The sequence below is a fragment of the Oryx dammah genome, unplaced genomic scaffold, assembly GCF_014754425.2.
Source record: "Oryx dammah isolate SB20612 unplaced genomic scaffold, SCBI_Odam_1.1 HiC_scaffold_27, whole genome shotgun sequence".
In the NCBI taxonomy this organism is placed as follows: domain Eukaryota; kingdom Metazoa; phylum Chordata; class Mammalia; order Artiodactyla; family Bovidae; genus Oryx; species Oryx dammah.
The window spans coordinates 90,531,475-90,603,563 of record NW_024070211.1 but is presented as its reverse complement, the minus strand read 5'-3'; the positions used below and the strand labels follow the sequence as shown (position 1 = coordinate 90,603,563).

At 38.2% G+C, this 72,089-nt stretch overlaps 1 pseudogene; it reads right to left on the bottom strand.

Moving 5' to 3' along the window:
* Positions 1–20,904: 20,904 nt before the first annotated feature.
* LOC120854145 lies at positions 20,905–62,637 on the bottom strand (annotated as a pseudogene).
* Positions 62,638–72,089: the final 9,452 nt, after the last annotated feature.

The window sequence follows — 72,089 nt, the reverse complement described above, 5'->3', positions numbered from 1 at the left end:
TAATTCAATGGATTAGCAATAACTAAATAATCCTTGGAAATTCCAATTTGTTCTCACAGGTTTGGCTTAGTAGTTCCACACACACTACTTTACAAGAAGCCACTATGTTGCCTTTGGGTGTTTTAGGTAATCAAATTTATGCTTGGAGAGGCTGGCTGTTCAGTGTAAAAGAAAGATACCACTTAAAACAGTTCTGCTTTTGGCTGTATCTTTCTGTGTGACTATAGGCAAATTTCTTAATCCTTCAGTCCCTCATTTTTTTATCCATATCTTCCCTCTTTCATAGGGTGTCATGGGGATCAGGTCTTGTCAATGAGGAGGGGTACATGTATTTTTATAATGTCAGTAAGACTCTTTTGACTACAAGTTATAGATCGTTAAGTCAGATGAGTGTAGCAAAAATACATAACAGATTTTTTTAAGGATATGAAACTTCTCACAGAAGTATTTGTGGCTCAGTAACAACTGTATCCAGTTGTATCCAACTGTATTTTACTCTCTCATAGAGTGTCTTTGGGCTTCCCAGGTGGCGCTAGTGCAGGAGCCGTTAAATACGTGGGTTTGATCCTGGGTTTGGAAGATCCCCTGGGCAAGGCCTTGACAACCCACTTCAGTATTCTTGCCTGGAGAATCCCATGGACAGAGGAGACTGGTGGGCTGCAGTCCATGGGTTCTCAAAGAGTTGGACATGACTGAAGCGACTTAACTTGCACGCAGGGCATCCTTATTCTTCTGTGCCTTACCTTTGGTTTTCATTGCTTGTAGTGTTTCCAAGGAAGGCAAGAACAGCTAACTGCTCCTGAGTTTTAATGGCTTAGCATGGATCAGATGCCTACAAAGCAATAGTGATGAGGGGTGGTAGATATGGTAATTGGGGAGAGGTAGGAGGTGGTGGTCTCCAGTACTCTTGCCTGGAAAATCCCATGGACAGAGGAGCCTGGTGGGCTGCCGTCCATGGGGTTGCTAAGAGTCGGACACAACTCTGACTTAGCAGCAGCAGGAGCAGGAGCAGGAGGTGGTGGTAGGAAGAGGATTCTGGGTAGCTAACACTGTAGGACTATAATTTATGGAGGGATTCACACCAACTATTCAAGTTGCAGAGAGAGGAAAGGAGATAAAAAATATTGAATGGTTGGAAGTACTGCCAAATCATTTGAAAGGCAGAGTACCAAAGCAGAGGTCTCCAGCCTTTTTGACACCAGGGACTGGTTTAAAGGAAGACAATTTTTCCATGGACTGAGGTAGGAAGGATGGTTCGGGGATGATTCAAGAGCATTACATTTATTGTGCACTTTATTTCTATTGTTATTATATCTGCTCTACCTCAGATCGTCAGAGGTTGGGGACCCCAGTACCAAAGCACTGATTCTTAACCCTGACTGAATGTTTAATCACCTAAGGAACTTTTTAAAAATGTAAAGCAAAAGTCTGGTCTGCTGTCAACAGAATCACCAGGGGACTTTTTAAAATGTTTAGCCTTCTTGGATCATTGCAGCCCTATCCAGTCAAACTTTCTGGGTTGCATGGATGGGAGTGATGGTCCAGGACTTTGTAGTTAAGACAAGCTCCCCAATGGTTCTTCTGCATGTAGACATTTGTGAATCATTGTTCTTGATCAGTTATCCCCAGGTATGGTTCTCAGATCAACAGCTCCAGTTGTACCTGGGAACTTACTAGTAAAACAAATCTTCAGGTCCTGCCTCAGACCTACTTAAACAGAATCTCTTGACATAGAGCCTACCAACCTGTGTTCCAAAGAGCCTTCCAGGTATTTTTAATACCCGCTAAGGTGTGAGAACTGTTGCTCTAGACCATTTCAGTTTTTGTAAGTTGAAAGATCTTCGTAGTATGCTAATAATTCTTGCAACAGTTTCAGGCAGGTTTGGGATTTCTGCCAGAGTATACAGTTGAGATTGTTAGCAAAGCAAGATGAGGCTAATTACCTTCCAAGGGCAATTTTGATGGGCTTTGGTTGAGGATATTGCTTGGTGATAATATATGGATATTTAGAGTATTTCAAATATGGACAAAACACCATTTTTGTTTGTTTTTAAACAAAAGTTCATGTTGGGAGAGAAAATATGTAAACAAACTTCACTGGGTCTGGTCAGAGAGCTAGTCACCGATGTATCAGCACCATGTGAGCAGCAGAGAGGAACAATTGCTATGGTTCAGCTGACAATACCTCAGACTTCATGAAGTCTGTCATCAAGATGGGATGTAAGAGATATATTGGGAAAGAGGTAGAGGGATGTCTGTAAAGGATACAAAGGATCAGGAGAAGGGGAGGATAGTCTTCAGACCACGAGGAAGGTCTGATCCCAGGAAAAGAGAAAGGGAAGGAAGCAGGAATGAGTAGGAAGAGTCTTGGGCTGAGACTTTTTTCTGGAAAAATTTATCCAGGCTAATGGGCAGTCCTGAAGCTAATGTCACCCCTTGGGGGTGTCCTGCATCTGATAGGAATGGTCATCTGCATTGCACTCCTACCATGCTCAGTCACTGTCTGGGGCCAGCCTGAAGGAGGCTTGGTGTCAGCACAAACACAGTGAGAGATCTAGAGTGGCAGCAGCCGCAGCCAACAGTCAACGATCCTCCACCAGGAAGACACTCAAGAGGTGAATTTTCACTGCTGCCATGCCAGGCTTCAAGTCAGAGCTCTGAGGAGAGAGGAAAAGTAAAAAATACCTCTGGCAAGGCACCAGAAGAAAAAGGCAAAGGAAATAAAGTAGTAAAATAACATTTACAATAAAAGAAGTTCAGCAATCAATTTTGGTTATGGTTGCAGAAGTGAAAGTGGGATTTCTAGAATTTTAATATTTGGTGGGTTTTTCAAAGAAGTACCTCATGATGTATTAATAAAAATCAGTGAGTTAATGGTACTACACTTTAAATTTGACAGATATTCAATATTTTCTAAACCTAGCTGTCCACAGAAAACTTTAAGTTGCTAGATAATAAATTAGATTAGTAGGCCTCTCTGTGACCTACTGAATTATCCTCTTCAGGAGCTAGAACTTAAGACTTTTTTCTCTGTTTGAGGAGAAGTTTAAATGGTTGCAAAAGGGTAATATAATCAAGGGAAAACTTGAGGGAAAAAGGAAGAAACGAATAAGATGATAAAGATCAACAGAAACATACAAAGGAAAAATACCAAATAGCCAAAGGTAGATGGAGAGAGGTGAAAGAACTAATTGGGTAGGGAGAAAATGCTTAAAGGAACTCTCAAGTTATGGAGTAAATGATCACACATATGAACAAATTATAATAAAGTAAAATTTTTTGATATGAAAACAGAAAAAAAAATCTGTGATACCAAAAACATAGAAACTCAAAAGCTAAACCTTTTTTAGTAATTTTTTTTTAATTTAAAATCTATTTTATTTTTTGGCTGCATCATATGGCATATGGGATCTTAGTTCCCTGACCAGGATTGAAGCTCTGCATTGCGAGATCAGAGTTTTAAACACTGGACCACTGCGGAAGTCCTTCAAAGACTAAACCTTTAATGACTCTCTGAATGAAGAGGGACTTAGTATCACATTGTGTGTAAGTGGGTAATGTAAGGAGCAGAATCAGTTGTCTTGGAAACTCAACTGCCTTTACGAAAGTCAGATAGGACTGAAGTCTGTGAATGAAAGCTTTTGGTGTGAGAACAACTATGCAGATTTTTTTTAAAGGTTTGTGGAATTTGAGTACACCAGTACATAATCATCATCATGAATAGGTGAAGGGAAATTGGGTTTATAGAAATGAATATCTATCCTTTAAATAATTCATGGGAGCAGGGAAAGCCCTTAAAGAATTTGGTGGCTTTCCTCTACACTAAAAAAATGGTTTTGAAATTTCGTCAGGATCAGAAGACACATTTCTGGTCATGCCACCTCCCAGATCCAGTACTTTCAATGGCCCTCATGTGCTCAAGTCTGCCTTTGGGGTCCTCCATGTTATACTCCTTTCCTCCATGTCTAGTCTCATTTACATGACCTTCCCCCAAAAAACCTACAAAGGATTTGGAAATAGTAACACAACACTTTGTGTAACAATAGGCTAGAATTATCTCTGTGCTGCAGTCAATATGCCAGCAAGTTTGGAAAACTCAACAGTGGCTACAGGACTGGAAAAGGTCAGTTTTCATTCCAATCCCAAAGAAAGGCACTGTCAAAGAATATTCAAACTACCGCACATTGCCCTCATTTCACACACTAGCAATGTAATGATCAAAATTCTCCAAGCCAGGCTTCAACAGTTCGTGACCTGTGAACTTCCAGATGTTCAAGCTGGATTTAGAAAAGGCAGAGAAACCAGAGATCAAATTGACAACATCCGTTGGATCATTGAAAAAGCAAGAGTTCTAGAAAAATTTCTACTTCTGTTTCATTGACTGCACCAAAGCCTTTGACTGTGTAGATCACAACAAACTGGAAAATTCTGAAAGAGATGGGAATACCAGATCACCTGACCTGCCTCCTGAGAAATCTGTATGCAGGTCAAGAAGCAACAGTTAGAACTGGACATGGAACTATAGACTGGTTCCAAATCGGGAAAGGAGTAAGTCAAGGCTATATTTTGTCACCCTGCTTATTTAACTTATACACAGAGTGCATCATGAGAAATGCTGGGCTGGATGAAGCACAAGCTGGAATCAAGATTCCCAGGAGAAGTATCAATAACCTCAGATATGCTGATGACACCACCCTTACAGCAGAAAGTAAAGAGGAACTAAAAAGCCTCTTGATGAAAGTGAAAAAGGAGAGTGAAAAATTTGGCTTAAAACTCAACATTCAGAAAACTAAGATCATGGATCTGGTCCCATCACTTCATGGCAAATAGATGGGGAAACAATGGAAACAGTGACAGACTTTATTTTGGGGGGTTCCAAAATCACTGCAGATGGTGACTGCAGCCATGAAATTAAAAGACACTTGCTCCTTGGGAGAAAAGCTATGACCAACCTAGAGACATTACTTTGCAACAAAAGTCCATCTAGTCAAAGCTATGGTTTTTCCAGTGGTCATGTATGGATGTGAGAATTGGACTATAAAGAAAGCTGAGCACCGAAGAATTGATGCTTTTGAACTGTGGTGTAGGAGAAGACTCTTGAGAGTCCCTTGGACTGCAAGGAGATCCAACCAGTCCATCCTGAAGGAAATCAGTCATGAATATGCATTGGAAGGACTGATGCTGAAGCTGAAATTCCAATACTTAGATGTGAAGAACTGACTGATTGGAAAAGACCCTGATGTTGGTAAAGATTGAAGGCAGGAGGAGAAGGGGAAGAAGGGGACGACAGAGGATGAGATGGTTGGATGGCATTACTGACTCTGTGGACTTGAGTCTGAGTAAGCTCAGGGAGTTGGTGATGGACAGAGAAGCCTGGTGTGCTGCAGTCCATGGGGTGGCAAAGAGTCAGACATGACTGAGCAACTGAACTGAACTGATTATCTGCTTGACAAAATTTTCACTTGTGAGTTTCTCTAGGATGAACTATTCAGTTTGTCCACAAAATAAGCAAAAGCACAACTATGCAGATAATTACTGCAGCCATGAAATTAAAAGACGGTTGCTCCTTGGAATAAAAGCTACCTAGACAGTTTATTAAACGACAGACATCACTTTGCCTACAAAAATTGGTATAGTCAAAGCTATAGTTTTTCCAGTAGTCTTGTACACATGTGAGAGTTGTGCCATAAAGATGGCTGAGTACCAAAGAACTGATACTTTCAAACTGTGGTGCTGGAGAAGACTCCTTAGAGTTCCTTGGACAGCAAGGAGATCAAACCAGTCAATCCTAAAGGAAATCAACCCTGAATATTCACTGGAAGGACTGATGCTGAAGTTGAAGCTCTAATACTTTGACCACCAGACAGGAAGAGCTGAATCATTGAAGACGGGAGGAGAAGGGGGTGACAGAGGATGAGATGGTTGAATGGCACCACCGACTCAATGGCTGTGAGTTTGAGCAAACTCTAGGAGATAGTGAAGGACAGGGAAGCCTGGTGTGCTGCAGTCCATGGAGTCTCAAAGAGTTGGATATGACTTAGTGACTGAAAAATAACAGCATCTCTGTTACTTGTGCCTGAAAGTAATTTCATTTCATATATGTCTATATATCTTATAAACCCCATAATACATTATTATTACTCTAACCAGATAAACAATTATTTTAAATTTAAAAATCATTGCACATTTATTTCTGGGGCTCTTCCTTCTTTTCTGAAGTTCCAAGCTTCCATCCAGAATAATTTCCCTTTATCTTGAAATTTCTTTAGTATTTTTTTAGTGCAGGTCTTCTGGTGACAGATTAGCTCAGATTTTATTCTGAAGTTCATCGGAAAATGTCTTTAGTTCACTTTCAGTTTCAAAGGATGTTTCTGCTAAATATAGAATCTTAGATTTATTTTTTCCCTTATAGAACTTTAAGGTATCAGTCTACTAGCTTCCAGTTTACATTATGTATGATAATTTAGCTTTATTTCTTCTTATTGTTTTTCTAAATGAAATGTGAACTTGTGATCTAACTTCTTTTGAGATTTTCAATTCACTTTTTGTTTGTAGGAATGTGGCCAGTATAGCTCCGGTTTTCATAATATTTGTGTTACTTAAGAGTCTCTGAGTTTCTTATATTTGTGGGCTGATATCTTTCATTGATTTTGAGAAAAACCTTAGCCATTATCTCTTCAAATAATTCCTCTCTGGATTTTTTATTTTTTCCATCTGTAATTCCAAATATAGACATATTAGAATATTTGTTTTTGTTCCATATGTTGCTAAAATTATTTTTTAATTCTTTTTTCAACTCTGTGGTTCAGTTTACATTATTTCTTTTGATCTGTAAGTAACCTAATTTTTTTTGACTGAATCGAAGCTACTTTTCAGCCTGTTCAACAAATCTTTAATTCGAATATTGTATTTTTACTTCTAGAAGTTCCATTTGGTTCTTTTTAGAGTCTGCATTTCTCTGCTGAAATTCTCTTTTCTCTAAATTCTTCAAAATTTTGTCTTTTAATTTAACATCCTTATATGTTAATTTCTATATCTGGGTCATCTGTGATTTTGCTTCTATGGACTTAAAAAATCTTTTATATTTTCCAGTTTCTTTGCATATAATTTTTCATTGTATTGTAGATACTGTGTTTAAAAGACCTATAGAGACTAGAATAAATCTTTTCCCCAAATGAGGTCTGCTTTTTCCTCTGTCAGATATCTAGAAAGGGAATGATTCCTCTGATCCAATCAGGAGTTGAGGTAGGTCTGAGATGATGTTGTGCCTTTATTAAATTCAGTTCACCTCTTGTGTCAAATGTCTTGAGGCCAATATCTGTTATGTGTAATACAAGCATTTCTCTCTAATGAAACTTTGGAATCTATTGATGACTGGGACTACAAGAAGTTTTTGCTTTCTAGCCCAGCGCTGAGCATCCTGAATCACCATGGACTTGTAGGAGAGAATCAATGGCAGTCGGACAGAGCTAGTTCTTTGTTTGGGACTGCTCTAGATTCCAGTCCTTCAAGCAGGCTCATGGGACCAGTAAAAAGTTTACTGATTTCTCCTTATCTTATGTACCAACACTCTCCTCCCCATGGTCTATGGCAGGCAAGATACTCAGCTTACCTGTACCCAGACTTGACCCTTGTTCTTATTGTTGAAAGTAGTAACTGACCTTAGAACAACCTCTAAGGGCTTGTCCTTCTTTGGAATTCAGTTCTTTTGGATTTCTTTGAGTATATAGCCTTCTGGTGGCTTAAAAATTAAGTGTGTGTGTGTGTATAAAACATATTCTGCTTAGTTACTCAGACATGTCCAACTCTCCATGGCCCCATGGACTGTAGCCCACTCGGCTCCTCTGTCCATGGTATTTTCCAGGCAAGGATACTGGAGTGGTTGCCATTTCCTCCAGGGGATCTTTCTCCTCCAGGGAATCTTCCCGACCCTGGGATCGAACCCAAGTCTTCTCTCTGTGTGTATACATACATACACGCACACATATTTTATACCATCTATGTCCCTGAACTCAGTTTCTTCCCATTCTGCCCAGATAGCATGTGTATCTTTCTTACAACCTTGGTTATACAGGAGTCCTTCTGCCAGTTTCCAGTCAGTTTTCAGTGAGAACTGTTTTGCGTGTAGATACATATTTAGGTTTTCATGAAGGGAGGTGAGCTCCATATCCTTGTGCTCTTGATCTCTCTCCCAAACTCAGTTTCAGACAATATTAATAAACTCTTTCCTTCTTTATTTTTTTGGTTGTGCTGTGCAGCCTGTGAGATCTTAGTTCCCTGACCAGAGATTGAACTCCAGGCCCATGGCAGTGAGACTGTGAGGTCCTAACCACTGGACCACCAGGGAATTCCAATGAACTATTTTCAATCTTTCTCATCTTGGGTCCATTTGAATCATTAATGGGAATATTCTCATTTCATTTTTATTTTTCTTTGTAGGCCTTGTTTGAAAATCCAAACAAAGTAGGGAAGTACTTTTTGCAATATTTTTAAATTAGGTTATTTCAAAGAAGATATTTGCTGGAAGTATTACCTTTCAAGAGATTTTGCTTTAGTTGCTCTAGTCATCTTTACTAATATTTGGGGTTCCTATGCTACAATTTCAAATCTGTTCTCATGAAGAAAAATAATTTAAACTGGACTCTAATTTCAAACATGACTAAAATCTATAAAATTAGAATTAAAAGGAAACAAATTTAGGGAAATCACAATAATATTTGGAATCACTACTAACTTTAGAAGTTTACTTAGAAAATATCTAAGCTTATTTAGAAAGTATCTGCTGATAAGTTTCTTTCTGTGTTCAAAACCTCTGGGTCCCAAACACATTCCATTTTAATCTAATAGGAGAATACATAAAAACCTCACCCTCTTCATGACCTAAACTAACAGACCCAAGTAACAGCACTTAGGAGAAGATACATTTATTCCAGTATAGCTAATTTGGAAGATTTGGGAGCTACATCATAGTTTAAGTCTCTTAAAATTTTTATTTTCTTTTAAATGAAAATCCCAGTTAAATTATAGTTTACGAGTTGTTCACAGCAAGATTATATAATAAACCCATTGAGTAGCAATCTGAATTCTCTGCAGAGCAAGAGACTGGGAAATAACAGCACAGCTTGCAAAGTCCACTTTGTTCCTTTTGCATTATTTAATTATCTTCTGGACTTTAATCCTGTGGCCAGCAATTATTGTTCTTCTCCATATGAAACTGTCGATGGGCCAACCGGAAAAAAACTTCCCACATTCCTGAATCTTGCCAAATTACAACAAAGCTGTCTCAGAGTAAGAACAGCTGGGAAACATGTTAATTCTTTGTAGAACAGAATGCTTGCTCCTACTTCTGTTTATCACAACAGCAACTTTATTATTTCATATATTTTCTTGATTCCTATATATACAACTTGGTATAAAAATTCAAGGATTTTGAATCTTTGAATCTTTTTCAACTTGGGTTTGACTCTTTCTTGGGATTGATGCAGAAATAACTGGTGTAGATAAAAAGCTAAATAGAAAATCTTAGGACGATACATATAGGATTTGCCATGAAGTGCTAGAATGCATTGCCTAAAGGCTGTGGATCACTTGAGCAAGAGAAAAGAATTATTGAGTTAAGGAGTCAACAATTAGGTGAATCCACTTAGCCTAAGGAAATGGTCATTTTCCATGCACTGTTTTTCCAGCTGGATTTCTATTCATTGATCACACTTGGCAGTATTTTAAACAAATTTAGATACTACATCTGTAATGCGGGAGACCTGGGTTCAATCTCTGCGTTGAGAAGATTCCCTGGAGGAAGGCATGGCAACCGAGTCCAGTATTCTTGCCTGGAGAGTCCCAATAAACAGAGGAGCCATGTGGGCTACAGTCCATGGGGTCGCAAAGAGTCGGACACAACTGAGTAACTAAGCACAGCATAGATACTGAGTTGAACTTCCAATGGATATTCAGTATATTCTAATGTTTATCACATGGCTGCCTATCCTTATCTTATGGTCTTTATTAATGAAGAGGGAAGATGCCTGGAGGCAAGGAAAAGAAGATGTGATACTTTTGTGTATTAAACAACAACTTTATTTCCTACAAATTTCATGCACTTATAATTAGGGTCATGTGGATTTAGGCCCCTGTTAGTAGGGAAACTATGACTATGGCCTTGGAATTCCAATGTACTCTACTGTTTTTACTGTTTGTTTTTAAGACTGCTTCCCTAGTAGCTTAGTTGATAAAGAATCTTCCTGCAATGCAGGGCTTCCTTGTAGCTTAGTTGGTAAAATATCTGCCCAAAATGCAGGAGACCTGGATTTGATCCCTGGGTTGGGAAGATCCCCTAGAGAAGGAAATGGCAACCCACTCCAGTACTCTTTCCTGGAGAATTCTGTGGACAAGGGAGCCTGGCAGGCTACAGATGATGGGATCACAAAGAGTCGGCCATGACTGTGTGAATAACTTTTTAAGATTGCAGATGGCACCCAGAAAAGAGCTTAAAAAGAGAGCACAAAACTGTTTTCTGCCCACCTACCCCCCTGCCCCAGTTTGGAAACTAGAGTAAACTGTAATTCAGTATTTCATTTTTTTCCTAAATGATATGTAGTCACTGTTTCTAATTACCATGAAGTATTTCTGTTAAGTTCTATAATATAACTGTGGCATTTTCCAAAAGATTAATGTTTCCTAAGAACAAAACTTAAAATGTGTTGCCTGATTAGTAGGGAATGAGAGATTGTACAATAAATTTAGAAGTGACCTCCTCTTGCCTTCTAAATTATAGTTGGAATCAAAAGAATTTTTCTTCATCTTTTCTTTCTCTTCCTTCTTACTTTTAAAAACTTCTCAACAGAACAAGATGTCCTGAAAATAATAACCTAACTTTGCTGAGCACTTAGATTTCAAGCATTCAGAGCTTGAGCAAACTCCAGGAGACAGTGAAGGAGACAGGAAGACTGGCTTGCTGCAGCCCCATGGGGTTGCAAAGAGTCAGAAATGTCTTTGCAACTGAACAACAACAATATACATTAATTTATTAAATTTTTGTGAAGCACCATGATGTGGAAACCATTGTTTTCTCTATTTTCCAGTTGAGGAAACTGAGGCTCAATGAATTGACTAAGAATTAAAACCTAGCCTAGCTGCCAGAATGATACTTTTAGACTTCCATGTAGGTGTTCTTCTTCTTCCATAGTTTTTGATATCCAGAATAATAAATAAGAAGGGAAGTTTGGGAAATTCTTTCCCCTAATGCTCTAGAAAGTCAATGCAGGGCAGATTCATGGACATAAAAGCAATTAATAACTGGGGAGAATCCAGTTAGTCATACAACAAGTAACTGGGGACTTACTGACTAACCACATTGTTTTCTTCTGCCAATCTCATCCTTGTAATTAGAAAAATACCGCATTGGGAGCATTGGCCCAACAGGGAATCATTTATTCAGAAATTAGATGAATAAATGAAATGATTTTCAGAATAATAGATTTAATTAGAAATTGAGAACCAGGTCAATTGTAGAAATTGACAGCTAAGGGTAGGATTATGTTTTAAAAATCCTCATCTAAAAGGTTTCAGAAAGTAGCTTTAGATAACCAGACATGCTTTGATGATTGAGATTTGGGGATTCAAAACCTAGCTTCAGAAATCCGCTTGATGTCACCAGGGAAAAGGCATTAAGCTATTTTGTGGGAGGCAGTTTGAGACATACTGGCTTGGTCCTACTCATCAACTTTACCACTCAACTTCTGTTTCAGGCATTACAGTCAATTGAGAACGTGTTCCATATGAAAGTACTTTATAAACATCTTATCTTCTAAGACTAGAGTTGCTCTTAGGATATTTCACACATCCTAAAAAGACTGATGGAGTAGATGATAAATGTGTGCCTTGAGAACATTGAGTTTTAATTTTAATTTCACTGAATCAGATTCAATTTAGTAAAACAATGTGGGCTGAAAATCATTCCAGTAAACTCCCAGATTTAGTGAACAGATAACCCTTCTAGTCAATAAAGCAGGCCTTAACTGTAAATCTTGTGCTTGCAATAAGAGAACTATAGTAAATTCATGGGGCTCAGTAGCTATGGCAACTGCAGATTTCAGTCAATACCCTTTGATCTTCAACATTAGATAATCATGTCTGATTGCTGCACATAATTCTTTTCCCCAAAGAGGTCAATATGTTCTTGCTGAAATACTTCAAAGTATTCTGGTCCTTGGAAATGCCTAAGGGTTTTTTTATTAGTTACTCCCATCTTTCATCAGTAGTCCTACTTGAAAAGTTATGTGATGCCCACACAAACACACAAACATACACAGCCTACATAGGAAATGTAACTTGTTCATATGTACATGTTCTTTGCCAAGTGAATGACCATTGCTGAGTATTTATACATATAAATCCTATCTAACATATATATATGTGTGTATATATATATAGAGAGAGACATATTTGTATTAGATATCTGTATATATTTGATATGGTTTATATAAATGTAACTAACTCCTGAAAATAAAAAGCCAGGGAAAATACTCTAGTAGGTACTTTTTTAATAATGAAAGCACATTTTAAATAATGACCTCAAAATGACTGGAAACAATTCAAATACTACTGTCATTAATATTAATTTAAGATAGTAATAACACTCTTATTTGAATAAGTCTAATTAAAATAATGATAATTAAAAGTGAGACAGTTTAAGTATGTGTCTCAATTTACTTCTTACACATTCCATTTTTATCTAATTATTCAATGAACAGCTTATTGAATTCTCATTTTATGTGAGGTATTTCTAAGCACTGAAGGGAGTAAAACAACAAATAAAATGTAATGTCAGGAAACACATAATTCCTATTTAGGGGACAGTGGAAAGCAAGAGTGTTAGTTGAGTCCAACTCTGCAACCCCATGGACTATAGCCCATTGGCTCCTCTGTCCATGAAATTCTTCAGGCAAGAATACTGGAGTGGGTTGCTATTCCTTTATTCAGGGGATCTTCCTTGTCCAGGGATTGAATCCGTATCTCCTGCATTGCACGCAAATCCTTTACTGACTGAGCCAGCAGGGAAGCCTTGAGTCATATAAAAATGTCACATACAAGAACAAACACACTAAAAACTGCAAATCAATGCTCTGGCTTCCCAGGAAGAATGGGTGCCTTTTTGCAGGAGATATCAGAGAAGTAATATCTGATTTGGGGCCCAGAGTATAGGAGACTTTCAACAGTATGGGTGCAGGAGCAGGGATGATCTCGGTGGAGGGCTACAGTGCAGACAGCTCCAGGCGGGGAGCTCTATACACTTACAGGGGCAAGGGTAGTACCTCCAGCGATGCAGAGTGGGCATCTCACAAGGGGATCTTGGCCAATCAAATCACCTAAGAACATTTTAGAAAAGAAATGGCAAATACTAGACTTAGGAAACTGTAATGCATTGTAAAAATCAAAAGTAGAAATCTAACATGCCTTGTTTTTTATTTTTTTTTTTAAATTAGAATTCTAAAAATCTGTGTCTCATCTTGGAAACACTCTAATGATACTATTGTAGAAAAACAAGAGTTTTACCTGTTCTTGGAAATAATTTTTAATACCAGTCCATCAGAATTCCAGTTCTTTTTTTTGAACAAAAAAAGATATTCAAATGATATTTGAATTCAAACTGAAGGAGGTAAGGAAGCAGCATATGTGGGTATCTGGGGGAAGAACATTCCAGGGGGCATTTCTCCTGTTCAATGATGCAAGGAAGCCAGGGTGGCTGGAGCAGAGAGTGTCAGAGAAGGGCAATAAGAGGTGAGGAGAAGGCAGGGCTAAAAGGCTCAGGAAGCCATTAGAAAGACTGTTGGTTTTTACTCTGAAAGAGATACCAAGCTGTTAGAGGATGTTGAAAACAGTGCCAGGAACTGGCTTGTCTTTTATCAGGCTTGTTTCAGCTGCTGTGTTGACAAGTTGAGACCAGTTAGGATGCTCCTGTACTAAGCCAGGTGAGAGAGAGTGTGAATTAGGGCAGCACTGGAGATGGAGCTAAGATTTGCTCGCAGAAATTCTGGATATATGTTAAAGGAGGAGCTGTTTAGATTTACTGATCAATTAGACAAGGGATGTGTTCAGTTCAGTTCAGTCGCTCAATTGTGTCTGAATCTTTGTGACCCCATAGACTGCAGCACACTAGGCTTCCCTGTCCTTCACCATTTCCCACAGCTTGCTCAAATTCATGTCCATCGAGTTGATGATGCCCTCCAACTCTCTCATCCTTCGTCGTCCACTTTCTCCTCCTGTCCTCAATCTTTCCCAGCCTCAGTCTTTTCTAGTGAGTCAGCTCTTCTCATCAGGTGGCCAAAGTATTAGAGGTTCAGCTTCAGCATCAGTCCTTCCAATGAATATTCAGGGTTGATTTCCCTTAGGATTGACTGGTATGATCTCCTTGCTATCCAAGGGACTCTTAAGAGTCTTCACCAACACCACAGTGCAAAGGCATTAATTCTTCGGTGCTCACCTTTCTTTATGGTCCAACTCTCACATGCATATATGACTGATGGAAAAACCATAACTGACTATATGGACCTTTGTCAGCAAAGTAATGTCTCTTCTTTTTAATATGCTGTCTAGCTTGGTCATAGCTTTTCTTCCAAGGGGCAAGCATCTTTTAATTTCATGGCTCCAGTCTCCATGAGCAGTGATTTTGGAACCCAAGAAAATAAACTCTGTCACAGTTTCCATTGTTTCTCCATCTATTTGCCATGAAGTGATGGGACTGGATGCCATGATCTTAGCTTTTTGAATGTGGAGTTTTAAGCTGGCTTTTTCAAACTCCTCTTTCATTTTCATCAAGAGACTGTTTAGTTCCTTTTTGCTTTCTGTGGTGAGGGTGGTATCATTTGTATATCTGAAGATATTGATATTTCTCTTGGCAATCATGATTCCAGCTTGTGCTTCATCCAGCCTGGCATTTCACATGATATACTCTGCATATAAGCTAAATAAGCAGGGTGACAATATACAGCCTTGACATACTCCTTCCCAATTTTGAACCAGTCCATTGTTCCATGTCCAGTTCTATCTGTTGCTTCCTGACCTGCATACAGGTTTCTCAGGAGGCAAGTAAGGTGGTCTGGTATTCTCATCTCTTTAAGAATTTTCCACAATTTGTTGTGATCCACACAGTGAAAAGCTTTAGTGTAGTTCCTGAAACAGAAGTAGATGTTTTTCTGGAATTCTCTTGCTTTTTCTATGATCCAATAGAAGTTGGCAATTTGATGTCTGGTTTCTCTGCCTTTTCCAAATCCAGCTTGAACATCCGAAAGTTCTTGGTTCACGTACTGTTGAAGCCTGGCTTGGAGGATTTTGAGCACTACCTTGCTAGCACATGAAATGAGTGCAATTGTGCAGTAGTTTGAACATTCTTTGGTATAGCTTTTTTGGGGATTGGAATGAAAACTGACCTTTTCAAAGTCCTGTGGCCACTTCTGAGTTTCCCAAATTTGCTGGCATATTGAGTGCACACTTTCACAGCATCATCTTTTAGGATCTGAAGTAGCTTAGTTGAAATTCCATCATCTCCACTGGTTTTGTTTGTAGTGATGCTTCAAAGGCTCACTTGATTTTCCATTCCAGGATGTCTGGCTCTAGGTGAGTGATCACACCATTGTGGTTATCTGGGTCATGAAGATCTTTACTTCTGTGTATTCTTGCCAGCTTTTCTTAATATCTTTTGCTTCTGTTAGTTCCATACCATTTCTGTCCTTTATTGTGCCCAACTTTGCAGGAAATGTTTCCTTGGTTTCTCTAATTTTCTTGAAGACAACTCTAATCTTTCCCATTCTATTGTTTTCTTGTTTCTTTGCATTGTTCACTGAAGAAGGCTTCTTATCTCTCCTTGCTATTCTTTGGAACTCTGCATTCAGATGGGTATATCTTTCTTTTTCTCCTTTGCCTTTCCTGTAGAGAGCATCTAAGGATAACACCAAGGTGTTTGGCCTGAGCAACCAAAGTAAGATATTGCAGTAACTGAGAAACTCAGAAGAATTGATGTTTTTGAACTGTGGTGTTGGAGAAGACTCCTGTGAGTCCCTTGGACTGCAGGGAGCTCAAACTAGATCAAATACTAAAGGAAATCAGTCATGAATATTCATTGGAAGGACTGATTCTGAAGCTTCAGTACTTTGGCCACCTGATGCAAAGAACTGACTCATTGGAAAAGACCCTGATGCTGGGAAAGATTGGAGGCAGGAGGAAAAGGGGACGACAACAGAGGATGAGATGATTGGATAGCATCACTGACTTGATGGACATGAGTTTGAGCAAGCCCTGGGAATTGGTGATGGACAGGGAAGCCTAGTTTGCTGCAGTCCATGGGGTTGCAAAGAGTTGGACACGACTGAGTGACTGAACTGAACTGAGAAACTCCAATGAGGAGGATTGTGGGTGGGGCATGTTAGCAGAGGAAACAAGAGGGTTCCCTTGAATATATTGTCTGAGATACCTGTTAGTGGGGATGGCCAGAGAGCAGCTGGGCATATATGAATGTTATATCTGATCACTAGGCTTAGCAAATGAACATCACTGGTGACTGTGACTAGAATTTATCAAATAAAGTGGCGGGTCTGAATAGAGTAAGCTTAACTTTTATAAAGTTTTAAAGTACCAGTTAAGTATCTGCCTCATAGGAAAGATGGGGAAAAACCCAATATTAGGACTTTCTGATAGAAATGTGGTACCCAGATTAAGAGGAGGACACATCCAACTACACCCCATTGAAGCTTCCCTTCAGCTGGAGCACAGAATTTTAAAAGGCATATCAGCCACTGGAGTCAATTCTGGGGTTGTAGTCAGCCTGAGAAATGATCCACCAGCTGTTTTATATGAGAAGGGGGAGGAATTGGTGTATTTAATAGGCTGAGAAAGAGCGAGCGGGCTTTGGAATCTGGAGTCTGAATGGACTTTCACAAGGAGAAACTTCTCCAGAGGGCACAACTAGAATGAAAGGAATGGAGGGGTAATAAGATGTAGAACTTTTTAATATAAATTTATTTATTTTAATTGGAGGTTAATTACTTTACTATATTGTATTGAAATAAAAAGTGCAGGCTTCACCTGGAAGAAGCTGGGATATCTGCTGAATAAGCCAAACAGCAGTCCCTTTCCTGAGTTTTCAATTATATTTATTGATTGAGAAATGAGTTTAAGATACTTTCCCAACTGTATGAGAGAGATCCATACTGTCCAAAACTAAGTTTCAAGCATCTTTTTAAAAAGTTTTACTGACAGAAGTGGCTCTGTCAAAGATTGTAAGAAAAGACAAAAGAGGCCTTGAGAGAGAACTCATCATAAAAATAGATCAAGTGCAGCCCGGGCTCAGTAATAGGGGTTTGCCTTCTGCAAAGCAATGACAGTTCTAGGTATCTGGTGGTGGCTCATCTTGCATTTTGTCTTGACTCAGTCGTCTTAGTTGGGTGTTTGTGCCCCAAGGAGAAAGTGAATGTGGGTGTGAATTGAAAGAACCATTCTGCTGTAACAATTTTGGGTCCAGGCAGTCTTGCCACAGGTTTGCTGAGAAGCTGAAAATAAACACAGATGGGGTATTCTCTGTTAGCTGGACATATGTTTTTGGACTGAGGCTCCAGGGAAGGCATCCAGTTCCAATGGTGACAGTGATAGGACAGTGTTTGAGGCTGGAATAGAGTCTTTGTAGAAAATGCCTGGAGTTACTATGGAAACATCTCAGGCAAGCTGACTAGAGTGATGAGCAAGAACCACAGTCCATAGGAGACTCAGGATTCCCAGGAATTTTCTGTGAAATCTGAAAAATTTTGTAGTTGTGCAGGTGGAACCATTGAGATTCTACTCTCAGTTATCAAATAATTACATTTGCGCTTACTGGCTGGCATGATTTCTTTAAGTAGATAGCCTTAAATGTAATGAGGCCACGATTATAAATAGTATTTAAGGAAAGACTGAACGTCTCTGTATGTCATCCTCACACTGGAAAGCCTGCATATGTGTACGGTTGGGAATTGTAAAACGTACTCTGCAATGTAAAGATTCTACTATTGTTACATATATTACTTGGGAATTCTCATTGCACAAATGAGTGATAAATTTCAAAGTCTCCTTTTTAACTCTGAAGAATCTGTGAATTCATCAGAATAAAAAGGAGGACATTTTAACAAGTAAAAACTTGTCATGTATGCAGATTCCATGATAGGTTGGAGCTCAAGAATAAGCAGATTTAGTCTGTTAAAGCAGAAGGTCTGATCTGTCAAGTCTGAAAGGGAAAGTGTTAGTCACTCAATCATATCTGACTCTTTGTGACTCCATGGACTATAGCCCACCAGGCTCCTCTGTCCATGAAATTCTCTAGGCAAGAATACTGGAGTGGGTCGCCATTCCCCTTTCCTTGGGCTCTTCTGACCCAGCGATCGAACCCAGGTCTCCTGCCTTACAGGTGGATTCTTCACCATCTGAGCTACCAGGAAAGTGGTTAATAAGTGATATTAAGGGAAGTATGGGAAATGACTTTTTGATACAGTCTTAGGCTACAAAGATAAAGAACTGGGGAAATATGATTCAGATGAAGGGGAGAAATAGAATAAGGGAGAAATCCACATACTACTTGCCCATGAGTAGTTACACCATAGACAAACCCCTATGCCGCCCCACCCCACATCTTGACCCCAGTTAGTGATGAGGTAAAGAATGTTTTGATAAAATTTGCAACAGGCAGATAGATGTGACTGTGTATAATTCTATGCACAGAAACTTATATTTGAATGTTAATATGTTAAGACTTTGAAAAGAAATTACATTTAAGTAATTCAAATAGGCTTTAAAACTTTATTAATCTGATGTTCAGCAGGGAAAACCTGATAACAAGGTAACTTTTTTTTTTTTTTTTTTTTACTTTACAATTCTGTATTGGTTCAAGGTAACTTTTGAATTGAAGCTGGATAGGTATCAGGTAAGGAAAAGGGGAATGTGTATCTTTGTGGTTTGGCCCAGATAGCTGTTGTGTCTTTAATTGCTGTGAAACTTGCAGTTGGAGAGTGTTCTGGTTTTCATGCTTGTGGCTTGGGATTGTTGGTGCCAGCCTGTCCCATAACTGTCAGAGCAGTACTTTCCAAGAGCTGCTTTTGCAAGCCCTGCGATTTGTCAGTTAGTCAAGGTTCAGAGGTGGATGAGGTAGCCAAAAAGCAAAAGTATGGTAGGGAAGGGAGAGGAGAAAGGGGAGGAAAGCCCATGGCTGAACCAAAGGGGAAACTGAGAATCCTGTAGCATGTTTGTTTTAGTCTTTTTACAAGACACACTGTGATTTATGTTTTCTGTTAATGTCTAATAAGGAAGCACGCATATGCAAGGTTATGTGCAGATTTGTTCAAGATAAAATACAACTACAGTGATCTTACTAGATATTTAGTTTAGAATTCTTGCTATTCTACTGAAAATGCTCTTATAGATTAAATGTCTTAAGGCTAATAAAAGGAATACCACAAATCAAACAAATTGGTTTTCTTTTTTTTCCCCCACTCACTTTAAATGAAAACAATGTATTCTTTTCATGCTGGATTAAAATTCCTGATACATCACCTTCATCTTTTTAAAAAGATTTTAAAATCTAGGTTAATTGATTTCTCAAATATCTCCATTTACATGCATTCTCATGAGTTAAGATATGATTACAGGAAGTTCTTAGAAGTCATAACACTCTCTAAAAATGTATTTACCGAATTGTTATCTTTTAAAACAGAAAATGTTTACTACTATTTGGCTGGTGATCATGTGAATCTGGCTTACTTAGGTGAGGGCAGAGGATTGCAGAGGAAGCTGGCTGTAGCAGCAAAGGGAAAAAGCAGTTCAGTACTAGAAAAGGATGGTTAAAAGGCTCAGAAAGAGGAAGATCACTTGTAAACCTTTCTCTTTATTTTACAGATGGCCAACAGCTTGAGCTTTGTTACTATGCTGAAAAAAAAAAAAACCCACAAATGCTGTCCCTAAATCTCTATAGCATTAACTCTATTGGGTTTGCCAAAAAGTTCATTCAGTTTTAAGTACAACTAAGACATATTTTTCAGCATAGGAGAATCCCATGGACAGAGGAGCCTACATACAGCCTACATACAGTGGGCTACATACAGCCCAAGGGATCACGAAAAGAATCAGATATGACTAAGCATCTGAGCATACAGCACACACACAACATGCTATCACTATCCTAAACTCACATTTTGTTTTCTCCTCTGCCTGTGAAGGTAAGCCAAAAGAGACGGTTTAATTTGCATTTCCCTGTTCCTATATGCTATCAGTTGAAGACTGTAAAAAATATGTGGGGACAGAGACACAAAGGAATCTGGGGCTTAGCTTTCGTGTACATTTATGACAGTAAGTCCTCCTTTATATATTTGCTCTCCCGGGCCCTGGAGATAGCATCCATTTTTTCTCATTTTTTCACTGCTGGTGTCAACTTATTGCTGTGGCTTTCAGATACTGTGCTCAAATTAAATTGGGTGATAGGTGTGTAATAGAAATGTTAACTTAAAAACAATTTGCAGTCACTTTTGCCTTCTAGGTGAAGGGCTTTGGAATCATTCCTAACAATAAAGTAAATGTATACTGTTTCTTCTCTCTTGTGGTGACTGGTTGGGAGAGAAAAAAATGTAAAACAGATGTTCCCTGGGGTCACCATGCTCCTAAGCATCGGGATAAGGTTAGGTCAAACTCTGTCGGGATAAGGTTAGGTCAAACTCTGCAACTATGTTTTATGGCAAGCCCAATGCCCTCAGGATTTCTGCAGATGTATTTGTGCTAGTCACTTCTGACTCCAGTTTCCTGCTTTTGTTGAATTCTCATTACTTTGAATCTTGAGGTTGCTTCCTTATCTCTGACCTGGCTTCGTGTCAAATGTGGGAGCATTTCCTGTTCCTTTTATTCCGTGTCTTCCTTACGCCCATACTGCTCACAAGAGGCAGCTGTGAATACAAGACATACGCTGAGATTTGGGGTTAGCAAGCCAAGTGAAGGGCCATATACAATACAAATAACTTGAAATTGGATATTAGATTTCTCTGACCTATAAAGTTCTTCAGCTATTCTTTTCCAAATCAGGTTTTAAACTCTGACTTCCCTCTGCCTTGCCCTCTCTTTATCTCACTTTCTGTCTGCAAATCATAAATAATTGTCTCATTTTAATATGCAGAAAAACATAGCACTCTGCAACTTATTTTCTCTTGGCACCTGTTCTGTGTACACTTGAAAAGCATGTATATTCTGTTGATGTTGAGTAGAATGCTTTATAGATGTCAATTAGATCAGGTTTGAGTCTTGCTCAAATCTTCCACGTCCACATTGTCTTTCTGTTTTGTTGTTCTATCAATTATTGAAAGAGGGGTAGTGAAATGTCTGAAATGTTGGATTTATTTCTTTATGCAGTCCTATTAGTTCTTGCTTCATGTATTTTGAAACTCTGCTATTAGATGTATAAATGTGTAAGAGTTTTATGCCCTCTGATTAACTGACCCATTCATGAAATCACTTTCTTTGGCCTTGGTAATATTCTTTGCTCTGAAATTTGTCATCTCATTTCAATGTGGACACCCCATCTTTCTTTTGAGTAATGTTAATTTGGCATTTAAAAATATTGGCTCACTTTTAATGTATTTGCATTTTTATATTTAAAAATGATTTATTATAGACTGTATATTTAGGTCTTGCATTTCTATCTAATATGACAATTTCTGCCTTTTAATTAAGGTGCTTAGATTAATTACATTTAGTGTAAATGCTCATATGATTAGGTTTAAATCTACCATCTTGTTATTTGTTTTTTATTTATGCCATATGTTCTTCATTATCTTGCCTCTGTTTTCCTGTCTTTTTTTTAGATTAACTGAGGATTTTTGGAAAATGATTTCATCTTTTTTGTTGGCTCATTAGTGATAGCTCTTTTTTTTTTAATTTTTAGCTGTTGCTTTTGGGTTTGGAGTACACAATTTGAATTTATCATAGTCTATTTGCAAATGACTTTGTACCATTTTGCCATACCATTGTATATTTCTGTTTTTCCCTTCTTAGTGTATGTGCTATTGTTATCATATAATTCACTTTTTTCACTATCATACAAATAACTTATACATATATTATAAGCCCTACACATTGTTATTAATTTTGCTTAATGATCTTTTTAAATGGATTTAAATAATTAAAATTACATAAACATATATATCCCATATATATATACACATATATATGTGTGTATATATATATATACACCCTTATGTATATATCATGCACTTACTAATTCTGGTGTTCTTTATTCTTTCTTGTAGATCCATCATATCTCCACTTGGTATAATTTTTCTTATTCTGTTAGGACTTCCTTGAACATTTCTTATAGGTAGGGGCTGCTGCTGATTAATTCTTTTGCACCTTCATTAAAAATTTTTTTCACGAGTATAGAATTCTTGGTTGACAAACTTTTCTTTAGTACTTTAAAATGTTGATTCACTGTAGTCTTGCTTTTATTGTTTCTGATGAGAAATTTGCTTTCATTCTCACTTTCTTCTGTGTATGATATCCCTTTATTCTCTGGCAGACTTTATCACGGAATTAATGATATCATTGACTCTAGTATACTTTGGGGCAGTTTTCTCATGTTTTTTGTTCTTGGTATTTATTGAGCTTCTTGGCTTATAATTTTCATTAAACTGGGAAACATTTTTGCTCTAGAGTGAATTTTCTTTCTTGATTTAGCATTTAGATTTAATATCTCCCTCAGTTCAGTTCAGTTCAGTTCAGTTGCTTAGTCATATCCAACTCTTTGCGACCCCATGAATCGCAGCACACTAGGCCTCCCTGTCCATCACCAGCTCGCGGAGTTTACCCAAACTCATGTCCATTGAGTCGGTGATGCCATCCAGCCATCTCATCCTCTGTCATCCCCTTCTTCTCCTGCCCCCAATCCCTCCCAGCATCAGGGTCTTTTCCAATGAGCCAACTCTTCGCATGAGGTGGCCAAAGTATCAGAGTTTCAGCTTCAGCACCAGTCCTTTTAATTAAGGTGCTTGGGGAGCTCCCCTGGAGAGGGAATGGCAAGCCACTCCAGTATTCTTGCCTGGAGAATCCCTTGGAGAGACAAGCCTAGTAGACTACAGTCCACGGTGTCACAAAGAGTTGGACACGACTGAGTGACTTCACTTTCATACTTTCACTTAGATTAATTACATTTAGTGTAAATGCTCATATGGTTGGGTTTAAATCTACCATCTTGTTATTCGTTTTTTTATTTATGCCATATGATCTTCATTTCCTTGTCTCTGTTTTTTCTGTCTTTTTTTAGATTAACTGAGGACTAGGATCTGATCTCCTTTAGGATGGACTGGTTGGATCTCCTTGCAGTCCAAGGGACTCTCAAGAGTCTTCTCCAACACCACAGTTCAAAAGCATCAATTCTTCGGTGCTCAGGTTTCTTCACAGTCCAATTCTCACATCCATACATGACCACTGGAAAAACCATAGCCTTGACTAGACAGACCTTTGTTGGCAAAGTAATGTCTCTGCTTTTCAATATGCTATCTAGGTTGGTCATAATTATCCTTCCAAGGAGTAAGTGCCCTAAAATTTCATGGCTGCAATCACCTTCTTCAGTGATTTTGGAGCCCCCCCAAAATAAAGTCTGATACTGTTTCCACTGTTTCCCCATCTATTTGCCATGAAGTGATGGGACCAGATGCCATGATCTTCGTTTTCTGAATGTTGAGCTTTAAGCCAACTTTTTCACTCTCCTCTTTCACTTTCATTAAGAGGCTTTTTAGTTCCTCCAAACAGAAAGAGAGGTACCTTAACCATCTCCAACAGGGAGAAGAAGAAAGATGGAGGAGGGCATGGCAACCCGCTCCAGTATTCTTGCTTGGAGAATCCCCACGGACAGAGGAGCCTGGCAGGCATGGGGTCACAAAGAGTTGGACACGACTGAGCTACTAAAGACAGCACAGCCCAGCATTCCTGCAAGAAAAAGGAAGATTTTTCTCCTTGCCTAGCAACAGCCCCAGCCAATGAGAGAGTACCATCACTCAGCCAATGAGAAAATGTTACCACCCATGCTTTCCTCCAATCAACTTTTATTCAAAGCAGCGGCTCCCAACTTTCTTCTTTTCTTATTTTCCCTGTAAAGTAATGTTCCTCTCCTTTGTTTGGAGGACTGGCCCATGATTTTGCCATGGCTTGCATATTCTGAATTGCAATTTCTCTACTATCCCAAGTAAACCCATTTTGCTGGTAAAATAACTGCCTGCTTTACTTGAATGGACTTCAACGATAGCTCATCTGGTAAAGAATCTGCCTGCAAAGCAAGAAAGAAAGGAGAGGCAGGTTTGATTTCTGGGCTGGGAATGTCCCCTGGAGAAGGAAATGGCAACCCACTCCAGTATTCTTGTGTGAAAAATCCAGCGGACAGAGTAGCCTGGTGGGCTACAGTCCAAAGGGTTGCAAAGAGACGGACGTGACTGAGTGATTAAACACAAGCACAGTCCTTACTTGAATGGTTTGCAGAGTTCACTCTTAGTGTTTATACATTTCATGTGTTTTGTCAAATGCATAATGTCACAGAGCCACCATTGCATAATTGGTGAAAAAGTTTCACTGCCCTAAGAGTCGTCTGTGCTCTGCCAATTTGTCCTTCTTTCCTCCCTGGCGACCTTTTTATTTTTGTGTGTGTGTGTCTCCATAGTTTTGCTTTTCCTAGAATCTTGTATTTTGGAATCATATATATGCATATAATTTGAAGCCTTTTAGTTTCAATATCTTACTTAGTGATATGCATTTCAGGTTTCTCCATGCCTTTTTATAGATTCACAATTCATTTATTTTTAATGTTGAAAACTATTCCATTGTCTGGATGAAACAGTTTATTTATCCATTTGCCTACTGAAGGACATTTCAGTTGCCTCAGAGTTTTGCCAGTTATGACTAAAGATTCTATAAACTTCTATGTGCAGGCTTTTATATGTACTAGAGTTTTAAAGTCATCCACGTAAATACCAAGGAGTGCAATTGCTGAATTATATATTAAGAATATGATGCATTTTGTAAGACACTGCCTAACAGTCTGAGATATTTTGCATTCCTCCCAGCAATGAATGAGAGTTTCTGTTGCTTCACATGCTTGCCAACATTTAGTGTAGTCAATGTTTTGGATTTCAGCCATTCTACTAGTTTTGTAGTGGTATTGTTTTAATTTGCATTTCCCAAATGACATATAATGTTGAACACTTTTTTATATGTTTATTTTCCATCTGCGTATCTTCTTTTGGTTCAGGCCTTTTGTTCATTTTTAAATCAGATTGTTCATTTTCTTATTGTTGAGTTTTAATAATTCTTTGTATGTATTAAATAACAATCCTTTATCAGATGTATCTTCTGCAGTTGTCTTCTACAAGTCTGTAGCTTGTTTTCTCATTCTCTTGACCTCGACTTTTGCAGGGCAGAACATTTTAATTTTAATGAAGTATTTCTTTCATGGATGACAACACAGTTTTTAAGAGAAGAATGTCATATTCTTATTTATATCTTCTGCTTCTGGAACAGTGACTGGTGTATTATAGGCACTTAGTATTGAATGGATTAGTCCCCTCCCCTGACTGCTCAAGTAATTCTCTTTTCAAAACAGGATCACCTACATTGTTATATCAAAAAAGAACTTAGTGGATTTAAAAGAAAAGAGTTAATAACATGTGATTGACTATTTGCTTATCAAGCTAACTCAGCTCTCTGACTTTTGCTATCTCTTTCCTCCATGAGTTACACTAGAATGCTTATTATGTTTATCAATTGTCCCTGCTTCAGATATGAAAGAACTTTCTGTTATACATGGGAAACCTCTAACCATCTTTTGATGTGATTGAATTCTGAGAATTTGTCTTTTATTATTGAGATATCATCTCATTTTCTATAACTCAGAACTTGCACCTGAATATCAAGCTTACAGTGGTATGACATTATCTTATTAACTGAAGTCTGTTCTCTCTTTATAATATTTTACTATAGGCATCAAAAATAACAAATCCTTAATAATTAATCAGAAAAATGTTTATTATTTTAATGAAAGTAATGGTATTTACCTACTGTTTCATTTCTGAGTTAATCCAAGTTCAGCTCAGTTCAGTCGCTCGGTCGTGTCCGACTCTTTGCGATCCCATGGACACAACACGCCAGGCTTCCCTGTCCATCACCATCTCCCTGAGCTTACTTAAACTCAAGTCCACAGATTCGGTGATGCCATCCAACCATCTCATCCTCTTTCGTCCCCTTCTCCTCCCTCCTTCAGTCTTGACTAGCATCAGGGTCTTTTCAGATAAGTCAGTTCTTCACATCAGGTGGCCAAAGTATTGGACTTTCAGCTTCAGAATCAGTCCTTCCAATGAATATTCAGGACTGATTTCCTTCAGGATTGACTGCTTGGATCTCTTTGTGGTCCAAGGAACTCTCAAGAGTCTTCTCCAACACCACAGTTCAAAAGCATCAATTCTTTGGCACTCAGCTTTCTTTATAGTCCAACTCTCACATCCATACGTGACTACTGGAAAAACCATAGCTTTGACTAGATGGACCTTTGTTGGCAAAGTAATGTCTCTGCTTTTTAATATGCTGTCTAGGTTGGTCATAACTTTTCTTCCAAGGAGCAAGTATCTTTTAATTTCATGGCTGCAGTCACCATCTGCAGTAATTTTGGAGCCCCCCAAAGTAAAGTCTGTCACTGTTTCCATTGTTTCCCCATCTATTTGCCATGAAGTGATGGGACCAGATGCAATGATCTTAGTTTTCTGAATGCTGAGTTTTAAGCCAACTTTCTCACTTTCCTCTTTCACTTTCATCAAGAAGCTCTTTAGTTTTTCTTCGCTTTCTGCCATAAATGTGGTATCATTTGCATATCTGAGGTTATTGATATTTGTCAAGCTATCTTGATTCCACCTTGTGGTTCATTCAGCCCAGCATTTCGTATGATGTACTCTGCATATAAGTTAAATAAGCTGGGTGACAAAATACAGCCTTGATGTACTCCTTTCTGAATTTGGAACCAGTCTGTTGTTCCATGTCCAGTTCTAAGTGTTGCTCCTTGACCTGCATACAGGTTTCTCAGAAGGCAGGTCAGGTGGTCTGGTATTCCCATCTCATGAAGAATTTTCCAGAGTTTGTTGTGATTCACACAGTCAAAGGCTTTGGCATAGTCAATAAAGCAGAAGTAGATGCTTTTCTGGAACTCTTGCTTTTTCGATGATCCAACAGATATTGGTAATTTGATCTCTGGTTCCTCTGCCTTTTCTAAATCCAACTTGAACATCTGGAAGTTTATGGTTCATGTATTGTTGAAGCCTGGCTTGGAGAATTTTGAGCATTACTTTGTTAGCCTCTGAGAGAGAGCAATTGTGTGAGATGAGTAAATCCCCAAGCATGGTTAAATATGTTGTGATTGAACCATAAAGCTGAGCATGAGTATTACATAGAGATAATAAAAATATTTTTCAAAACAAAAATGTTGTAAGATTAGAGTTGTGAACACATTTATATAAATGTCCCTCAAAACCTTAAAAATTAAATCTTATTTAATAAATTGCTTTGAAAATAAAATATATAATATGGGCATAACTCATTTAGTTATGCTTTATTTTACTGTGCTTTGCAGAAATTGTGTTTTACAAATTGAAGGTTCATGGCAGTTCTGCATTGAGTGAATCTATTGATGTCATTTTTTCCCAACAGCATTTTCTTACTTCATGTCTCAGTGTTACACTTTGGTAATTCTCAGAATGTTTCAAACTTTTCATTATTGTTATATTTGTAATGGTGATCTGTTATCAGCGATCTGTGTAGCTGTTGTAATTTTTTGTTTTATATTTTTAAAGTATGTATAATGTTTTTATAAACACAAGCTATTGCACACTTAACAGACTACAAAATAGTGTTAACATAATATTTACATGCACTAGAAAATAAAAAATATTGTGTGACTTGCTTTATTGAGATATTACTTTATTGTGGTGGTCTGGAACCAAACCCACAATATCTCTGAGGAGTGCCTGTATAAAATTAAATTTTTTAAGTTTAAGGGAATTTCCCTAGAGTGCCAAAACCTATGGTTTTTGAACAATTCATATGGCAATACTATTTATTTTGGACCCCCCTATTAATTAGAAATTTAAAAAGACATAATAAGGGAGCATATTACAGCAAAATTTTGTTTTTAAAGTCTTTTCTCAACATGAAATACAAATTGCAACCCTCCTAAAGCTATAAATTTATATTATATATAATTGATATTATAATAACAAGTAATTTCAATCTATTCTGGAAATTCATTAATCAGCAACATTAGCTTATGTCTATTCTGTATTTCCATGAGGATATTCAATAATTCATACTTTCATTCTCTCATCTGAACTGACTTTCCTCTCAGCTAATTTGAATTTTTGAGACTAAATCATATTTAATGATTTCATTATGCAAATTTACCTTCATAGTATTATCCAAACATACTATTATTTATTATCACTAAAAGAATAAAGAATGTAGATGTGTATATTGTAAGTCATTTTTCTTCATTTATTCAGCACTTTCTACATGTTAGATAATGCAGAATGCAGCTGAGGGCACATGATATGATACAAAGATGAATTCAAATGTCTATTTATTTATTTAATTTCCTATGCTTTTAAATTGAAGTTATAGTTGGTTTACAATATTGCATTAGTTTCAGGTTTGAAGCACAATGATTCAGTATTTTTGAAGTTTGCACACCATTAGAGATTATTACAAGATAATGGGTGTTATTCCCTGTGTTCTATAGTATATCCTTGTTGTTTATCTATTTTATATATAGTAGTTTTTAATCTGTTAATTCTTTTCCTAGTTTGTCCTTACCCTTGTCCTTGTCCTCTTTAGTAACCACAAGTGTGTTTTCTATACCTGTGAGTCTGTTTCTGTTTTACAAATACATTCATTTGTATTATTTTCTAAATTCCACATATAAGTGATATCATGAAGCATTTGTCTACCTCTGTCTTACATTTCACTGAGCACAGTATTCTCTGGGTCCATCTACCTTGTTGCAAGTGGCAGTATTTCATCCTTTTTTAATGACCAATATTCCATTGTATTTATGTACCACATCTTAATCCAGTTGTCTGTTGATGAACACTTGGGTTGCTTTCATATCTTGACTATTGTAAACTGTGCTGCTATGAACATTGGGGTGCATGTATCCTTTTGAATTAGAGTTTTCACTTCTTCAGATATATACCCAGGAGTGGGAAAGTCCTATTTTTTTAGCTTTTTGAGGAATCTCTATACTGTTTTCCATAGTGGCTGAACCAATTTACATTCCAACCAACAAGGCACAAGGGTTACCTTTTCACCACATCCTCTCCAACATTTGTTACTTGTAAACTTTTCATATAGCCATTCTAACTGGTGTGAGGTGATACATCACTGTGGTTTTGATTTGCATTTCTCTAAGGATTAATGAAATCTGGCATTTTCATGTGTCTGTTGGCCATCTGTATGTCTTCTTCGGAGAAATGTCTGTTCAGCTCTGCCCATATTTTTGACTGAGTTGTTGTTTTTTGATATTGAATTATATGAGTTATTTGTATATTTTGGATGTTAACCCCTGGTCTGTCACATCATTTGCAAATATTTTCTTCTCTTCTATAGGTTGTCTTTTTGTTTTGTTGATGGTTTCTTTGCTGTGCAAAAGCTTTTTAATTAGATCCCATTTGTTTAATTAGCTTTCATTTCTTTTGCCTTAGGAGACTGATCCAAGGAAATAATTGCTATGATTTATGTGAAAGAGTATTCTATTTCCTCTTCTAGGTATTTTATGGTTTCAGGTCTTATATTTTGGTCTCTAAACTATTTTGAGTTTATTTTTGAATATGGTGTGAGAGAGTGTTCTAATCTCATTGTTTTACTGGTAGCGATGCTATCAAGTAAAATATTGCTAAATTCAGACTTAAACTGAAGAAAGTAGGGGGAAACCACTAGATCATTCAGGTATGACTTAAGTCAAATCCCTTGCAATTGATTATACAGTGAAAGTGACAAATAGATTCAAGAGATTAGTTCTGATAGACAGAGTGCCTGAAGAACCGTGGACAGAGGTTCATGACATTGTACAGGAGGCAGTGATCAAGACCATCCCCAAGAAAAAGAAATGCAAAAAGGCAAAATGATTGTTTGAGGAGGCCTTATAAGTAGCTGAGAAGAGAAGAAAAGTGAAAGGCAAAGGAGAAAAGGAAAGGTATACCCATTTGAATGCAGAGTTCCAAAGAATAGCAAGGAGAGATAAGAAAGCCCTCCTCAGTGATCAATGCAAAGAAATTTAGGAAAACAATAGAATGGGAAAGACTAGAGATCTCAAGAAAATTAGAGATACCAAGGGAACATTTCATGCAAAGTTGGGCACAATAAAGGGCAGAAATGGTATGACCTAACAGAAGCAGAAGATTTTAAGAAGAGGTGGCAAGAATGCACAGAACTATACAAAAAATATCTTCATTACCCAGATAACCATGATGGTGTGATCACTCACCTAGAGCCAGACATTCTGGAATGTGAAGTCAAGTGGGCCTTAGGAAGCATCACTATGAACAAAGCTAGTGGAGGTGATGGAATTCCAATTGAGCTATTTCAAACCCTAAAAGATGATGCTGTGAAAGTGCTGCTTCATTATGCCAGTAAATTTGGAAAACTCAGCAGTGGCCACAGGACTGGAAAAGGTCAGTTTTCATTCCAATCCCCAAAAAACGTAATGCCAAAGAATGCTCAATCTACCACACAATTAGACTCATCTCACATGCTAGTAAAGTAATGCTCAAAATTCTTCAAGCCCGGCTTCAATAGTGTGTGAACTGTGAACTTCCAGATGTTCAAGCTGGTTTTAGAAAAGGCAAAGGAACCAGAGATCAAATTGCCAACAATCATTGGATCATCGAAAAGCAAGAGAATTCCAGAAAAGCATCTACTTCTGCTTTATTGACTATGCCAAAGCCTTTGACTGTGGGGATCACAACAAACTCTGGAAAATTCTTCATGAGATGGGAATACCAGACCACCTGACCTGCCTTCTGAGAAATCTGTATGTAGGTCAAGGAGTAACACTTAGAACTGGACATGGAACAACAGACTTGTTCAAAATCCAGAAAGGAGTACATCAAGGTTGTATATTGTCACCCTGCTTATTTAACTTACATGCAGCGTACATCATTCAAAATGATGGACTGGATGAAGCACAAGCTGGAAGCAAGATTGCTGGGAGAAATATCAATAATCTCAGATATGTACATGACACCACCCTTATGGCATAAAGCAAAGAACTTAAGAACCTCTTGATGAAAGTGAAAGAGGAAAGTGAAAAAGTTGGCTTAAAACTCAGCATTCAGAAAACTAAGATCATGGAATCTGGTCCCATCACTTCATGGCAAATAGATGGGAATACAATGGAAACAGTGACAGACTTTATTTTGGGGGGCTCCAAAATTACTGCAGATGGTGACTGCAGCCATGAGATTAAAACATGCTTGCTCCTTGGAAGAAAAGTTATGACCAAACTAGACAGCATTTTAAAAAGCAGGGACATTACTTTGCTGACAAAGACCCATTAGTCAAAGCTATGGTTTTTCCAGTAGTCACGTATGGATGTGAGAGTTGGACTATAAAGAAAGCTGAATGCAGAAGAATTGATGTTTTTGAACTGTGGTGTCGGAGAAGACTTAAGAGTCCTGTAAACTGCAAGGAGATCCAAGCAGTCAATCCTGAAGGAAATCAGTCCTGAATATTCATTGGAAGGACTGATTCTGAAGCTGAAAGTCCAATACTTTGGCCACCTGATGAGAAGAACTGACTGATTGGAAAAGACCCTGATGCTGGGAAAGATTGAAGGGGACGACAGAGAAGGGGATGACAGATGATGAGTTGGTTGGATGGCATAACCAACTTGATGGACATGAGTTTGAGTAAGCTCTGGAAGTTGGTGATGTTGCAGTCCATGGGGTTATGAAAACAGTCAGACACAACTGAGCGACTGAACTGAACTGAACTGATGCTATCAAATGTCTGATATTTAATCTCTATCTTCAAGGGGCTAATAATCCAACAGGGGCTGGAACAATTCTACACTATGACACTAGGTGGAAATTAAGGAGTTCTAAATGACACAAAGAAGTAAACTCGCAATCAATTAACAAGAACTTTATATTTGAAGCCACCCATGGTCTTTAAAAAGATTCCTTCTCAAGAATGGGTTTTATTTTAAGGAAGAACTTTCATTACTTGAAAGCTATCATATTTATTATTCATTGTATAGTGCAACTATCAGAGCTAATATAATATAGCAAGTTGCTTACTCTGCTCTAAATGGCCATAACTCATCTACTTGAGGTTCTGATTTCTGCTTTCTAAAGCTTCTTTAAAAAAAAAAATTCTGTTTATCTGTCATCACAGCTTTCTGCCATTAAAGTGCTTGTCTCAAAATGAGGATCTGTCTACAGCTAGCTTATTATTTCTAACTTGCTTTTGAGTGGTAAATCAGTTAGCCAAGTTAGGGCTTTCTAAAATGGGAGTTAATGGAATCTGATTACAACTTTTCAAGGAGTGAAATATATGAACTTTAGTAAATATAGTTTTGGTAGTTAATATATAGTGGACTATTAATCATTTATTTGAATTTTTGATTTTATATCTAGCTTTATATATTATATATAATACCAAAATGATTGTTTTTCTGCTCAATATTTATAATATGATCCTTGTAAATGTTTTTCATGAAAACATAATCACACATTTATATGTCTGTCACTTGACTTAATTTTTTTTAATTTCAGTGAACATGAACAATATTCTCAAATCATTATATTGGTTCCAGTCAAAACTGGTATTAGTAATTCCAAGTATGTTACTTAAGTGTAACATGGAATATTATACCAGGTGTGTGAAGGCTAAAAATTAGCAGTAATATGGTTGAAAAATTCTCTCATTTCAAATTTATGAGGCTAAAATTGCTGTGTGGAATTATGCGTTTTTTTTCCCTTAACCACATAATTGTATCTGCAATAATTAGTATAAAGTCTAAACCCAGAGCCATTTGCTGCAGAGTTACTGTAAGTGCAGGTGTTATTGTGGGATTTATTGAATTGTCTGCATGCCTCAATGTCCATTTTAGAATTCTCGCACCTAATAACCAGAGTAGAATGTCTACCAGCTTTTGGTGTGCTGCTGTTGACCTTTTGTTCTGATCGTCTGAAAGTTCTTTAACTCCAAATGATAATATATATAGTAAATGTCTATCTATATTGTGAGATTCTCTACCCTACCCAACCATAAAGTGTTAGTGTCTCTCAGGGCTTAGTCCTATTTAAATCATATCTGAATTCACTCCTATTAGGGCCTCCTTGATGGCTCAGGTGGTAAAGAATCTGCCTGAAATCAGAAGACCAGGGTTTGATCCCTGGGTTGGGAAGATCCCCTGGGGGAGGGCATGGCAACCCACTCCAGTATTCTTGCCTGGAGAATCCCCATGGACCGAAGGGTCTGGAGGGTTACAGCCCATGTGCTCTCAAAGAGTCGGACACGACTGAGTGACTAAGCACAGCACAGCCAATTAATACTTTATTTCAATTATCATCCATTTGCTGAGGACTTAGGATTCTACGTCACCCTTTGGAATTTCAGACCACTACATAAATACTTTTGGGGCATTTATATATGTGTGTATCTCAAATTCAGTATATTAAAAAACTAAACTGATGTTGTCTTGCCATGTCTTGTCCCTCCACTTGGTTTTCCAGTCAGTTAGCAATCCCGATCCCAAACCTGGAATTATTCTTTACTGATCTTTCACATCACCCCACCAAATACCAACTCCTGATTACTAGACTTTGATACATATGTTTTCAAATCTATCTACTCTCCATTCCATTTGCCAAATTATTAGCACAGGACAACAGTACTTTTCATTTGGATTTAGTTAAATCTTTTTGTTCTCCCCATTTTGAGGCTTTTGTTGTTCAGTTGCTAAGTCATGTCCGACTCTTTGTGACCCCATCAACATACAATAAAATGCACATGTTTAAAGTGCACGATTTGATAAATTTTGATATATTTAAGCAGGTATGGTGATGACCACAATCAATAAAGTAAACAGAGCCACTGCTTACAAATGTTTCCTTGAGTCACTTTGTAATCCTTCCCTTACATCCCATCTACATCGCTAATACCCAGAGAACCACTAGTCTGCCTTATTTCACTGTAGATTACTTTACATTTTCTATAATTTTATATAAATGGAGTCATACACATTGTATGCTTTTCACTCTGTTTTAGATTTCTAATTTTAGGTGATACTGAAGTATAAAGTCCACTTTGAGGTGATTTTTATATATGGTGTGAGGTATGAATCAAGATTATTTTTTCTCTTTTCCAATTTGTTTTTAAATATATTGTTGAACAGTACTGTATAAGTTTGAAGTGTACAGCATAATGATTTCACTTACATCATTCAGTGATTGTCACAATCAGTTTAGTGAACATCCATCATCTCCAGAAATTTTTTTCTTGTGATGAGGATTCTTAGGATTTCCTCTAAAACTTTCATATATAACATAGAACAGTGTTAATTATATTTCTCATGATGTCCTTTACAACCCTAGCACTTATACATCTTATAACTGGTAGCTTGTATCTCTTGGCCATCTTCATCCAGTTACCCCTACCTCTAGAAACCACGAATCTGATCACTTTTTCTATGAGTTTGTTTGCTTTTTAAGTATAATTGACCTACAACGCTGTTAGTTCCTGTGACACAACATAGTGATTTGATATTTATATACTTTTCAAAATGATCACTGCTGTAGATCTAGTTATGATTTGTCACCATGCAAAAATAGTACATATTTCATGACTATTTTCCTGCACTGTACATTTCATACTCATAATTCATTTATCTTGCAAGTAAAAGTTTATATCTCTTCATCTCCATCAACTATTTCTCTCCTTCCTCCTTCCCCTCTTCTTTCTGACAACCTGTTATCTGTGTCTGTGTCTCTATTTCTATTGTTATATTTGTTCATTTGTTTTATTTTTTTAGATTCCACATAGAAGTGATATCATACAGTATTTGTCTTTGTCTGATTTATTTCACTTAGCATAATGCCTGCTGTACATGCTAAGTTGCTTCAGTCATGTCCAACTCTTTGTGACCCCTATGGACTGTAGCCCACCAGGCTCTTTTGTCCATGGGATTCTCCAGGCAAGAATAATGGGACAGGTTGCCATGCCCTTCTCCAGGGGATCTTCCCAATTGAGGGATTGAACCAGCATCTCTTATTTCTCCTGCATCGACAGTTTTTTGTTTTTTTTTTTTTTTTTTACCGTTAGTGCCATCTGGGAAGCTCATAACACTGCCTAGATACGTCCATATTGTTGCAAATGGTCAGATTTTATTATTTTTTAATGGTTGAAAAATACTTCATTTTACATATATGTCATATCTTCTTTATCCATTCATCTGTGGATGAGCACTTGGGTTACTTCCATATCTTAGCTATTGTAAATAATGCTGCAATGAACTTTAGGGTGCATATATCTTTTTAAATTAGTATTTTTATTTTTTCAGATAAATATCCAGGAGTGGAGTTGATGGATAATATAGTAGTTCTAATTTTAGTTTTTTGAGGAGTCTCTATACTGTTTTCCATAGAGGCTGCACCAATTTATATCTCCACCAACAGTGCACAAGGATTTCCTTTTCTTCAAATCCTTGCCAACACTTGTTATTTGTTGTCTTTTGGACAATAGCCATTCTGACAGGTGTGAGGTAATACCTCATTTTGGTTTTGATTTGCATATCTCTGATGATTAGTGATCATATATAATTTTCCAGCACCTTTTACTTAAAAGACTATCCTTTCTTTGTTTATCATTTATCCTTTGGACCCTTCCCCAAAATCAATTTCTTTAGCATCATTTGTTGAAAAGACTATTCTTTTTCTGCTGAACTTCCTTTGTGCCTTTCTTGAAAATTGTCCATATCTGTAGTTCTATTCCCTATTTTATTCTAATCTTTAAATCAGGACCATACTGTGTTTATCACTGTAGCTTTATAAATAAGTCTTGAAGTCAGGTATTGTAGTTCTACAGAGTGTTTATTTTTTAATGTTTTTTTTTTGGCTGTGCTAAGTCCTTTGTTTTTCATTATGGATTTTTTAATCAGTTTGTCAGTTTCTAACAAAAAAATGCACTTGGAATTTTGATGAAACGGTATGAATCTACAGATCAGTTGTTCAGAAATTACCATCATAAGAATACTGAATCTTCTGATTTATGAAAACTATTTATCTTTGCATTTATTTAGGTATTTTTAAGCATCTCTCAGCATTGTTTTATAGTTCTCAATGTAAAAGTTTTATATTTCTTTTATTCTATTTATCTCAAAGTATTTTTTATTTTTGATATTTTATAAATTGTGTTTTGAAAATTAAAAAAAAAATTTTAGTGTATATGAGCACAGTAGGTTAAAAAAATTGATCTTGTATCATACAAACCTGCTAAACTTGCTTATTCATTCTAGTAGCTTTTTTGTAGGTCCCATAGGATTGGGGCTATCCTGGGGCTCAGACAGTGAAGAATCTGCTTGCAGTGTAGGAGACCTGGGTTGAACCCTCGGTCAGGAAGATCCCCTGGCAAATGGAATGACTACCCACTCCAGTATTCATGCCTGGAGAATTCCATAGACTGAAGAGCCTGGAGGGCTACAGTCCATGGAGTCACAGAGTCAGACACACCTGAGTAACTAGCACTTCCATAGGATTTTATACATAGGTGATCATATCATTTTTGAATAAAAATAGATTGAATTGCTTCTTTCTAACCTGGATGCCCTGTTCTCTGTTCCTTATATTATTATGGCTACAATTTCCAATAAAAAGTTGGGTAGAAGTAAGGAGAACAGACTTCCTTGATTTGTTTCTAATCTTAATGAGGAAAATTTTAGCCATTTATCACTAATTATGATGTTACCTGTAGATTTTTAATAGATGTCCTTTATCAGATTGAGGAAGTTCTCTTCTATTACCAGTTTATATACAAAAGGTGTTGGATTTTGTCCATTGCATCTACTGAGATGATCATATGTTTATTCTTTTTTGTTACTATAGTGAACTACATTGATTAATGTTTGAATATTAAATTAACCTACACTCAGACATGATGTGTTATTCTTTAAATAAATTTTTATATTTGATTTTCCAATATTTTGTTAAGATTTTTTTATATCTATGTTTATGAGTAATATATATTAGTAGGTATTTTTCTTTCCCATGTCTTTATCTGGTTTTAGTATCAGAATACTATTGACTTCATAGAATGGATTGGGAAAAGTTGTCTCCTCTTCAGTTGTCTGGTAGAGTTTCTACAGAACTGATATTATTTCTTCCTTCAATGTTTGGTATATTTGGTAGGATTCCCCAGTGTAGCCTCTGGGCCTGGAGTTTTCTCTGTAGGAAGATATTTGCTAATTTAATTTCTTTAAAGCTAAGGTCTTTCCTGTAGCTCAAACGGTGAAGAATCTGTCTGCAATGCAGGAGACCTGGGTTTGACCCCTGGGTCGGTAAGATCCTCTGAAGAAGGGAACAGCAATCCACTCCAGTATTATTGCCAGGAGAATTTAATTTCTTCAGTAGATGTGGGGCTTTTTAGGTTGTCTATTTCTTCTTGAGTGAGTTTTGGTAGTTTGTGTCTTTCAAGGTATATGTCCATTCCCACCATGTTGTTAAACTTATTAGTGTAAAGTTGTTCATAATTTTCATTATTATTCTTTTAATATCTGTATTATCTATAGTGATATCTTTCCTGATATTGGTAATTTGTGTCTTCTGTTTTTCTTGACCAATAGTGGCTTATCAATTGTATTGATCTTCTCAAAGAACTGGTTTTTTTTAATTAATTGATTTTTCTCTAATATTTTTTTTTTCTTTGCTTTTGTCTCTAATCTTTATTATTTCCTTCCTTCTGCTTGTAGTAGTCTAGTAGTAGTTGAGTCACTAAGTCGTGTCTGAATCATGTGACCCCATGGACTGTAGCCTGCCGGGCTCCTCTGTCCATGGGATTCTCCAGGCAAGAATACTGGTGTGGATTGCCATTTCCTTCTCCAGGGGATCTTCCTGACCCAGGAATTGAACTCGGGTCTCCTGCATTTCAGGCAGATTCTTTACCAACTAAGATACAAGGGAAGCCCTCCTTCTGCTTGTAGCATTTCTCTTACTCTCTTCCCAAGCTTTATTGAGTTATCATTGTCAAAAAAAATTGGATATTTTTAAGATATACAACCTAGTAGAGTTTTGATATATGTATGCACTGTGAAATTATCAAGTTAATTAATAATGCATCACCTCACAGTTTTTTTCCTTGTGGGAAGAATATTCAAGATCTACTCTCATAGCAAACTTCAAGACACAATGCAATATTCTTAACTGTAGTCACCGTGCTGTTCATTAGAGCTCTAGAACTTGTTCATTCTACATAACTAGAAATGTGTACCCAATGCCTCCACACTCAGTCCTTTGACCACTATTCTATTCTCTACATTCATACGTTCAACCTTTTTAGGTTCCATATATAAGTGAAATTATAACATTAATCTTCTTTTTTTTCCTTTAAAAGTTTAGTTTTTTAATCAATTTATTTCTTAATTGAAGGATAATTGGTTTACTGAACTTTGTTGTTTTCTGTCAAACATCAACACGAATCAGGTGTATATAAGTCACCTCCCTTGTGAACCTCCCTCCAATCTTCCTCATCCACCCCTCTAGGTTGATACAGAGCCCCTGTTTGAGTTCCCTGAGATATACAGCAAATTCCCATTGGCTATCTGTTTTACATATGGTAATGTAAGTTTCCATGTTACTGTCTCCATACATCTCATCCTCTCCTCCCCTCTCCCTGTGTCCATAAGTCTGTTCTCTATGTGTTTCTCCATTGCTGCCTTGCAAATAAATTCATGGTGCCACCTTTCTAGATTCTATATATGTGTGTTAGTATTTGATATTTATCTTTCTTTTTCTGACTTACTTCATCCTGCATAGTAGGCTCTAGGTTCATCTACCTCATTAGAACTGACTCAAATGTGTTCCTTTTCATGACTGAGTAATATTCTATTGTGTATACATACTACAACTTCTTATCCTTTCATCTGTTGATGGACATCTAGGTTGCTTCCATGTTCTACCTATTGTAAATAGTGCTGCAATGAACAATGGGATACATGTGTCTTTCTCAGTTTTGGTTTCCTCAGGTTTTATGCCTAGGAGTGGGATTGCTGAGTCATGTGGTAGTTTTATTCCTAGTTTTTTAAGGAATCTGCATACCATCTTCCATAGTGGCTGTATCAATTTACATTCCCACCAACAGTGCAAGAGGGTTCCCTTTTCTCCACACCGTCTCCAGTGTTTATTGTTCATAGACTTTTTGATGATGGCCATTCTGACCAGCATGAGGTGATAACTCATTGTAGTTTAATGTTCATTTCTCTAATAAGTGATGTTGAGCATCTTTTCATATGTTTGTTAGCCATCTGTATGTCTTCTTTGGAGAAATGTCTGTTTAGGTCTTTTTTCTACTTTTTGATTGGGTTGTATGTTTTTCTGGTATAGAGTTGATGAGCTGCTTGTATATTTTAGAAATTAATCTTTTGTCAGTTGTTTCATTTGCTATTATTTTCTCCCATTCTAAGGGTTGTCTTTTCACCTTGTTTAAGCATTTATCTTATTTCTTCATGACCTATTTTTCCTTCTCTGGAATATGTAAGGATTTTTTAAAATATTCTTGGTGTTTTGAAATTTTAAAATAATACAATTTGATGTGGACCTTTTACAGCTCTTTTTCTGAGCATTCTTAGAGTGCTTTCAGTCTAGAAATGCATGTTCTTTAGTTCCAGGAAATGTTATATCTCCATTTAAGTTGTTGTGTTTTCTGTGGTACTCATGTAATTCAAATATAGGATCCTCTGGATTTATCATCTTATTTTATTTTTCTCTTTTCATCTTTTTTTGATTGTGTGTATATTTTCATACTTGAGAGAGTTCTCCAGCATTACCATTAAATACTTTTATCCTGTTTATTTCTCAGATTTTTTTTTCTTATGTTCTCTTACTGTTACATCCTTATAACCTTCTGTTCTTATTTTGTGGATGCAACATCTCTTAACTTCCCAAGAATATAAATTATAAATCTAATTTTCAAGTATTTTATGCTCTTATGCTTTATCTATTAATTCTGGTTCCTTTCTTCCTTTTTTTTTCCTTTTTGATCTCTTCCTTTTTACTTTCTATGTAGGAGGCTTTTTTTCATACATGTGGATGTCTAATTTTCTTGCCTGTCCATATTTAAGATTTAGGAAATACAGATGAAAGCAACATTGTGTGTGTGTGTTGGAGACAGATGCTTGTCATTTAGTTGGTTTTCTGGTAGGATGCCTAAAGGGAACTTCACCAATTCATTAGAAGATTACAACTGCCAGTGTCTGCAGTTTTTTATTTTTATTTTTTCTTTAGGTTAGCTAATTTCTCTGGAGAAAAGCCTGTTCCCAGTATTCTGTGACTCAAAAAAGAGAGTTCTCACCATTCAGAATGTAGAATTTCAGTGAATTTTTCTGTTGTTTTTTTTAAATGGCATCACATGCTCACCGTTTCCTAAATCTTGTGATTTTAGAGTTTTTCCACTTTCATTTCTCCACAAAATAAACATCTGGTTTACTCTCAGGTTGAGAACTTGTTGCCTAGTTACGTGAGCTGGTGAGGAAGCCTGGAATCTAATTACTCCTCCTGAAAGCTTTCAGCCAATTGTATGGTAAGCCACAGTATTCTTGCCCCCCGCATCCCAGACACATTGAGTCTCTGTTTCTGAGTCTAGTGTTCTCTGTGTGAACCAGTCTGGTGCTCAGGTCACACTGAAATGGAGCGAGATTCTATGGTCCTTACCGCCCACCCTGTGTCCTCAGCCTGCCTTTTGTCTGTGGAAAACTTTAGTCCAAGAATAAGTTTTATCAGAGAAGTGAGAAATGCGGGAACAAAGGGAAACAAAGGAGCCTAAATAATAATAATGTAGTCATTAAGCATTGTCAAGGACCTTATTTCTTTTTCAATGGCTATAGATAATTTTCTGAGCCATATCCTGTGAGCTGTCTTATAGATACTAAAACACCAGGTGGAAGAAGTTAAATACATGAGACCAGACTGTACTCACTACATGAGCTGCCACAGTTCTGAGAATTGACCTCAAAGAAATGGAAACAAACCATTTCTTTGACAAATGGAACTCTGGAACTGAAGACTAACTGTACCTGAAACAACCAAGATGGTGCTGCTCAGACCATTGATGATCAGTTTGAAAATGACTGTCAGAGATGACTGCTGTTTCTACATGTAGCCGCCAACTTTTTCTATAAAAGCTCCTGCCCTACTGGTTACCAGTGATAGAGGTGGGGAGTCAGCCTTAGGACAGATGTCTACCTCCACTCATCCCCCACTTGCCAGCATCTGAAATAAAGAAAACTTTCCTTTCCACCAACCTGGGCCTGTTTATTGACTTTTGGGTGGCGGTGAGCAGCCAGAATCTGCACTCTTTGGGTAACAACACACTTCCTTGAAGGCATTTAAACTTCAGTTTTCTCTGTACTGCTAGGCAGCTCTTCCATTGACTTACCACCATTCAAAAGTCTATTTTTTTTTCTTGTTTTTTTCCTTTTTTTTTTCTTTTCTTCTGGTTTTATACCATTTTTATTACATTATTCGTTTTTGTAAATTTTAAAGAGGAGTCATACACGCATATGTTTGGACGTGTTGTGTTCAGGAGATGATCTCATGTGTAGATCTTTCATACTGCAGACACGGTGACCTTCCTTCAGTGGAACTCCGACAGAAAGCACATCACTCACTGCTAGACATTACCATGGCCTGCCATCAGCTGCATTCAAATTCCTTCTCATGTCATTCAGGGCCCTTCGTGGAGCTCTGACATAAACCACATCACTCACTGCTTAGACATTACCATGGCCTGTCATTTTCTGCGTTCAAATTCCTTCTCATGTCATTCAGGGCCCTTCATGCTCTATTCTGTTCTGTCTTCTGTAGCTCTGTGCTTGTGAGCTGCCATACTCAGGTTCTGATTGTATCAAAGCCCTTGAAGTTTCACTGAAGTGGCAGTCAGGCTTTTGTTTTTAACATACTATTCCCTCTGCATAAATTCTTCTTACCCTGTGACCCTCTGACTCAGGGGTAGATCATCAAAGAATGAGTTGTAAGTGTGCTTCCTATGTACTTCCTCTATTTGGTATTAAAATTATTCAGGTTTTTGTCTTCACCCTGGCAAAACTTTAAGCACTTGTGGTAAAAGGCTAACTTTTCACTGATTTATTCCCTGATTTATTCTCAGTAGCTACTACAGTACCTGGCATACAGTCGCCAAATCTATAATTAAAAGTTGACTAACAGTTAAATTTATTTCTATAACAGAATAAAAATGGTGAATGGATAATGTTGACATTTTTAAAGTGTTCCATCTCTAGATGTAAAACAAATAATTCTTAGATTTCCTCAAACTTACACTCTAAGACTATCTGCTGTAGATACAGTTATGATTTCTAGTTTGAAAGTGAAAGTGTTAATCGTTCAGTCGTGTCCAACTCTTTGTGACCCCATGGACCATAGCCCACCAGGCTTCTCTATCTGTGCAATTCTCCAGGCAAGAATACTGGAGCAGGTTGTCATTTCCTTCTCCAGAAGATCTTCCTGACCCAGGGATTGAACTTGGGTCTCTTGCATTGTAGGTGGATTCTTTACCACCTGCTGCTGCTGCTGCTGCTAAGTTGCTTCAGTCGTGTCCAACTCTGTGCAACCCCATAGAAGGCAGCCCACCAGGCTCCCCTGTCCCTGGGATTCTCCAGGCAAGAATACTGGAGTGGGTTGCCATTTCCTTCTCCAATGCATGAAAGTGAAAAGTGAAAGGGAAGTCACTCAGTCGTGCCCGACTCTTAGCGATGCCATGGACTGCAGCCTACCAGACTCCTCCATCCATGGGATTTTCCAGGCAAGAGTACTGGAGTGGGTCGCCATTGCCTTCTCTGCTTTACCACCTGAGCCACTCCTAAAACATCATCAGTTAATTAATAATATTATACTTAAAGATTTTCTACAATATGTTTTTAAACTAGTGCTTTTTATAACATTTTCTTTTTCATTTTATCTACTACCCTCCTCAACTTGTTTTATATATTACTGACAAATTATAAACTGGACCTCAGATAGTCTGTTCTGGTTCAAAGATCAAGCTAATAACTTTGCAGTATACTTTTGATATATTACCTAACCTTAAAAAAAAAAACAAAAAACACAAGACTCTAAAACTAGTCAAAAGTCAGATAAAAGGTAACATGTTTGAAAGTCATGGTGGAACCATTCTTCACAAGTGCTTGAGGGAAAATGAAGCAATAGCATCAGAAGGCAAAGTAAGGATTTACCCAGTGAAAGAACTTAATTATTTTTTGTGCATCTGCACAAAAGTGACTTGTGCTAAGTTGCTTCAGTCGTGTCTGACTCTTTGCAGTCCTATGGACTGTAGCCCTCCAGGTTCCTCTGTCCATGGAATTCTTCAGTCAAGAAAACTGGAGTGGGTTGCCATGCCCTCCTCCAGGGGATCTTCGCCACCAGGGATTGAATCTACGTCTCCTCAGTCTCCTGCATTGGCAGGTAGGCTCTTTACCACTAGCGCCACCTGGGAAGCCTGATGACTTTTGCTTCTTATTTATTTATTTACACATTTATAAAGGATACAAACCCCAACAACCAAATAAAGGGAGAGGTGCACTGAGCAAATTGTGGGAGTGGGAGGAATCATGGAGCTTCCATGCCCCTCTGGACCCAACCCTCTTTTAGCACTTTAGATAACATGTTTATGGACTTCTTTGGGGCTTCCCAGGTGGCTCAGTGGTAAAGAACCCACCTGCCAATGCAGAGACGCGGATATGATCCCTGGGTGGGAAAGATCCCCTGGAGGAGGAAAAGACAACCTACTCCAGTATTCTTGCCTGGATAAGCCCATGGATAGAGGAGCCTGGCAGGCTACATTCCATGGGGTCACAAAGAGTCGAGCACGACTGAGTGACTGAGCATGCATGCATTATAATAAACCTGACTCCTCTTTTTTTGCATGAAGTCATTAAAAGATAAAGTAAGACATTTTAAAAAAGTCAATCTTCAAGTGCTCTCCTTTCAGTTGTCCAGAATTAGATGTCAATGCTCTGTTAGCATGCATCTATATTAACATATTTCAAGAGATTAGTAGAGAAGATTAGAGAATGTAGACATTAACTCTTTCATTTGCTAACGTAACATGGCTAGAAAGTATGATTTAGTATATTAAGAGGAAGTGGAGACATGGGGTATAACTGGGGGCATGGAGTGGAGAGAAGGTGGAGGAAGGTACATCACATTTTACTCTAATTGGCTTCTTAGATTTTAGAAGATTTAGGATAAAATCACTAAAGTGAGTGACAATCTTATAAAAGAGAACAAGAATTTTTAAGAGAAAAAGAAACAGGATGAAAGAGAGAGAGAGGAAGAAATGGATTGGGGGGAGAAATGCTTCTTTTTAAAAATGTGAATCGTGTGGTCACTGTAATGGCATGGGAGGTCTCCCCCAGGGGCAGATCTGTGTGGCTCCTTCTGACAGCTTCAATAATGTCACAGGTAATTGCTAGCAACCATGAAATACCCTTTTCACCTTTTTGTGTGTGGCGCTAAGACTGTTCAAAATGTCTAGGTTAATTAATATGAACTCTGCCTTTTAGGTGGAGAAAGAGGATGGTCCTAATTAGCCTTGCCTGACTGATGAGCAAGTGCGGTCATAGAGGTTGGGACTCTACCTCAAGGTCATTCTGCAGCTCAGCTGCACAGACTGAATTGAACAAGGTTTCTTGACACCCTGTATGCAGTCTTTCTTCCTCTTTCCCTCTCTCTCCCTTTCCTTCTATTTATCTGTTTCTCCTCTCTTTTATTCTGGTTTTCACTTTACTGTATGCAAACCAAAACTATAAATACTGGGATAATTTTTAATCTTTAGGCGAGTCATTCATTTCATTTTCAGTATTTGTTCATCACAAAGATAGTTGAACAATCTTTTATTCCATGCTCTTCTTTTTACCTGCTAGTTTGACTCAAAGTGGATAGTTTCACTTGAAGCTGTTTAATTGGTCTTTTACACTAGATGAGGATGGGTGAAATTTTTCTTGAAAACATTTTATGACTTTGTTTGCTTTTAGCTCTGGAATTTTAAAAAAGACATCTCCTTTGGATCAGCTTGCCATTGAGTCCCAAATCAGGCCCACAAGCTGATTGTCAGTGGCCAGCTTGTCTGGTTTTGATCACTGGCTTTGTCTTCAGTGGCTGTTTGCTCTAACATTTCCAGAGGTGGAAAATTCTGAAGCTATGTAGTTCTTTTTTTAAAACTATATCATCATGATTTTTTTCTATTATTTTATTTTATTTTTGGTTACTCTGGGTCTTTGTTGCTGTACACGGGCTTTCTCCAGTTGGTGGGTGGGGGCTACTCTGTAGCTGCAGTGCATAGGCTTTTCATGGCAGTGGCTTCTCTTGTAGAGCATAAGCTCTAGTAGTTGTGGATGTGGGTGCAGTAGTTGTGGCTCCTGGACTCTAGAGCACAGGCTCAGCAGTTGTGGTGCTCAGGCATAGTTGCCACATAGGTACAGCATGGCATGTGGAATCTTCCCGGATCAGGAGTCAAACCGGTGTCTCCTACACTGGCCAGTGGATTCGTTACCATTGAGCAACCAAGGACATCCTGAAGCGATTTAGTTCTGAAGCATAATTTCTTTCACGCACAGAGGTGATACACAGATGGGAATTTCTCCCTTTTTGCCACGATGGTCTCCATTTCTTTAGAGTTAAGAACTCATTTGGATGGATTCGTGCTGATTTTCTTTGGTGAACTATTACATTGTAGAGTTGTGTTTTATAATATGTTTTGGTCCACACCGAAGAAAGAGGAGCCATCTGGAGTGTAACAGCTTAAACAAAAGGCAGCAGAGAATGTCAGAAGAAATTAACCCAAAGGCAGCATTGAAAACCAGAGGTCAGGGGAGGGGGCAGGAAATGGAACCACAGCTGAAGTAGGCATCAGTGGGACAGGCATTGGGTCACAGAATAATACTCTCTGGAGGAGAAAGATACTCTTAAGCCTTTGGAAAGAAATGCAATAAATATTTCACAAACCTGCCAAGAAAAGCAAGAGGTAGAGAAGTTATTTATTATCCAGAGACTTCCATAGAGTTGTTTTCCTCCTACACCAGGAAAGGCAAACATCTTTTAACTTATCTTTATGACATTTTTTGTTTGTTTGTTACAATGAAATTGGACTGAGATAAGAAAGAACATGGACTGTCGAAAAGTTCACATAAATAAATAGTGGGTGCCTATTTTCTGCCTGCAGTGCAGGAGACTCGGATTCGATCCTTGGGTCAGGAAGTTCCCCTGGAGAAGGAAATGGCTACCCACTCAGTATTCTTGCCTGGGAAATTCCACGGAGAGAGAAGTCTGGCAGTCTACAGTCCATGAAATTGCAAAGAGTCAGACATGACTTAGTGACTAACACTTTCACTTTTCACACAGGTGAATGTGTTGGTTTTTTTTTCCTCCCTAGATATAACTGAAGTAGCTGTAGAAATCAAATTTCTTCTTCTCACTATTTGCAGCCCCAAGTTTCCTACTTCTTTTTCTTCTTTGCACAGAAAATCATGCATTTCAAGCCAGAGAAAGGGCATGTAACCATGCGATTGGAGAACTTTGGGCATAGGTGGCTGGCATAATGGCAGCCTTCCTGAAGTGACACTTAAGCTGAATCTTAGAGAGTAAAAAGGGGATTGGCAAAGGTAAGTGCCCCAGGCAGAGAATTGCATGGGCATAGTTCCAGAGTGACTCGGTGCCTGCTGTTGGGGAATCGTCTATAGTCAGCCTGCCCAGCCTGCGTTGTGTTATCTATCTATGAAGGTGAGGGTTGACAAAACCTAGCAGACTTCAAACGTGTAGGGTTTAGAATGGTTGGGTTCCAAGCTTGGCTTTGCTGCTTACTGGCTGTATAACTCTGGACAAATTATGTGGCTTCTGTAAGCCTCAGTTTTCTAATCTATACACTGAGAATAATAATATTAATTCCTCCTGTGGCTGTCTATAAAATCATGCATTTAAAATGCTCAGAGCAGTGCCTGTCATATCATAAGGAATCAGTGTTAACTTTTATTTGATTGTAATTAATGTTGCAATTTTACTATTTGATTGTTCACCTCTAATTATGCATGCGTGTTTAGCTTTTAATGGTGATTATTGCTAAATTATCCTGTTATTGCTGCTTGATGGAGCTCCCAGCTCTCTTCTGTTGGCTTCAGAGATTTCTCTACTATTCCAATAACACTGATGTCCTCATTACATTTGTTACCTCGTGGACTAATAAAAGAATATTATAGGCCTCACTTTGAAAAGGATTCGTTGGCTGGAAAGTATAAAATAAAAGGCCTTTGTTAGTGTTTCTCAGTTGAAGTCCAATTAATTTAACCAAAGAAGGGAGTCATATTTTATGAATTGTGGCCCGCAAAGGTTGAGCTATTGCTGAATTTCCTTAATGGAGACACTTTTTCTTGGGGAATTCAGTCCTAATGCAGGGTTGGAATGAGCAAAGTAACCTGCTGTACAGGTCTGTACAGCTAGAAGACTAAGAAGCATCACCTCAAAAATGTTCCTGCTTGAGAACAAAGAGCTAATATTTTTCTTGATGCAAAAAAAGTGGATATCACATTAAAAACAGAGTGGAGATGGCTTATAGCTGACAATTCTAGATCCTCATGTAGGGCTACTGAAGAAATCACTGTGTGTATTGAGAGGGTTTGACCCCTGGATCAGAAAGATCCCCTGGAGAAGGAAATGACAACCCACTCCAGTAGTCTTGCCTGGGAAATCCCATGGACAGAGCCTGGTGGGCTACATACAGTCCATTGGGTCACAAAAGAGTCGGAAATGACTTAGCAGTTAACAACTGAGCTGTCAGGGACTGCTCATGCTTTGCAAAATTAAAAAAAAAATATTAGTTGTTTCTGCTAGTGGGCCATATAGGAGAAAATTTCTTTAAAATCATACCATCATTGGTTTTAAACAAAGGTTATAATAATAGTTCCTACACCTCAGAATTGGGGGGAAGGTTAAATGATATGATACCTGCCGTGGGCTTTCCATAGTGCACAGAAGAATGGGAGAACTTGATAAATGGCACTGGATGCTACCCCTGCTAGGAGGGCACAAGTGGCAGAGTTTGGTGGCTAGAGAAGGTATTTGTTGTTTAGTTGCTAAGTCATGTCGGACCCTTTGGACTGCAGCCCGAATATTGGAGTGGTTTCCAGGAGATCTTCTCCAGGAGATCTTCCCGATCCAGGGATCAGACCCATCTCTCCTGAACTGGTAGGTAGATTCTTTACTGCTGAGCCATCAGGGAAACCCCATAGAGAAAATATAGCGTGGATTTGAAATCCAGCTTATCACTGAGTGCTAAGTACCAGTGGGCAATTGCTTAACCTTTCTGTGCTTCTGTTTCTTTACCTGTTGAAGGTGGATAGGTATCGTTATCTGCCTTACAGGGGAGTTTGAGAAGTGCGTGAGTGAATACACACAAAGCATATGCGATAGTGATGGGACCACAGTAAGGGCCAAACTAAATATGAGCTCTTAGCAGCAGCAATTGTAGTGCAAAACCATTTATATCTGTCTGAAAAGCACAGGGTTAACCATACGTTTTCATTAAATTGACCTTTTTAGATAATAATTTATGGTAGTTTACAGATTTGTCTTGCTGAAATTTGTTGTTTTGTCTATAGAGGACTCACAGATTCTATATTATTATTCTAATATTAACTAACTGTTCTGGCAAATATTACTGAACCACCTTCTGACCTACTTTTGGGACTTCAGAGGTATTATTTAGGATTACATTTTTTTCCAAGGAAACAGTTCAATAACTCTTTATTATCTCTTCCCCTCTGGGATCTTGGTGGTGTGGTAGAAGGCAATATTGATTATTTACTTACTGTTTTTACATTTTCTTTCATTTATGGGGAAACAGATGGATTGCTTGCAGGCAACACCAACCTTAGGAGCTAAGGGCACACTTTAGGGGTTTTGGTGGGGTTTTTTTTGACATTAAACTGGTCAGAAAACTAAAGCAGGGCTTAGAGAAACATTTTTTGAGGCAATTCTATCACTCGCTTTTCTCCCTTTACCTCCCTTCAAAAAATAAATAAAAATCTGTAGCTAAACTCTACATTAAGTCACCACAACATACAATTAAAGAATGTCAAAAAGTGTGAAACAGTAGTTCTGTCTTTCTAGTAAACATAGCGTTCTTGATGGACCTGGGAGAGTTACTTGAATCTGTCCATTGCTGGGGAATCTGGAGAGGAAAGAGGTCAGGAGAGATGATTGTGATAAAGAGAATTCCAGGCAGAGAGGCTCTCAGACTCCCATAGCAGAGAGAAGGGGGTGGTCTCCCCCAGACCAGAAGAGCAGTTTGAGCACTTTGATGACACTAGGTGTGGCATGAAAGAACTATAAGATCTGAAATACTAGCTTTGCAAAAAGGCGTGGGCACCCATCACCACATCTGGACACTGAGTCTCCAATGTGGATTTTCCCAGACGTACTGAAGGTAGCCAGGCACTAGCCCATTTAACATAGTATAACTTAACAGCAACATAAGAAGATTGGCGTGTGGGCCTCTGAGTCATAAATAATTTTAATTCCAATCATTCATTCATTTGTGAATATTCACTGAGGGACTGCTATGAGCTGGGCACCATTATTGATCCTAGATACAGAGTGGGAAGCAACAGAGACAAGATTCCTGCCCTCATGGAGCCTACAGTCTAGTGGGATAAGACAGATAATAAATATGCAAATGAATTAATGCACCAGATACTTTCAGAGGGTGATATGGGCCACAAAGGGGTGCTTGATGAGAGGGACTATGGCTGGGGTGTTGAAAATCCTTCCTGAGCATTTTGGGGAAGAAGCCATCCATCCACATGTAGACCTGGAAGCAGAATATTCTAGACTGAGGGATCAGCACATGTAAAGAACACGAGGCAAAAGTGAGCCAGTGTGGCTGGAGGGAGTGAAAGGAGGTGCAGCACAAGAGGCAGGCAGGAGCAAGCCACTCAGGGTTGGGTGGGCCTTGGTGAGGGGTGTAGATTTGATTCTAAGTATGGTAAGAAGCCACTAGGGCTTTAAGCAGGGGCGTGCCACCGAATGATACACATCTTAACAAAGTTGTCTCTGACTGCTGTGGGCAGAGGGCAAGAGTGGAGGCTCTGCTCCCTGTTGGGAGGTGGTGCGCATTACGAGATGGTGATTTCCCGGGCGAGAGTGGTCTCAGTGGAGAGGGAGGGAATTAGATGGATTTGGGATCGATTTTGGAGATAAACCCACAGGACTTGATCAGCTGGGAGGAAGAGGGAGAGAAGAGTCAGGGGAGATGTCTTGGTTTTCGTAGAGTCCATGATGTTGACAGGTACTGAGGATAGATGACAGAGGAGAGTGGGAACAAAGAGATTTTGAAGGGAGACAAAGAGTTCCATATTAGCCAGGTCAAGTTTAAGATGTACATAAACAACCCAGTGTAGAGGTCAAATTGGAAGCTGGGGAACTTCCCTGGTGGTCCAGTGGCTGTGACATTTTCTTCCAATGTGCAGGGTGTGGGTTTCTTCCCTGGTCAGGGAGCTAGGGGTCCCATATGCCTTGTGGCCAAAAAACTGGTACATGAAACAGAAGCAATATTGTAACAGATTCACTAAAGACTTTAGAAATGGTCCATATAAAAAAATCTAAAAAACATTAACAAATCTGAAGTTGGATATTTGAACTTGAAACTCAATGAAGAGGTCAGAGATAAGGATAGCACTTTGGGAGGCATGGCTGAATTGTTGGTATTTAAAGCCAGGAAAGTGGGTGAAGTCCCCTGAGGACCATCGGCTTTTGAACAAGCAATCTCTAAATCAAACTAAAACACGACTCCTGAAACATTTCATGTTCATCTCAGTCATTGTTTTACTTTGAGACTCTCAAGCAAATACTCTTACATTACTAATGCTATTAAAATATATATTTTATTGGGTATTTTTACATCCTCCGTTACTATCATTGGAACTCCTTTGCTTCAAGTCTTGACTGGTTTCTCTGTCTCTAGTTCTGTGTCTGTATCTTTGGACTCTAGACAAAGGCAGTCAATGCTCCATAATTCCCTTAGGCCTTAGCCTTAATGAGGACTCAGAAGAAGCATCTAAAGAGTTACACAATAATTTATTTGAGCATGAGCAGGAAGTGCCATATTTAGATAATTCTCTTTCCACAGCATCATTATCTCAGAATGCTTCTGCTGACAGCCTTAGAGATAATAGCACTGAATATGTAAACAATGAAACAATACACATGATAATGAGGGAGACTCAGAAAATACAGTAGTAATGAAAAAATAACAAGACAGCGATTCTAATATTGTAAATACACAAGTTTGTATTAGTGACATATTATCTCTGTAATGCCAAGCTGAAGTAATTTAGAAGCCAATGTAACAACTGCTGATCAACATAGAAGGTGTCAATCCAGTGCCAGTTAATACATTTAGAGAATTAGGCAGACTCTGAATAGTTAGGAGTGTATGTGAATCTGGACCGAGCAGGTTGCTGTTAAGTAGGGGAGTGCTGAAGCCACACAGCACTTGACATCGAGAATGGTTCTAGGCAGGAGCACACAGGAAATCAGAGACAGAAAAATACCTTATCGAAACCCAATGACTTTTTGAATTATGATTTTCTCTGGGTATATGCCCAGTAGTGGGATTTCTGGGTCATATGGTAGTTCTGTTTTTAGTTTTGTACGGAATCTCCATACTGTTTTCCATAATGGCTGTATCAATTTACATGCCCACCAACAGGGTAAGAGTGTTCCCTTTTCTCTGGACGCTCTCCAGCATTTATCGTTTGTAGATTTTTTAATGATGGCCATTATGACTTGAGTGAGGTGATACTCATTGTAGTTTTGGTTTGCATTTCTCTAATAATTAGTGATGTTAGGCATCTTTGGCCATCTGTATGTCTTTGGAGAAATGTCCTTAGGTCTTCAGCCCAGTTTTTGACTTGGTTGTTTGCTATTTTGATATTAAACTGCATGTGCTATTTTCTGTTTTTGGAGATTAATCCTTTGTCAATTGCTTCATTTGCAAATATCTTCTCCCAATCTGAGGGTTTTCTTTTCATCTTGCTTTGAAAACTGTAAATCAAAAAGATCCATGTACCCCAACGTTCATTGCAGTACTAATTACAATAACCCGGCTATGGAAGCAACCTAAATTTCCATCAACAGAGGAATGGATAAAGAAGACATGATACATATATACAATGGAATATTACTCAGCCATAAAAAGGTATGAAATTATGTCATTTTCAGAGATGTGGATGGATCTAGAGACTGTCATACAGAGTAAAGTAAGTCAGAAAGAGGAAAACAAATATTGTATATTAACACATAGATATGGACTCTAGTAAAATGGTAGAGATGATCCTATTTACAAAGCAGAATTAGAGACACAGACATAGAGAACAAACATATGGCTACTAAAGGGGAAGGGGGCAGTGGGATGAACTGCTCACTTGGGGGATTGGGACTGACATATATACATCACTATGTATAAAATAGGTAACTAATGAGAACCTACTGTATAGCATGGGCAACTCTACTTGGTGCTCTGTGGTGACCTAAAAGGGAAATCTGTAAAAGAAGAGATATATGTATACATAGTGGAGGTGATGGAATTCCAATTGAGATGTTTCAAATCCTGAAAGATGATGCTGTGAAAGTGCTGCACTCAATATGCCAGCAAATTTGGAAAACTCAGCAGTGGCCACAGGACTGGAAAACGTCAGTTTTCATTCCAATTCCAAAGGAAGGCAATGCCAAAGAATGCTCAAACTACCGCACAATTGCACTCATCTCACATGCTAGTAAAGTAATGCTCAAAATTCTCCAAGCCAGGCTACAGCAATATGTGAACCGTGAACTAACTCCCTGACGTTCAAGCTGGTTTTAGAAAAGGCAGAGGAACCAGAGATCAAATTGCCAACAGCCACAAGAGAGTTCCAGAAAAACATCTATTTTTGCTTTATTGACTATGCCAAAGCTTTTGACTGTGTGGATCACAATAAACTGTGGACAATTCTGAAAGAGATGGGAATACCAGACCACCTGACCTGCCTCTTGAGAAATCTGTATGCAGGTCAGGAAGCAACAGTTCGAACTGGACATGGAACAACAGACTGGTTCCAAATAGGAAAAGGAGTATGTCAAGGCTGTATATTGTCACCCTGCTTATTTAACTTCTATGCAGAGTACATCATGAGAAACGCTGGACCGGAAGAAACACAAGCTGGAATCAAGATTGCTGGGAGAAATATCAATAACCTCAGATATACAGATGACACCACCCTTATGGCAGAAAGTGAAGAGGAACTAAAAAGCCTCTTGATGAAAGTGAAAGAGGAGAGTGAAAAAGTTGGCCTAAAGCTCAACATTCAGTAAACGAAGATCATGTCATCTGGTCCCATCACTTCATGGGAAATAATGGGGAAACAGTGGAAACAGTGTCAGATTTTATTTTTTGGGGCTCCAAAATCACTGCAGATGGAGATTGCAGTCATGAAATTAAAAGGCGCTTACTCCTTGGAAGAAAAGTTATGAGCAACGTAGATAGCATATTCAAAAGCAGAGACATTACTTTGCCAACAAAGGTCCGTCTAGTCAAGGCCATGGTTTTTCCTGTGGTCATGTATGGATGTGAGAGTTGGACTGTGAAGAAGGCTGAGTGCCGAAGAACTGATGCTTTTGAACTGTGGTGTTGGAGAAGACTCTTGAGAGTCCCTTGGACTGCAAGGAGATCCAACCAGTCCATTCTGAAGGAGATCGGCCCTGGGATTTCTTTGGAAGGAATGATGCTAAAGCTGAAACTCCAGTACTTTGCCCACCTCATGCAAAGAGTTGACTCATTGGAAAAAACTCTGATGCTGGGAGGGATTGGGGGCAGGAGGAGGGGGGAACGACCGAGGATGAGATGGCTGGATGGCATCACGGACTTGATGGACGTGAGTCTGAGTGAACTCCGGGAGACGGTGATGAACAGGGAGGCCTGGCGTGCTGCAATTCATGGGGTCTCAAAGAGTAGGACACGACTGAGCGACTGAACTGAACTGAACTGGTAGCTCAGCTGGTAAAGAATCTGCCTACAATTCAGGAGACCTCAGTTTGATCCCTTGGAGAAGGGGTATGCTACCCACCCCAATATTCCTGGGCTTTCCTGGTGGCTCAGATGGTAAAGAATCCGCCTCCAATGTGGGAGACCTGGGTTCAATCCCTGGGTTGAGAAGATCCCCTGGAGGAGGGCATGCAACCCACTCCAGTATTCTTCCCTGGAAAACTTCATGGACTATATAGTCCGTGGGGCTGCAGAGAGTGGGACACAGCTGAGTGACTAAGTGTTGGACAGAGCACAGCACCATACTATATGTACAGTGCTCTATGCTAGATGTGCAGCACAGTATACCATATGTATACATATAGCTGATTCACCTTGCTCTATAGCAGAAAGCAACACAGCAGTGTGAGGTGACCATATTCCAAAAAGAAAAGGGGGGCAGGCGGTGACTTGGCTATATATGCAATAAACATACAAAACGTCATTGCAACCACTTTGTTAGCAGGCTAAAATGGTGCAGGTGCTAAGTTGCTTCAGTCTGTGCCTAGCTCTTTGCAACCTTTTGGACTGCAGCCTGCCGGATTCCTCTGTCCATGGGATTCTCTAGGCAAGAATCCTGGAGTGGGTTGCCATGTCCTCTTCCAGGGGGTCTTCCCAGCGCAGGGATCAAACCCGTGCCTCTTACTTCTCCTACGTTGGCAGGTGAGTTCTTTACCACTAGTGCCACCTGGAAAGCTGAAATCTGTGCCATAAATAGGAAAAGACTTCCTTATTCTTCATCCTTACTCTTCAAACATGCTCCATTGGATCTCATTTTCCCTACCCCTTGTTTGCCTCACAGGCAAAATTCATGATTTTCCATATTATCACAGTCATATTTTAATTAATGAAGATTCGTATTGAGTGCTAAAAGTTTTGGTGTTGTCTAAAATCAGAATTTCAATCTCATGTTCATTCCACAGCTTCTCTTTTCCTGTTGGCTTAGGCTTGACCTCCCTAAGGCACATCTTGTTTTTTCTTGTTTCCTACTTTTCACTTCAAACCCAGTTATATCATACCTGGGTCTTCCAGGGTCAGCAGAAGAGAAGGTAGCCTAAAGGAAGTCTTGGCTTGCTTGGAGCTGTTGGAATTCAGCATTGCTGCCTTTTGAGGCAGAGGTCCAGATGTTAGATCCTTTGTGGGACATGAAAGAATTTGAGAGGTTTAGGAGGGTCATTTTTATTTAAAATATGTTTATTTCTGCTTAAAATTCTTGCACTAGTCTCTTTCTTTGTGTTAACAATGTACATATTATTCTTTCAAAATGCAGCAAAGTAAGATTACAGATGGAAAAGGCAATGGCACCCCACTCCAGTACTCTTGCCTGGAAAATCCCGTGGACATAGAAGCCTGGTGGGCTGCAGTCCATGGGGTCGCTAAGAGTCGGGCACGACGGAGTGACTTACTTTCACTTTTCACTTTCATGCATTGGAGAAGGAAATGGCAACCCACTCCAGTGTTCTTGCCTGGAGAATCCCAGGGATGGAGGAGCCTAGTGGGCTGCTGTCTATGGGGTCGCACAGAGTCGGACATGACTGAAGCGACTTAGCAGCAGCAGCAGCAGCAAGATTACAGATAACAAAGCAAAATTCTGTCTTTCCCGTGTGTGTGTGTGCGCTCAGTTGCTAAGTTGTGTCTGACTCTTTGGGATGCCATGGGCTACAGCTGGCTAGGCCCCACTGTCCATGGGATTCTCCAGGAAAGAATACTGGAGTGGGTTGCGATGCCCTCCTCCAGGGGGTCTTCCTGACCCAGGAATTGAGCCCATGTCTCCCAAGTCTCCTGCACTGGCAGGTGTATTCTTTATCACTGAGCAGTCAAGGAAGCCCCCTGTCTTTCCTACCACTGTGTTAAATAAGTCTGTTGTGTTAGTCACTCAGCTGTGTCCCACTCTTTGCGATCCCACTAACTGTTACTTCCAGGCTCCTTTGTCCAAGCAGAAATACTGGAATGGGTTGCCATTCTCTTCTCCAGGGGATCTTCGCCTAGGATCAAACCTAGGCCTTCTGCCTTGCAGGCAGTTTCTTTGCTGTCTGAGCCACCAAGGAAGCCCATTATCTAAGTTTACTGTAGTAATATTTTTATAGTGTCCAGCACAGTGCCTGGCAAAAAATGGACACCTTAGCACATGTTTATTGAGGAAATGCATAAATGAATCATTATATCCATTTGTGTGAATAAATAGCCTGAGGTGACCTATGGAAGCTGATCTGGAAAGGACTACTTCAGGGGGAAGCTGAGCTAACATGTTCCTCTGAAACTAGAAGTAAATCAAAGGCCTCTGGAGGACCAGAAGTTGGGGAAAATATGCAAGAGGGAGGTGTGAGCTTCCAAGGACAACTCTGCCAGTTTGGGGTTGTTCTGCTTGTATTTGCCTCTGGCTATTCTGAACATGCAAATGTTGATCAACATATTTATTCTACCATGAGTAGAATAGTAGTTTGAGACCTTTGGTAAAATAGAACACTTTAAAAACAGTTGTGTTATTTTTCCTTCCAAACAAAAGTTAAGTCTGGTCTCAGTTTTAATGGGGCTTCCCAGGTGGTGCTAGTGGTAAAGAACCCTCCTGCCGATGAAGGGGACATAAGAGATGTGGGCTCCATTCCTGGATTGGGAAGATCCCCCAGAGGAAGACATGGCAATTCAGTATTCTTGGCTGGAGAATCCGATGGACAGAGGAGCCTGATAGGCTCCAGTCCATAGGGTTGGACAGAGTCAGACATGACTGAAGCAACATAGCATGCCGGCACGCAAGCTCAGTCTTGATTGGGGTGTTGTTGGCATCTAGCCACCCAGCCATTTGGGAGTCACTCAGTAGAAACTCTGTGTATCATCATAGATGATAGAAATAGAACTCTTGGCCGAGCATCCAGATACCACTTAGGATCATTTGGAAGCTTTTGTTTCATTTAGTATGTGAGGCCCTTTGCTATATATTAAAAACAAAGCACCATAAGTATTTTACCCTTTTTTTGGCTTTACCTGTATTCTGTCTTTCCATGTTATCTTCCATCTTACAATTTCTTACAATGAGATTCTTTGGATAACTGGAGTACATTGAAAATGCAATACTGTGAAAATTTCTAGTAATCTAATGTTTTAACGAGGTTATCCAAGATTATTCTAACCAGTCAATGTTTAGACCAAGTTTTTTAATGAGAATCATAAGAATTAAATCAATGTATAGGAGCCAGGCAGAGATACATAAGATTGTTTTACTTTTGATATATTCTTATTTACTTAAGAGCTATGTTCTGAAATTAGTGTTTAATTATGCTTAATAATTAATGTAAAAAGTTTTTTTCACTGATATGTATAGTTGTACCATGGGGAAGATTTTAATATCTGATCATAAATGATAATTTAGTGATTAAAAAACTGAGTTAAATATCTCTGTGTTAACTATAAACATAGATTTGATTTTCTATTTCATGTCATGCCTCTTAAAGTTTGTGAATGATATATTGGTACAACTTCATATTTTGCTAGCATAGACTTACCTTAGTCCATGTGTGCATTACCAGCTTTAAATTATTCAAGTGCAATAAAATAAACACATGTTCAACGTTGACTATAACAAAAGATTTTCTTTGAAAATGAGAAAGGACTTTAATATTTCTTAGGTATCAGAATTGTCTTGTGGATGTCCTTTATATTTGTATTGGCAAAGCACAAATGTGTTGGTAACAGACACTGATAGGTGCTATTACTACCTATTACTATAGTGAATGAAATGTTGAACTAGTTGAAATATATCCAGAAAGTTAATATTGTAATGTGCTGAGTTAAAACAAAAATATTTTTTAAATTGTCAAAAAAATTTTTTAAACTTGTCAGTTATCCTTGACAGCTGCTGCTGCTGCTGCTGCTAAGTCACTTCAGTCATGTCCGACCCTTGACAGCTACAAGGACTATTTGAATGAGATATAATGCTATAGCTCTAAGTTACTAGATGCTTTTTACCATGCTGCTACTGCTGCTAAGTCGCTTCAGTCGTGTCCGACCCTGTGCGACCCCATAGATGGCAGCCCACCAGGCTCCCCCGTTCCTGGGATTCTCCAGGCAAGAACACTGGAGTGGGTTGCCATTTCCTTCTCCAATGCATGAAAGTGAAAAGTGAGAGTGAATTCGCTCAGTCGTGTCCGACTCTTAGCGACCCCATGGACTACAGCCTACCAGGCTCCTCCATCCATGGGATTTTCCAGGCAAGAGTACTGGAGTGGGGTGGCATTGCCTTCTCTGGTTTTACCATGCTGGCAAAAGGTAAAATACTAAAGGAGTATTTAATTTGTGTACCTGTGGGTTAATGAATGATTTCTAAGTAACAGGCTTTTTGTGGAGGGAAGAAAATCAAAGGAAGGAGATGAAAATTTTAAAAAGATGGGCAGGTAGCTTTTTCATCTGTGCTTGCCTCTTATTAGCTATGTGCACCTGGTAATTCTGAGGATTTCCCCAGTGGCTCAGTGGTAAAAATCCACCTACAATGCAGGAGACGCAGGGCGTGCAAGTTCTATCCTTCGTTTGGGAAGATCCCCTGGAGGAGGGCATGGCAACCCACTCCAGTATCCTTGCCTGGAGAACCCATGGACAGAGGGGCTTGCCTGGCTACAGTCCACAGGGTTGCAAAGAGTCAGACATGACTGAAGCAACTGAGCACGCACGTGAATGCACCTGTAATTTATCATTCTCTTGGGTCTTCCACAACTTTATAAAAGAGAAAACAATTCTTTCATTTGTGGAGACTAAGTAAAATAATGTGTATAAAGTAAGTTGCTTAATGCCTGCAGCCATAGTTTTGACACAATAAATGGTAATTCTTTTCCTCCTTTTTTTAAAAAAAGGCTGTTAAAACGAGACTGTCCAAATGGAATCATAAAATTATAGAATTATAGAGATGTGTTGCTCACTTAGAAATTGCCTAATGAAATTTTTTTAATTTTGAGATGCAAAATAGGATTTGGGGACCAGTAATGTTCTTTAAGAAAAAAGAGAAAGCTGTTTTGATTTTTTAAAGTTTATATTTAAAAGATCACTTCTAATATAATGCTTTAACAGTTCTGGAAAATGGCCATTTTACAAAATAAATAATTTTAGTATCCTTGCTGATAGTCATAGAATTCTAATGTGAGAATTGAGAGTTAGATGAAGTTTATGAATTATTCAACTCTATTCTTGAGGCTCAGAAAGACAGGATGACTTGTCCAGTTTCACAATGGTACTTTATTTGGGGAACATAAGCCCAGAGTAGTGAAAGGTGGAAAGAGGACAGGGAAATAACATACAAGACAATAAACAATGAAATGCAATCATTTTAATGTGTCAGTCACTACATCCACAAGTTACCTAGTGGGGATATTTGCTTGGCATATAGGATTTTCCTGAAGACTTGCAAAGAACTGCACCTTGGAGCAATCCAAGATTAGAGGAAGAGGAGAAATTTATCTACTTAGTTTCATTTCATTTTCGTTTCCCAGTGGTGACATTTACTCCACAGGAAGCTCACACTCTCATATATCCAGGTAATTTATCTAGCACCTTGGTGTCCTTTCAACAAGCCAGATCCCTAAGATGTAGCTCTTCATCTAGTCATAAAGGAGCTATTAGGCATGGGCAACATGCTGACCAGGAAAAAGAAGAAATGAGGGCAGTCAAGGGAATCTGCAAAGAAAAAAAGATTTTTACCTGATACACATGCATTAGCAGGTTGAATCCTTAAAACAGTCTTAGTATATAGTGTTATTGCTCGTTGCTGTACCTAATGGCAGTCAGCACATGTTGGTCCATCTAAATGATTAAATGAATGGGTAAATGAAACTCTGTTTCCTCTTTCCCAAATCAAGATACTTCCCATTATATTACAGCCTCCAAAGTCAGGTGGAATCTTGCATTTGTATTTTGTCAAACTCTGACATGACAGCTGAAGAAATGATTCAGTCACATTTACATGCCTGGTCTGTTTGTCTTAAACCTGTAGAACTTGAGTCTGAAGTTCAAATACCTTCAGGAACCAGTCACATAATATAAATGAATAAATCAATATAAAGCAATAGACTGTGGACAGTACAAATGCCACCTAATGTCATTTAAATTTTAGCTAAATAAAACAGGTTTGAGGCTAAGGTAGGCTCTCACTAATCTGCTCTTCACTTTGCATTAATTTCTCCTCTTACTAATACTTTAGTACAAAAATCAGATGCCTATATACCAGACAGAAATTGTTTTTATGATAAATAATTAATATCACATGCTATTAACACTGAATTAGTATATGCAATCTCCAAAATCTCCTTTTCTAAAATGTTCCAAAGTCTTATTTAGGACATATACTGACATTCCTGTGAAACCTCTTTGCATTCTCACTGGACTTTGTCAGCACAGTCTTGGAGCTTGGGACTTAACATATTACCACTAAGAGGTGTTGGTATGCATATTAGGAATATGTAATGACTCTTAATAGCATTAACTTATTACCTCAGAATGCTCAGTCATACTCATGCAGGTTTGCACTGGCATACACGTGCTCATAATTATGGAAGGGATATTTCTTTACCCTGGTATCTGGGCTTCTCTGATAAGTGGTTATGCAGCTGGCATTCAGTGCAAATTGGAGTTTGCTGGCTTCTGATATCCGTACATGCACTAATCAGCAGATTACTCGTGTGGAGGCTGCCCATCTCTAACGCTATGCTGTCACATTTAGAATAAATAATAGAGTCTTGCTTTGAATTTATAAAATACTGAACTGTCTAGTTCAGACTCATAAAGTATAGCTTGGTGAATATGGTTTCCCTGTGTTAAAAAATAATTACTGGACCTTGTAAAATCTAGAAAATGAACACTATCATTTCATTATAACAGTGATTACAGCTGAACAAAATTTGTCATAAAGTGTTTATAGGAACTAAAATACAGAAAAATTATTAATATAATGTGGTCCCTCTGGTCTGGACTAATGAAACCCTTTCTGAAAATGCTAAATATCCCCCATTAACAACTAAGGAATTAAGTTTAAAATATCTTTTCAGACTTATTTTAAGCTACTAAGGCTTCATTAAAAAAAGTGTCATTAACTCAGACTGATGACTTTAGTAGTATTCATTGATGATGAATGAAGAACTGTTGACAAAAAAGCAACAGGTTTCTGAATAAATGATAACACTGAGAGCAAAATTTTAGTAAATACAACTGAAGAATTATTTGGTGAAATTCTAAATAAGCTGAGAGATCAAAACAGTTAGATTTCAGGATAAATATTAATAAAAATATGCACTACAAATTGGGTCAGAACAGTGATAAACTCTAGACTGACTTTGTTAAAATAATCCTCATAATGGCTCAGCATGGAAATTTTTCTCCTTAGATGAGAAAACTGAGATTCGTAGATGCTGTTATTTACTCAGCTAATAAATGGTCAATTTATACCTTTATCTGCTGGACTCCTGAGTGTTTTCTTTATCACTATCCATAATCATTAGACTGTTTTGGTGGCAAGTTGAGAACAAAGTTGGGTTAACAGAGAAATGTGAAGCAAGGATCTTGAAGAGCACAGGGTTTTTCAGACCACTGTTTACATGCTGCAGCTTAATGCTAAATGAAAACATGCTTTCAAATCTTTTTTTTATAAAAATAACTCTTGAGTTTTCAATGAGGCTCTTCTAAAACAATTTAGCTAAAACCAGAAAGTTGTTCAACACAAGTGAAGGCAGATGTTGAATTTACAATGCTGAGACACCTGTAAAACACACATATGTACTAGCAGATGTCAACTTTATCCTTAAGAACCAGTTTCTTTATTTTTTGGCAGCTCAATAACTTTATTGGACAATCAACAGTTACTTCTCATTCACATTAACTAAAGATTTTTGAAGGTGATGATGGGCTCTAGGTAACCAACGTGTAGGGCTTGTTTGTGGAATCTTTGTCTTCATTACATTTTCCACACAACTGCACGCAGATCTGGTATGGGACACTCCTTATTCCTGTGGCCTAGATGCGTTTGTTGAACCTGGTGTTGATGCTCACATCCAGTCTTCCCATCTCCTTCATGGCAAATTTCCAGATTTCTTTGAGTGTCCTAGCGGCACACTTCTTGAAACCCACTCCATGGATGCACTTGTAAATATTGATAGTGTATTTTCTGATCACCACCTGGTTGATGGTGGACCAGCACTGCTTCTTCTCACCACCCTTCCTTGCAGGAGCCATCCTGCAGGGCTGGATTTGGATGACAAGATCCACTTTTTAACCTTTTAGGAAAGAGATTCAGTTTCTATGAGTGGCCTTCTAATAAATTACCATCATGTAGCAACCATGTTTACTTTTAGTATCTCCAACTACTAAGGGACAGTTCCCCCTACTCTGGTTTCAATATCATTTAAATAGATAGTGTCACTCTAGATTATTAACACATTTATGCTGGTGATTATAAATTTAAATATACATGTGCCAGATAAAGAAAAACAGGTAGAGGTTTGTGGGAAAACTTTTTTAGACAACATGTAGTCTTAATACTTTTGGGATCATCCTATTGGGTGAGTTTTGAATAGTAAAAGAGAGAAATTAGTATTTTCTGAAATGTGGAATTTTCAATGCTGCGTGTATTCAGATACCAAGGCAGATGGTCATTACCAAAAACTACCGTTAGCTTTGATCGTGCAGCTCATCTTTGTGTCTTGGCTATATTTGTTCTCTGTGCTCCATAACAAAATTATTGCACACTCAGTAGTTTAAAACAACATCCATTTATTAGCTCAGGGTCTCTTATGTCGGAAGCTCAGAATGGCAAAGCTGAGGGTTCTCACAAGGCCAAAATCAAGATATTGGGGGAACTGAGTTCTTGTTCAGAGACTCTCCTTCTAAGCTTATTTTGTTGGCAGAATTAAGCTACCTGTGACTATTTGGCCCAAAGTCCCCACTGCCTTGCAAGTTGTCAGTTGAGAGCTATTTCTAGAGGATGCTTTCAGTCCTTTGCACGTGGCCACCTTTCAGCTTCAAACCAGAAACCTTGGTTCAACTTCTCATCCCTGATATCCACCTCACTTTCTCCTTTGCTACTCTCTGCTCTCAAGAGAAAACTCTGCTTTTAAAGGGATCATGTGATAAGGTTAGGTCTGCTTAGGTAATTTGACTTTCATTTTGACTGTGTGTGTGTATGTGTTCTCGGTCATCTCCAACTCTTTGTGACCGTGTGGACTGTAGCCCACGAGGCTCCTCTGTCCTTGGAGTTTTCCAGGCAAAATTACTGGAGTGGGTTGCCGTTTCTTTCTCCAAGGAATCTTACCAACCCAGGTATTAACCAAAGTCAATTTAGTGGTAATCTTAATCTGCAAAAGTCCCTTTTGCCATTTTATCAGAGTTATTCAGAAATGAATAGGATACTGAATCCAAACATGGACCAAAGCCACTTGAAACTTTGGTCCACCCCCTACCCTATCTAGCTCAAATGTTATCAGGAACCCAGTGGTCAGTTTTGAGCAGTGGTAGTGTAGAAAGGATCAGAAAAGGTTAACCAAAGGTGAACTCAATCTAATTAACAATCTGCTCAGCCAAAACTCAACTCGTCTTTTGAAAAAATAAATAAATAAACTAAACTAAATCATCATCTATGTGCTCTAATTGCCAAAGACAGGAAAGGGCTTAAATTCTCTAGAAAATAAACAAAATAAAGCCCTCCCCAATCATATCTTAAGCCTCTATTATTTCTTTATTCACAATGCTTGGAATTCACTTATAATATATGAAACATACAAAGAAACAGAAACAAGTGACCCAAAATCAGAAGTAGTCAGTAAGAGCAGACCCACAGCAATTGGGAGTCGCAGAAGAAAAAGAAAGTCATGTAAAGTACATTTCAATAAATAATAGTGTTTTTTTTTTAAATTTAATTAAAAATATTGACCCACAAGTATCAGAAGCTCATTAAATGCTTTTCATCAGATGAGCACCTTACACCATACACACAGAGGCACATGACTGTCAATCTGCTGAAATCCAAAACAATAGAGAAAAATACTGAAAGCAGCAAGAGAATAAGCACACAGTACATATACGGGAACAATGATATCAATTTTGCCTAATTTGTTATCAGAAACAATGGAAGCCAGAAGATAATGGAATACCATTTCTGAAGCACTTAATGAAAAAGAATTGTCATGATAATTATGTGCATAGTTGAAATAATCATTTAAATATGAAGGCATGTTTTCAGATAAGCAGAAGTTGAGAGACTTGTTGGCAATAGACATACATAGCAGACATGCTGAAAGAAGTTCTTTAGGCTAAAGGATCATGTAAATACAGAAATTTGGATCTATAGGAAGGAATAAAGAGTGGTGCAAATAGTAAATATATGGGTAAATAAAGAATAATTAAATTAACAAGCAATTAATTTAAAGCAAAAATAATTTCAATTAATTTGAGGTTATATAATTAATGTACAAATACTATATATGATGACAACAACAGCACAAAGGACAGGAAAGAGGTAAATTGAAGTGTACTATTACAAGTTTCTTACACTATATGTGAAGGGTATAATAATAAGTAAAGTTTGATTATTATGAGTTAAGGAAGCATAGTGCCAGCATGAGAGTATTCATTAAAACATTAAGACACTGAAGTATAGCTAAAGAACCAATAGAAGTGATAAAATCTATTAATAAAAAATTATCCAAAGGAAGTAAAAGAAACAAGGGAAAAGAAACAAGAACAGACAAGAGGTATAGAAAACAAATATGGTGGTAGCCTTACGCATAATTTAAGGTATCATAATTAAGAATTAATAATTTAAAAACTTAATATTGTATTCTATGTCAGTTCAGTTCAGTTCAGTTCAGTCGCTCAGTCCTGTCCTACTCTTTGCAACCCCATGAACCGCAGCACCCAGGCCTCACTGTCCATCACCGACTCTCGGAGTCCACCCAAAGACCTGTCTGTTGTGTCGGTGATGCCATCCAACCATCTCATCCTCCATTGTCCCCTTCTCCCTCAATCTTTCCCAGCATCAGGGTCTTTTCAAATGAGTCAGCTGTTCGCATCAGATGGCCAAAGTATTGGAGTTTCAACTTCAACATCAGTCCTTCCAATGAACACCCAGGACTGATCTCCTTTCGGATGGACTGGCTGGATCTCCTTGCAGTCCAAGGGACTCTCAAGAGTCTTCTCCAGTGCACCCGCCCCAAGCATCAGTGATGGTATGAGGAGGGAGGAGGGAGGGGGGTTCAGGATGGGGAACATGTGTATACCTCTGGCAGATTCATGTTGATGTATGGCAAAACCAATACAATATTGTAAAGTAATTAACCTCCAATTAAAAGAAATAAATTTATATTAAAAATAATTAAATAAAAATATGAAAAAAAAAAAAAGAGTCTTCTCCAACACCACAGTTCAAAAGCATCAATTCTTTGGCGCTCAGCTTTCTTCACAGTCCAACTCTCACATCCATACATGACCACTGGAAAAACCATAGCCTTGACTAGATGGACCTTTATGAACAAAGTAATGTCTCTGCTTTTTCATATGCTGTCTAGGTTGGTCATAACTTTCCTTCCAAGGAGTAAGTGTCTTTTAATTTCATGGCTGCAATCACTGCCTACAGTGAGTTTGGAGCCCAGAAGAAAAAGCCAGCCACTGTTTCCACTGTTTCCCCATCTATTTGCCATGAAGTGATGGGACTGGATACCATGATCTTAGTTTTCTGAATGTTGAGCTTTAAGCCAACTTTTTCCACTCTCCTCTTTCGCTTTCATCAAGAGACTCTTTAGTTCTTCACTTTCTGCCATAAGGGTGGTGTCATCTGCATATCTGAGGTTATTGATATTTCTCCTGGCAATCTTGATTCCAGCTTGTGCTTCATCCAGCCCAGCATTTCTCATGATGTACTCTGCATATAAGTTAAATAAGCAGGGTGACAATATACAGCCTTGTACTCCTTTTCCTATTTGGAACCAGTCTATTGTTCCATGTTCAGTTCTAACTGTTGCTTCCTGACCTGCATATTCTATGTAAATGATTTTAAAACTTAAAAGGCACAGATTGCTGCTGCTACTGTTGCTAAGTTGCTTCAGTTGTGTCCGACTCTGTGCGACCCCACAGATGGCAGCCCACCAGGCTCCACCATCCCTGGGATTCTCCAGGCAAGAACACTGGAGTGGGTTGCCATTTCCTTCTCCAATGCATGAAAGTGAAAAGTGAAAGTGAAGCTGCTCAGTCGTGTCTGACTCTCAGTGATCCCATGGACTGCAGCCCACCAAGCTAATTATTAGGATTAAAAAAGGCAAAACCCAATCCTGTGCTGCCTACAAGGGATCACCTTAAGAGACAAGTAGTATCCTGTGAAATAAGTAGCATACTGTGAAATAATCATGAATCATAAAATCACAGGTGAAATTAGAAAATATTTTAAACAAAAGCCCAAAATATCAAAATATGTGAGATGCATTTACAGCAAAGCTTTGAGGAAATTTTATATCTCTAAATGCCTATATTAGAAAAGAAGAAAAATTCAAGTTACAAAGGTAATAAAAAGAGTAAATTAAACCCAAATAGGACTTCCCTGGTGGCTCAGACGGGAAAGAGCCTGCCTACAATGTGGGAGACCTGGGTTCGATCCCTGGGTCAGGAAGATCCCCTGGAGAGGGAAATGGCTATCCACTCCAGGACTATTGCCTGGAAAATCCCATGGACAGAGGAGTCTGGTAGGCTACAGTCCATGGGGTCGCAAAGAGTCGGACATGACTGAGCAAATTCACTTCACTTCACTTCACTTCTTCAAACCCAAATAAACAGAAAAAAGGGCACGACAGTAAATGGGAAGTCAAGTAAAGAAAAGGAAAAAAGAGAAAAATCAATAAATCTGAGTTAACTATTTGAATAGAATAAGGAAATTGACAAAATCTTGCAAAGATGATGAGGAGCAAGAGAGTGAGGAAGAGTAGAGGAGATGAATTAACAGTATCAGTAATGAGAAATCCTGTAAATGTAACACATAATTATGAACTATGGTGAATCAGTTCAGTTCAGTTCAGTCGCTCAGTCGTGTCCGACTCTTTGCAACCCATGAATCGCAGCACGCCAGGCCTCCCTGTCCATCACCGACTCCCGGAGTTAACTCAGATTCATGTCCATCGAGTCAGTGATGCCATCCAGCCATCTCATCCTCTGTTGTCCCCTTCTCCTCCTGCCCCCAATCCCTCCCAGCATCAGTCTTTTTCAATGAGTCAACTCTCCGCATGAGGTGGCCAAAGTACTGGAGTTTCAGCTTTAGCATCATTCTTTCCAAAGAAATCCCAGGGCTGATCTCCTTCAGAATGGACTGGTTGGATCTCCTTGCAGTGCAAGGGACTCTGAAGAGTCTTCTCCAACACCACAGTATTGTGAATAACTTTACGCAATGCTTAAATTCCTTGAAAACCTCAAGTTACATAACTGACACACACACAAAAAGAAAATGTTGATAGCCCTACATTTGTTAAAGAAATTGACTCTATAATTAAAAATTTGTCCCAAAGAGACCTCCAGGCTTAGAGCCCTTCGCAAGAATTCTTTGAAATATTTAAGAAAGAAATAATACAAATCTCACCCAAATTATCTCACAAACCATGGTAACAGGGGACCCTTCTAACTTATTTTATGAAACTAGCATAAACTTGCTATCATAATCTTAATGACAAAGACAAAACAAGTAAATAAAATTATAGACCCAAAATTGATTCTATTTCTAGATGTGAAGCATCATCAGTCAAGAAAGCAACTTTTATTCGTGGCAAGTAACGCTTCTGTGAAAGTCGGTGTTACTTGTCATTGCAGACAGCCATCTCATAATGGTGAATTCAGCTCAGTGGAAAGACTTGTCTTCTTGGTCAATGGGTGGTCTCTTCCTAGACTGCTTTTGATGGGAAAATATGGCAAAAGTTGAGTAGGCGCTGGCAAGTTGAGCTTGTGTGTATGTATGTGTCTGTGTGTATTTGTAGGAGTGTGGTGGGTTAGGGTTCTGAATATCTTATTTGAGATAAGTTGAATATAAGGATTGTGGTGAAGGATACAATATTTCTTATGTAAAAAGGATTTGGTTTTGGACTGGGTTTATGTAAATGTTTATTGTTTGCTCACTATTACTAAAATACAGTAACACCCAAAATCAAAAAAGTAAACTCTCTGTGATGTATGGGAAAATTTCAAAGATTGCAAAAAATTTGAATTAAATGCATTCTAAGCATATCCCTTCAGAAAAATAGAGCTTACTTTTTACAGCAGTTTTTAAATTTTTTATTAAAGTATGGTTGATTTATAATATTGTGTTAATTTCAGGTGCACAGCAGTGTTTCAGTTATACATACATATGTGTCTATTTTTTTCAGATACTTTTCCCTGAGAGGTTATTACAAAATATTGAGTATAGTTTCCTGTGCCATAGAGTGGGTCCTTGTTAGTTAGAGCAGTTTTAAGTTCATAGTAAAATTGCACAGGAAGTGCAGAATGCCCATATAGACCCAGACTCCATACATGTGTAGGCTCTCCTATTATCAAGATCTCTAACCAAAAGGGTACATTTGTTACAAGTGATGAACCTATATTAACACACCATTATCACCCTGAGTTCAGAATTTACATTAGGATCCACTCTTGGTGTGTTGTATATTTTATGGATTTGGATAAATATATAATAACATGTATCCATCATTAAAGTATCATAAAGAGTATTTTTACTCCCTAAAAAGCCTTTGTTCTCTGCCTTTTGTCTTCTAGGCATTTTATAGTTTGATGTTTTACATTGAGGAGTGCTACTGTGAATGGTGTGTTTTAATAATTCTACTTGTTCATTGCTGGGACTGGTATATAGGAAAGAAATTTGCTTTTGTGTATTAACTTTGTATCCTGCAACCTTGGTATAATTTCTTATTAGTTCCAGGAGGTTTATTGTTGTTGATTCTTTTGGATTTTCTACTTCGACAAGCATGTCATGTGTGAGCAAAGACAGTTTTATTTCTTCCTTACGTGATCTGTATACCTTTTATTTTACTTTCTTGTTATATTTCATTATCTAGGACTTTCAATACAATATTAGAAGGGAGTGATGTGAGAGAACATCTTTGCCTTCATCCTCAGGTCTCAGACAGAGGGCTTCTAGATTCTCACTATTAAGTATAACATTAGCCGTAGGTTTTCTGCAAATGTTCTTTATCAAATTGAAGAAGTTTTGTTTTTCTTTTCTAATTTGCTGAGTGTTTTTATCGTGACAGGCGTCAGATTTTTTCAAATGCTTTTTATGCATGTATTGATGTGATCATTTGATTTTTCTTCTTCTTCTTTGATATGAGGAATTAATATTAGTTGATTTTCAAACATGTTACCAACCTGCATACCTGGATAAATGCCATTAATCATGATATATAACTCTTCTCATACATTGTTGGATTCGATTTGCTAACAGTTTGTTGAAAATTTTACGTCTATTTTCATGAAAGATATTGGTCTGTAGCTTTCTTATTTTATAATTTCTTTGTCTGATTCTGATCACCTGATGTGAAGAACTGACTCATTTGAAAAGACCTTGATGTTGGTCAAGATTGAAGGCTGGAGAAGGGGACGACAGAGGGTGAGATGGTTGGATGGCATCACCAACTCAATGGATATGGGAGTCTGAGTAAGCTCCAGGAGTTGGTGATGGACAGGGAGGCCTGGTGTGCTGCAATTCATGGGGTCCCAAAGAGTTGGACATGACTGAGCGACTGAACTGAACTGAAATGAACTGAACTGAACTGAACTGAAGCCCCATAAAATGAGTTAGGAAGTATCACCTCTGCTTCTATCATATCAAGGAGATTGTGGAGAATTGGTGTAATTTCTAACTTAAATGTTCAGTAGAATTCACTTATGAATTCATTTTTGGTCTGGTGTTTTCTGTTTTAGAAGGTTATTATTGATTCAATTTATTTAACAGATATAGACCTGTCACATTGTCTAATTCTTCTTGTGTGAGTTTTGGCAGACTGTGTTTTCTGTGGTATTGGCCCATTTCATGTAGGTTATCACATTTTCTATTCAGGTAATGGTTATTTGTGTTTCTAGTGCAGTAATACTTATGGTTAATTGTTGATAATCCTCAGTAACATTTTTAGGAGGTGGGTATCAGTAAACCAAACTTCCTATTCAGAAAAAATAGCTAAGAGAGTTTTCATAGACTGGGACTGCATATTATGATTATTTTGTAATTGCAATAGATATCAGTCTTACCATTAGGTATGCTCATTTATTCATACATTAGAATTTTGAGTAAGTATCTTGGAAAGGCCAAGCTCTATCTTAAGATTCAGGGACTCTGGATTAGGTACCACTGAGTTGGTATAACATATTAAACACAGTTATTCACTTCAGAAAATTAGTATTTTTACCTTTTGGCCAAATATATATCCATGGTTTTGAAGCAAGCTCATTGCAGCTTTTCATGGATCAAACTGTTGTATCTTATATGTCATCTTCTTTTCAAAAAAAGATATATATATCTTTTATAATATATATATTATATATATATAATATAAACAAATGGAAATGTTCTAATTTCAGACTATTGTATACTATATAATTGTGTTTTTTGAGCCGTGGGCCAAAACCCACACATTGTTAAGTAGAGGATTTTTCCCTAAAGGGAATAATTGTTAGCCTGTAATCAGGGAGTAAAGACCACCATGTTGGCCTTGAATTGACGGGAGAAAAATCTTTGACCTTCTCTTGAGGGTTTGGAAGCAGATTGGCCCAGATCTGAAGCCATGGGATGCCTAGAACATTTGTACTGATAGAAGGTGAGGGTATGGGTGACAGAAGATGTCAGCTGCTCTTTAGCACATGATATATTCCATGCTGGAAACAGAGGAAGAGCTGGCTGGGAAGAGTCTCTAGAATGATCTGAGTCTGACAGGAGTTTAGGCTAATATATTATCCTTGCACCTTTCATAAGGTCTTGTTGAAAAGTATAGCTCAGTCTCTCCTATGCCAAGAGAATGTTAGGAAAACACTAGCTCATGTTTGGAGAAATTGATAATGGTATCGCATTGCTCTCCATCCTTTTATCTCCTTTCAATATTGCCCGCTGGTTATGCCCATTAAGTAGCATGGATCCCAGCAGAGAGCTCATGAGAGTCACTTGAGGCAAGGAGGTGGCAAGTTAAAAAGGCTGAATTGAAAAACCTGATGGATTTGTGAGAGGAGAGGCAGACAGCTGGGACAAAATTCAAAGGGGAAAATTTCAGGCATAAGTGCAGAGAAGACTTGTGGCTTGTAATTTGTATTATATATGCAAACACAAAACCCCAAAGATTATCAAAATGTACCATTGGCACTCACAACACCATCACAGTGGTTTCTGCCTCATGAGCTGTTACCTGGATGGGTTGAGTTAGGACACGAGACAGTCTGCATTTAACCTTTCCCGTCGTCTCAGTTTTGCTATCATTGTCCTTCTTTTTCTAAAGTATTATAATTTAAGAAGCATGATTCATCATTTTCTTTCCATCCCTAGTTATCTAATTAAAGGTTTTTAGAGAGAAAAGAAACAGAAAAGAATTTAATTATTTATAACCAGTTTTTATTTCCTTTCTCTTCCTTTCTTCCTCCCTTCACCATCCCTTGTTCTCTCTGCTTCTCAGAAGAAAACTTAAGTTTATTAAACATCTGCCATATGC